Below are 67,206 nucleotides of genomic sequence, written 5' to 3'. Positions count from 1 at the left end.
AAAGAGGTAAGCATGTTGGACCTCAAGATCACCTACTTTGCACTGATGGAAGGAAAGGTGTTATGACATTATAGAATCCAGAGTACCTTATCACATCCCATTTGCTTCTGGGATCCCAGGCACCAGTGGGTGACTAAGATCCACCCCAGATTCTCCCCCTGCTGACCTGCAGGATTTCTTGAGCCATATCTTGCAAGTACCCCAAAGTCAGATGTCCAATGGGAACTTCTTTGCAGCACCCTGCCTGGCCCTGGGGCTACTGAAGCCTCTGAGCCTAACAGCACAGTACCCAAGGGGAAAGCCAAACCCTTAAGCAGCGGAAAAAAGTGAGGAAGCCCTTTCAACATTGACAACCTTCTCTTCTTCCCTCAAATCAATGTCAGGGAGTCAAAAGGGCTGTGTACAGCACAGGATGGAGTTTGATTTGTTTATTTTCAAGTATTTTATTTTCATTTTTTATTTATTTTTTTTGTAGAGACAAGAGTCTCACTTTATCGCCCTCGGTAGAGTGCTGTGGTGTCACACAGCTCACAGCAGCTTTCAAATCCTGGGCTTAAGCAATTCTCTTGCCTCAGCCTCCGAAGTAGCTGGGACTACAGACGCCCACCACAACGGCCAGCTATTTTTTTGTTGCAGTTTGGCCGGGGCCGGGTTTGAACCTGCCACCCTCAGTATATGGGGCCAGTGCCCTACCCACTGAGCCACAGGCGCTGCCCATTTAAAGTATTTTAAAAAGTGACAATTTTAAGTTTAAATCTTTACTCAACTCTGTACTTGTAGGAAACACCTGAGCCACTGTCCTCTCTCCCCTCTCCCTCAATACCCAGTAACTGAATCTTGCCTTCTAACAATACCAAAGAAATAGGAAGTGGCTAGAGGAGAACCTGGGACCTGTGCAACATACCCCTTTGAGGTGTGGGAACTGGGTATTTCCCAGGGTCTGTATACCTTTGTCTCGTTGGTTGCTTTAGAACAGATGACACTTCTCCATTTTTAAACTATGACTCTTTTATTTCTTGACTCATTTCAAGAGGGAGCCCCCTCTTCTACCCTCGTATGTTAAAAGACACAACAAAAAAAGGATGTAGATCTAATTATAGGAGATACATAGTGTTCAGATAGTGGAAACTGAATTTTTCCTCTGACTTTCACCATGTGGTAAATCACTCAATTTCAGGCTTATTGCTGCAAAGATAGCCAAAATTAATTTTTTTTTTTTTTGAGACAGTCTCATTATGTCGCCCTTAGTGGAGTCCCGTGGCATCATAGCTCACAGCAACCTCAAAATCTTGGGCTTAAGCAATTCTCTTGCCTCCCAAGTAGCTGGAACTACAGGTACAGGCCATAATACCCAGCTATTTTTTTGTTGTAGCTGTTGTTGTTTGGCAGGCCTGGGACGGGTTCAAACCAGCCAGCCACAGTGTATGTGGCCAGCGCCCTAGCCGCTGAACTACAGGCGCCCAGTCCAAAATTAGTATTTTTTGAAAAGGAGACTCATGCTTGCTCCCCTTGGGTGAGGTAGGATAAGGGAATTTCTAAACCCCTTTATGATTCAAGTGTTTGTATTTTTTTTTTTTTGTAGAGACAGAGTCTCACTGTACCGCCCTCGGGTAGAGTGCCATGGCGTCACACGGCTCACAGCAACCTCTTAACTCTTGGGCTTACGCGATTCTCTTGCCTCAGCCTCCCGAGCAGCTGGGACTACAGGCGCCCGCCACAACAAGTGTTTGTATTTTTTAAGTTTATTCTTTTTTTTCTTTTTTGTGAGACAGTCTCACTCTGTCACCCTGGGTAGAGTGCCATAACATCACAACTCATAGCAACCTCAAACTCCTGGGCTGAAACCTCCTCCTGCCTCAGCCTCCCAAGCAGCTGGGACTATAGGAGCCCACCACAATGTCCAGCTACTATTATTTTTTTTTTTAGAGACCAGGTCTTCCTCTTGTGCAGTCTGGTCTTGAACCCATGAGAGCTCAGGAGCTCGAGACCAGCCTGAACAAGAACAAGACCCCCATTTCTAAAAACAGCCAGGCATTGTGGACTAATTAGGAGGCTGAGACCATAGAATCACTTGAGCCCAGGAGTTTGAGGTTGCTGTGAGCTATGATGCCATAGCACTCTACCCAGGGTGACCAACAGACTGTTTCAAAAATAAATAAATAATTAAAAATCTTCTGAAGACTACGTGCCAGGCCCTGTGTTAAAGCTCTGGAAATATATTAAGAGGTGAATATGAACCAAGTAAAATCTCTGCTCTCAAGCAGCTTTCAATCTAAGGGATAACAAAGTGATAAGGACAGTTTAAAATCAACCTAAGTACAGATTCTGATATGTGACAATAAGATAATAAAACAGGCTATGTCATTAAGGAAGGGCTATTTTAAATAGGGTGGTGTGGGAAGACTTCTTTCACAGGGACATTAGAGCTGAGTGATACAATGAGACAAACTTATAGTTACCTGGGGGTAGCACATTCCAGGCAGAGGGAACAGTAAGTCCAAAGCCCTATTGCAGGAATAAGCTTGGCATGTTGCAAGACAGGGAAATAAAAGCCAGCAGGGCCTGAGAGTGGTTACAAGAGGGAGATGAGGCCTGAGAGGTCACTGTACAAGTCCTCCTAAGCCATAGTAAAGATCTTAGGTTTCGTTCTAAGTAGGATAAGACTTTGAAAGTGGGTGGTGCCTGTGGCTCAGTGAGTAGGGCGCTGGCCCATATACCGAGGGTGGTGGGTTCAAACCCAGCCCCGGCTGAACTGCAACCAAAAAATAGCCGAGCGTTGTGGCGGGCGCTTGTAGTCACAGCTGCTCGGGAGGCTGAGGCAGGAGAATCACAGAAGCCCAAGAGCTAGAGGTTGCTGTGAGTCCTGTGACATCATGGCACTCTACCGAAGGTGGTAAAGTGAGACTCTGTCTCTACGAAAAAAAAAAAAAACTTTGAAAGTTTTTTTTTTTTTTAGAGACAGAGTCTCACTTTTTCACCCTCGGTAGAGTGCCGTGGCATCACAGCTCACAGCAACCTCCAGCTCTTGGGCTTAGGCAATTCTCTTGCCTGAGCCTCCCAAGTAGCTGGGACTACAGGCGCCCGCCCCCCAATGCCCGGCTATTTTTTTGTTGCAGTTTGGCTAGGTCTGGGTTTGAATCCACCACCCTCGGTATATGGGGCTGGTGCCCCACTCACTGAGCCACAGGCACTGCCCGACTTGGAAAGTTTTAAGCATGATCGGGTTTACAAGTGAAGATCATCCAGCCAGCTATATGAAGAATGCACTATAGGCAAGGCCACTTTCTTCATTAGCACCATAAAAATAATGCTTGTGGGTGATGAGATTTTCAGGGGCTGTGCAAAGTTTGAGGCCAGAAATAAAGGGAAAAAAAAAAGTTCCACAGTGCAAAAGGAACATTACAAAGGTGGAAGGAATAAATATTTAATTAAATATTTAAAAAATAACCTCATGGCAACTACACTCATTGTTAAATTCAGTATTCATAAACAATTACACCTGGAAATTTTGAAAATTAGGTTTTCTCCTCAAATCACAAAAACTCCCAAGTATGCCAATGACTGCCAAGAAACCAAGCCAATCATAAATGGGAATTTCCTTAAAGCCAAATAATTTCTAAAGGAAAAAAATTCAATTTTTCAATAGCCCCAAACTTAAAAAAAAAATAATAATGTGAAATATAGATACAAACAAATGCCTAACACTATGAGTGAACCCTTAAAACCCTAGGGAGGTCACAGAGATGGCCAGATAAGAGATGCTCATGGCTTAGAGCAGGGGTCCTCAAACTGCGGCCCGCGGGCCACATGAGGCAGTGTGATTGTATTTGTTCCCATTTTGTTTTTTTACTTCAAAATAAGACATGTGCAGTGTGCATAGGAATTTGTTCATAGTTGTTTTTTTTTTTAACTAAAGTCCGGCTCTCCAACTGTCTGAGGGACAATGAATTGGCCCCCTGTTTAAAAAGTTTGAGGATGCCTGGCTTAGAGTGCTATGGTTCAGGCTTACAGACTATATGCATGAACGCTGTCCAGGAGACCCTTGGAAAGGTTTCTCTGAAGAGGACATTTGAACAGAAGAGACATAAGTGACAAGAAGGCACCAGCCATTCCAAGATCTGGGAAAACATGGCACTGAGCACAGCTTATCAGATTTTTAACAAAAAGAGGGTTATTTTGGCTAAAGTTGGACTGGATAGTTAAGACGAAACAAAACATATAAAGTCTCAAAGACAATTTTCCCACCCTGATCAAATTTGTTTCAGACTTTTGCTATCCAGTAATATAGTAACCACTTGCTATAGGGCTCAGAGCACTGCACTGTGACTATCTAGACCAGGTGTCCTCAAACTGCGGCCTGCAGGCCACATGAGGCGGTGTGATTGTATTTGTTCCCGTTTTGTTTTTTTACTTCAAAGTAAGATACGTGCAGTGTGCATAGGAATTTGTTCATAGTTTTTTTTTTAAACTATAGTCCGGCTCTCTAACGGTCTGAGGGACAGTGAACCAGCCCCCTGTTTAATTAAATTTTAAAAACTGATACGAAAATTGAACTCATGCAAGACTCTGAAGTATGTTAGGAACAGCAGGTACTGAATCTGCCTCAGCCTCCCAAGTGGCTTAGACTATAGGTAGCCACCACAATGCCCTGCTATTTTTGTTGTTGTTGTTGTTGTTGTTGTTGTGGTCATTGTTATTCGGCAGGCCTGGGCTGGGTTTGAACCTGCCAGCTCCAGGTATGTGGCAGGCGCCCTAATCACTGAACTACAGGCACCAAGCCTGAATCCACACTACATTATAAATCTAAAAAGCCAATTGACTATTTCTAAGGCACATATAGATTAACATGCTCAATTAAAGATGTGTTGTAAGTATACAAGAGATACTACAAGGTTGGGCGTGGTGACTCATGCCTGTAATGATCGGGAGTCCGAGGCAGATGGATCGCCTAAGCTCAGGAGTTCAAGACCAGCCTGAGCAACAGTGAGACCCTATCTCTACTACAAATAGAAAAGCTAGCCAGGTGTTTAGGTGCAGACCTATAGTCCCAGCTACTTGGGAGACTGAAGTAAGATGATCTCCTGATCCCAAGAGTTTGAGGTTGCTGTAAGCTATGAGGCACACTCTACTGAGGGCAACAAAGTGAAACCTGTCTCCAGAAAAAAAAAAAAATATATATATATATAGAGAGAGAGAGAGAGAAAGAGAAAGAAAACAAAAGTTTTGAGATACACAAAAATTAAGAAACATAAAATCGTTCTGATTACTGTATTTTCTTAAAACAATCACCAGGTAACAGTCCTCTGTTCTACCAGAGGAACAGTTGCAACCTGTTCCTTTACTTTTGGAGGTGAAAGCTGCCACCATTTTCTTCATAACACTTCAGGGCTGCTTCACTTTTGTTGGTGGATTTTCACCAGGAAAAAAATCCATACTGTCCACTGACACTCTGTGGATCAAATTGGTAAATCAGGTTTCATCACCAGTAACAATGTCAGAAACTGGTCTAGACTTGCTTTCACTGAATCTAACCAGCATTTCTTCACACCATTCAAAATGGATGTGCTTTTGTTCATCTGCCAGTGTCAGACCTCCATTAGGATGAAACTTTCCTGACTTGTAAAGACCATAAAGACTTATAAAGACTGGGCTCACGCCTATAATCCCAGCACTTGGGAGGTTGAGGTGGGTGGATTGCCCGAGTTCATGAGTTCGAGACCAGCCTGAGACAGAGTGAGACCCAGTCTCTAAAAAATAGGCAGGTGTGGCGGATGTCTGTAGTCCCAGCTACTTAGGAGGCTGAGGCAAGACAATCACTTAAGCCCAGGAGTTTGAGATTGCTGTGAGCTGTGACGCCATGATACCCTACCAAGGCCAACAAAGTAAGACTCTGTTTCAAGAAAAAAAAGGAAAAGAAAAAGAAACTTTCCTGACTTGAAGATAACTGTGCAGGATTTTGGATGCTGCTGGCAATCCAATCTGTAGTGCTGCTTTAACATCCTCAAATGTCACTCAAGTGTTTCAGTGAACATTTTTTTCCCCTCAGTCACAGTGGTCACCAGAGGCCGACTCCTCTTGTCTTTCAGTGAAGTTCAGCCTCTTCTAAATTCTTGAAACCACAGTAAAATTGTCACGTGGGAAGTAGTAACATCCCCCCAAAACTTGTTGCAGATGCTCAAGGCCTTGAGACTCACTTCTCCACTTTTAGAATCATAGAAAATCATCTCACAAAAGGTTCTCTTCCCAGCTCCATAGCTGACAAAAACTGAATGCTACGAGGACAGAAACAAATGAAGCCTTCCCAGCAACACCAATAAGCCAAGTGAGTTGAAACTTGCACAGATGAATCAGAAAGGATTTGGACTACATTTCTGGGAAGAGAAATATGGACCATAACACAGTCTGCTCAGTACTTTCAGAGGGACCGTCGTAAAACAAACGCAAGATCTGGAAGCCTTCCTCCTAAGTAAAAGAATGCAAGATACCACATTTAGTATCATTTAGTATTTTTATATACTGATCACATGTTGAAGTAATATTTTGGTTATAGTAGATTAAATGTAACACTTTTTTTTTCCAGTGACAGGGTCTCATTCTATCCCCAGTCTGGACTGCAGTGGCACAGATAATAGCTCACTGCAACCTCAAATTCCTGGGCTCAAGTAATCCTCCTGCTAAGGACTCAAGAGTAGCTGAAACTGCAGATACTTGTGTCACCATGCTTGGCTAATTTTTCATTCTTTTTGTTGTTGCTGTTTGTTTTTGAGATGGAGTCTCAAGCTGTCACCCTGGGTAGAATGCCATGGCGTCACAGCTCACGGCGAACTCAAACTCTTGGGCTTAAACAATTCTCTTGCCTCAGCCTCCCAAGTGGCTGGGACTACAGGTGCCTGCCATAATGCCCAGCTATTTTTTTGTTGTAGTCGTCATTGTTGTTTTTGGCAGGCCCAGGCTGGATTCGAACATACTAGCTCCAGTGTATGTGGCTGGTGCCCTAGCTGCTGAGCTATGAGCTACAGACGCCAAGCCTAGTATTATTATTTTTTTGAGACAAATTCTCACTCTGCCGCCCTTAGTAGAGTGCTGTAGCATCAGAGCTCACAGCAAACTCAAACTCTTGGGCTCAAGCAATTCTCTTGCCTCTGCTGCCCAAATAGCTGGGACTACAGGCCATCCACCGCAATATCTGGCGATTTTTACAGACAGGGTCTGGCTCTAGTTCAGGCTGGTCTCGAACCTGTGAGCTCAGACATTCCACCTACCTCAGACTCCCCGAGTGCTAGGATTACAGGTGTGAGCCAGTGAGCCACAGGGCTGGGCCTTTTTTTTTTTTAAGATAGGGTCTTGGTGCCCATAGCTCAGTGGGTAGGGCACTGGCCACACATACCAAGGCTGGTGGGTTCAAACCCAGCCTGGGCCAGCTAAAACAACAATGACAACTACAAAACAAAAATAGTCGGGTATTGTGGCGGATGCCACAGCACTCTACCCAGGACAATAGCTTGAGGCTGTCTCAAAAAAAAAAAGGGCTCGGAGCCTGTGGCTCAAGCAGCTAAGGCACCAGCCACACATAAACCTGAGCTGGTAGGTTTGAATCCAGCCCGGGCCTGCCAAACAACAGTGACAGCTGCAACCAAAAAATAGCCCGGCTTTGTGGCAGGCACCAATAGTCCCAGCTACTTGGGAGGCAGAGGCAGGAGACTTGCTTGAACCCAGGAGTTGGAGGTTGCTGCTGTGTGATGCCACAGCACTCTATTCAGGGTGACAGCTTGAGGCTCTGTCTCAAAAAAAAGAAACGAAAGAGAGAGAGAGATAGGGTCTCACTATGGTACTCAGGCTGGTCTAGAATTCCTGACCTCAAATGATCCTCCCACTTAGGCCTCCCAAAATGCTGGGAGGATTACAGGTGTGAGCCACTCTACTCGGCTCAACATTGTATTAAAATTAATTTCACCTTCTTTTATAACGTTACTAAAAAAATATAAAATTAGGTATGCTGTGGGGGCACTGGTAGCTCAGTAGTTAGGGTGCCAACCAATGCTCCAGGGCTGGTGGGTTCGAACCTGACCCAGACCTGCTAAATTAAAAAAATAGCCAGCTGTTGTGGCTGGCGCCTGTAGTCCCAGCTACTAGGGAGGCTGAGGCAAGAGAATCACTTGAGCCCAAGAGTTTGAGGTTGCTGTGAGCTGTGACACAACCGCACTCTACAGAGGGCAACAAAGTGAGACTCTTGTCTCAATAAAATAAATAAATAAAAATAAAATTAGGTGGGCGGCGCCTGTGGCTCAGTGAGCAGGGCGCCGGCCCATATACCGAGAGTGGCAAGTTCAAACCCGGCCCCGGCCAAGCTGCAACAAAAAAATAGCGGGGCGTTGTGGCAGGCGCCTGTAGTCCCAGCTACTCGGGAGGCTGAGGCAGGAGAATCGCCTAAGCCCAGGAGTTGGAAGTTGCTGTGAGCTGTGTGACGCCACGGCACTCTACTGAAGGGCGATAAAGACTGTCTCTACAAAAAATAAATAAATAAATAAAAATAAAATTAGGTAATCAGTGCGCATTTTTTTCTACGGTATAGCGCTGGTCGCCCCTGGAAGCCTGTGTCTTCCAGGCAGGGGGCCACGGTGATCAGGATGACCAGGCATGGGGGTGGACGGAAGATTCTGGATGTATTATGCAGTCATGAGCCATGCCAGTGAATCTGCACAGCACCCGTTGAATGGACGGGAAAATATTGCCCCAGGAGCTGAATAGCATCGCAGCGCCCGTACTCGAACCTTACCTTGGTCGGTCCACGAACTCGAACTCCCATTTTCAGTGTCGTCCATACTTGAAACTTCCCAGTGGCCCTCGAGTGGACATGAGCAGAATTCGAACCAGGCCCGACTCCTGAGGTTCCGGCCCAAGCGCGCTGCTTTACTGCCGTTCTGCCTCCCCTCAAGAACGAGTCAAACCGTTCGCAACGTTCACAACGGACTTCCAGGCCGCTGAGCCTCAAGAGACAGGAAACCGATTTTCCCGACCCACAACGAGGCCGCAAACCCCTCGGCTTTTCTCCACACACTTGACTCACCCTTGCTTCCTGACTCCCTCTTGTCTCGCGCGAATCCCCAGCCCCGCCTTCCTCTGCTCCCGCCCCCTGCTGCCAATTTAGCCAATCAACTCTCAGACAATTATTTTTAGCCCTGCCCCACTCCCACCTGCCAATCACTACTGGAGCAAGCACCGCCCTTCCCGCCCTCTTCAGCGAGCACCGCGCGCCACCGCTCGGCGGTTGGCGGCTCTGCCTTCTGTGGGATGCGTCACCCGGAAGGGCGGGGCGAGAGGCGAGCCTTATCAGGGCAAGAACCCTCAGGATTGGCCAAAAGGAGTCCCGCGCTCTGGCCCCACCCACTACCCCGCCTTTGACAACCGAGTCCGAGACGCTGAGGATTGGTTCCCCGTGGACACATTAGGAAGCCTGGAGATGGTCCCGCCTCCCTCACACTCCGCAGAGAGGGAGCTCCGCGAATTGGTCCCGGGAGTCTGGGCGCGCACCGGTCGGCGCTCCAGGATTGGCTGAGGTGTGCTTGCGCCGACGGAGAGAGCGTTGTGTGATTGGGAAGAGGGTGGGCGCTATTTGAAGGCGGCGCGCCGACGAGATGCGCACTTCAGTCCGCGGAGACAGGAGGTTGGAGCGGTCCGGGCTAACGCTGGCCTGCTGACTACCCCATCCCACCGCCCTCATCCCCTTTTCTTCACTCCCGGACCCAGACACGGACGTGGACGTGGGCTCTGCCACGCCAGAGCTGCGCCCGGCGAAGCAATGGCCAAGGTGTCGGTGCTGAACGTTGCGGTACTGGAGAACCCGAGCCCGTTCCATAGCCCCTTCCGGTTCGAGATCAGCTTCGAGTGCAATGAAGCCCTGGCGGACGGTGAGGCTGGGCCTGTGTGGAGATCCCCACCCCCAGACCGACCTTGGCCTCCCCCTGGAGAACTGTTCTCACGGCCAATTTGATCTCCTCATAAGACCCCCTCATCCTCACCCCTCTGCCCACCCTGATCTCCCCGTGAACCGCCCCCCAACCCCGCCAGCTCAAACCTCCTCGTGACCTCCTCCACTGTGCGCCGGTTGTAGACTTCCCCAAGCGCGGTAACTCCCCTTTCCCCCATGGAGAGTTCATCCTCTGTTTTTTTTCCTATGGAGCTCCTCCTAGGCACCCGTTTTCTATGGAGGGACCTTCTCAGCCGCCTTTCGTTAACCTGCGGAGGCACCCAGCCACCTTGTCTTACTTGTGGCTAGACCCCTAATTTCAGCCACTCTCCCAGTTTTCCCCTTTGAGACTGCCCCCATCCTCCCTTGTAGTGAGACACTCCTACTTCCCTTTTTCCTATAGACCCCAGTTTCTTCTTTCCCCCGATGGAAACTCCAGCCCTTCTCCATTTTCCCTGTGGAGACCTCTTTCCCCAAGTTCCATCCCTTTTTCCCCTATAAAGACCTCTCTTCTGTAGCTAGACCGCTGTCAACTCCCATCTTCCTATTTGTCTCCAACAATCCCTTCCCCAACCTAATATTTAAACAGCCCCACCTCCATCGATTGCTGCTTGTTTTCTACCCCAATGCACACACCCTAGAACCTGACTTCTCCCCTTACTTTTCCTCCAATCCATCTTATGCTTGCACTTTCCCTGGGAAATCATGGCCTGGTTTCTAGCTCTAGTCTTCGAGAGTAACTTGGTCTTCTCAGCTCCTGATCCTTCCCTCCTCCCTGTAGGCTTGGATGAACACACTCAGATCTGAGAGGTGGCATAGCCAGGCAGGCATTAACCAGTTTCCAGCTGACTTACTGCAGCAGTTCTTCCTTCGCTTTTGATGGTCCAACCTAGTGTGGACAGGGCTGAGCTGTAACAAGATCCAGCTTTGAACAATCAGCTAGGAGGTCACAACCTTTTGTACGTTTTTTCTAAGGTGCTTCTACAGATGTATTTATTCATCTGTGTGATTTAAAAGTGAACATGGCTCTTATCTCACAGATGAGAAGATGGGAGCCACAAAGTGCAAAAGACCTTTCAAGCAAAGGTCTGTGCAAACCTAAAATCTGAGGGTGCCCAGGGAGTCTTGGCACCACTAAAAGGCAAGCTCTGCTTTCAGGAGGAAGTACTCCATTAGACCATTTTTCTACTGGGTGGTTAAACAAGAAGAGGTAGCAGCTAAGGAGGTGGAGATCCGGGAGCCTGTGAGGCAGGGGTGTGCTAGCTAGTGCTGGTCAGTGGCAGGTGGGTGATTTGCCTGCAAAACTGGCCACTTGGATTAACAAGGGGCCGATACAGTGAGATGTGTATGGGTTTCTGGTGGGCCAATGGATCATTGTCTCCCTGGTTTCTTTCACTCTTCCTCAAATTAAGGAGTCTACTTGTGGCTAACTATAGGATACACAGAGCTAAATCCTTTCTGGAATTAGGCAGGGTATAAATAAAGTGCAGAATGACACTGTGGAATAAGAGTTAATTTAAAAGCCAAGAGGAGATGTAAGGAGCTAATAAATTGAGGGATTCACAGTTCCCAGATGGCAGAGGATTAGGTTTCAGTCTGTTTTTGCTCCTTGCATTTAAAAATGGTTGCAGGGTCATTATGTAGTGCTTTTATTCTTAGTAAGCCTGTGCCCTGTGTCTTTACTAACTTATTTATAGAAGTAGAGCAGAAAAGACTAAGCTCAACCTACTGATCATTTTCTTTTTTAAAGACAGGATTTCATGCCTGGCACGGTGGCTCACACCCATAATCCTCACACTCTGGGAGGCCAAAGTGAGTGGATTGCCTGAGCTCACAGCTTTGAGACCAGCCTGAGCCAGAGCGAGACCTTGTCTACAAAAATAGCTGGGCAGGGTGGCCCCCATATACCGAGGGTGGCAGGTTTGAACCCAGCACCAGCCAAACTGCAACAAAAAATAACCAGGCGTTGTGGCAGACCCCTGTAGTCCCAGCTACTTGGGAGGTTGGGGCAAGAGAATAGCCTAAGCCCAAGAGCTGGAGGTTGCTGTGAGCTGTGACGCCACAGCACTCTACCAAGGGCAACAAAATGAGATGAGACTCTGTCTCTTTTTTTTTTGTAGAAACAGAGTCTCACTTTATGGCCCTCGGTAGAGTGCCATGGCTTCACACAGCTCACAGCAACCCCCAACTCCTGGGCTTAAGCGATTCTGTTGCCTCAGCCTCCCGAGTAGCTGGGACTACAGGCGCCCGCCACAACGCCTGGCTATTTTTTGGTTGCAGTTTGGCCGGGGCCAGGTTTGAACCCGCCACCCTCAGTATATGGGGCCGGCGCCCTACCGACTGAGCCACAGGCGCTGCCGAGACTCTGTCTCTTAAAAAAAAAAAAAAATAGCTGGGCATTGTGGTGGGTGCCTGTAATCCCACCTACTTGGGAGGCTGAGACAGAGAATCACTTAAGCCCAAGAGTTTGAGGTTGCTGTGAACTGTGATGTTACGGCACTCTACTGAAGGAGACTCTGTTAAAAAAAAAAAGACAGGATCTCTCTCTGTTGCTCAGGCTAATGTACAGTGGCCCAATCAGAGCTCACAGCAGCCTCAAACTCCTTGGTTCAAGCAGTCCTTTCACAAGAGCTTCCCAAAAAGCTGGGACTACAAGCACACACCACCATGCCAGGCTAATTATTTTTTGTAGACACAAGGTTTCACTATGTTGCCCATGATTGCCTGGAACTCTTGGTCTCAAGTGATCTTCTTGTGTCATCTCCCAAAGTAGGATTACAGGCATGAGCCACTGCACCCAGCCTGCTCATTATTTTTTGATAGAAATGGAGTAACAGCCACCTTGTAGAAGTAAGCGTTGACCCTAGAGTTCTGAGTCCAGGTTCTTTATCCCAGCTCCAATCCTTGGAAAGAAAATATTCCCTATTTTAGACAAAGTGTGTAAATAGGAATGACAGTAGAATTTGTTCCAAAATGAGGATACTCAAAACACAGCAAAAGGGCCGGGCTCAGTGCCTGTAATCCTAGCACTCTGGGAGGCTGAGGCGAGTGGATCACTTGAGCTTAGGAATTCCAGACCGGCCTGAGCAAGAATGAAGCCTCCATCTCTACTAAAAATAAAAAATTGCTGGGCGTCATTTCTGGCACCTGTAGTCTTAGCTACTAGGAAGGCTGAGGCAAGAGAATCGCTTGAGCCCAGGAGTTTGAGGTTGCTGTGAGCTATGACATCATAGCACTCTACCTCAGAGCAATGGAGTGAGACTCTCTCAAAAAACAAAATATCCCCAACAATAAAAAAAAAAAAAGGCAAAAATACAGTGAAGGAGTGTGCTATTATTAATTAAGCCTGGACAATAAAGCTCGTCCTCTGAGAAACTCAAGTGGAAAATCCAGGCTTTTTAGCTCTCCTTTTGGGGCTCTCTGTGACTCCGACTGGCCCACTTACTTTCTGCCTTTTTCTGGCATTCTTCTATGAAGTAGAGAGAATCTGTGTCCTGCCTCCCTCTCAGCCCTGTCATCTGAAAATCTGACAGCACTCCTAATGCCCCATGAGGACCTATTTCCTTTCTTTCTTTCTCTTTTTTTTTTCTTGCAGTTTTTGGCCAGGGCTGGTTTGAACCCACCACCTCCAGTATATGGGGCTGGTGCCGCCCGGGCCCTATTTTCTTTTTTTTTTTTTTGAGACAGAGCCTCAAGCTGTCATCCTGGGTAGAGTGCTGTGGCATCACAGCTCACAGCAACCTCCAACTCCTGGGCTCAAGCAATTCTGTCTCCACCTCCCCAGTAGCTGGGACTATAGGCGCCCACCGCAATGCCCAGCTATTTTTTGGTTGCAGCCGTCATTATTGTTTGGCGGGCTGGGGCTGGATTCAAACCCACCAGCTCAGGTGTATGTGGCTGGCGCCTTAGCCGCTTGAGCCCCAGGCGCCAAGCCCCAGGCCCTATTTTCTAAGGGCTTCAAGCTCCTTTTGCTCTTTTCTCCTCAACATCTGGACATAGACGCTTCTAAGGGATAGATCCACATTTAATACATTAGGTATGTTCCCAAACACACACTTAATTGAAATATTCAACCTACACTGCTTGAATGAGTCATGTTCTAAACCAGAGCTAACATACAGTGGTTATGACAATAGGATCTTCTGTGTGATTATGAACAAAAGCAAAATGATAAACAGAGAAAGATCTACTAGATAAGTTAAAGGGCAGGAAACAGACTTTCCAGTTAATTCAATTACAAGTAACTTTTACATGTCATTAATAATTGGTTTTGGATCTTCTTTTCATATATAGGGGACGTGTGTTTTGTTTTGCTTTTCGAAGCAGGATCTCACTCTGTTGTCTAGATTAGAGGGCAGTGGTGTCATCACAGCTCACTGCATCCTCAAACTTCTGGGCTCAAGGGATCCTCCTGCCTCAGCCTCCTGAGTAGCTGGGACCATAGGGGTGAACCATCACACCAGGCTAATTTTTCTACTTTTTTGTTTTTTGAGACAGTCTCACTTTGTTGCCATTAGTACAATGCTGTGATGTCATAGCTCACAGCAACCTCAAACTCTTGGGCTCAAATGATCCTCTTGCCTCAGCCTCCCAAGTAGCTGGGACTATAGGTGTCTACCACAATGCCCAGCTATTTTTAGAGATGGGGTCTTGCTTTTGGTCAGACTGGTCTCAAACCTATGAGCTCAGGGCAGTCTACTTACCTTGGCCTCCCAGAGTACTAGGATTACAGGCATGAGCCATTGTGCCCAGCCTTAATTTTTCTATTTTTTATAGAGAATCTTGATATTGCCCAGGCTGGTCTTGAACTCCTGGCCTCAAACAGTCCTCCCACCTTGGCCTTCCAAAGTGCTGGAATTACAGGCATGAGCTACTGCACCTAGCTGGTATGTATACAAGAGTTAGCTTGTGAAGTTAGGTCATAAAGACAAACATATGCCTCAGAGTTGAGATATCCTTGACATTGCTCTGAAGGTCAGGTGTATGTGTGTACAATTGTGTTCTGAATTTGGTAGTATGAGTTTGTGCAATATTGATGATTGATAATCCCATATCTAATTCTAAAGAAAGATAATATTCATAAATGAACTCATCTCTGCTTAAAAATCACTTCAGCACGGGTGGCGCCTGTGGCTCAAAGGAGTAGGGCGCCAGCCCCATATGCCGGAGGTGGTGGGTTCAAACCCAGCCCAGGCAAAAAAAAAAAAAAAAAAAATCACTTCAGCAAATTGTAAGACAATTCTAATTTGTGAGCATCTTCTAACTTCCATAGATGGTTTTATCAGCTCTTCTAACTAGATTAGAGGGCAGTGGTATCACCACAGATGGTTTTATCAGCTCTTCTAACTCTTGAGTCAGTATCACTCTATGGCCTTTATTTAATCAATCTAGTTCTTTCTGGTCGTTGCAGCCAGCCCATTTGCCTGGCAGCCCACACTACATGTTTTCTCTTTCCGTCAGGACATTGTTTAGGTTTTGCCAACAAGGATTAACCTCAGCTGGACAATATCAAGAAACTGTAGGTATACTGAGGCCTGGTCTATTTCAATCTCCTTTTTGTCTACCCTTCCCCCCAGCATATTAATGAAATGTACCCATATGCAACTTCATTTGTTATAGGGGAAAATTATAGAGCTACCTTGTAAAAAAGAGCAGGGCAAGCTTGTTTTTCTGTTCTTCAAAAAAATTAAATTCTAGTTGGGTCACTACTTGTAATAAAAGTAAATCAATACACTTAACTTCCTCCCTGCAAATAATGAGAGGCTAGAGTTTGACTGGACTCCAATGAGTCAAATGATCACCCATGTCCACAGACCTGCTAGGGTTCCTAGGTGAAACCACAAAGAGACAGGAAATAAGTATATTGAGGAAGGGTTCAGCTCAGGTGGCAAGCCTCTGTGGTCCCATGTCGTTGTGCTTCCAAAGTTGGATGCTCTTGTTAGACACTGGACCAAGGAACAGGGCAGCTCGGAGAGAAGTTGCTTCCTCTGAAAATCATACCTTGAGACACTTCCCCCAGTTGTTAGAGCTAAAAGATTGTGTAATTTCTAAAGATCCTAAAATAAGTAGCAGGTCTCTTGCCAAGCCTCCCTGTACTGGCATGACCTTGCCTCTGATACACTTGGATCTCCTGCAAGAGGCTTTGATCACTGGGAATTTCCTGTGGCTGATTGGCAGGGTCTCCCTGAGCACTTTTCCTTTAACCTCTCCAGAGCATACCTAGTGGTCGGGGGCTCCCCCTACTGGATGGGATGCAAGAGAGTTAGGGCTTGGAAGATCACCCTCTAATGCCACGTTTGTTGACTGAGTCTCTGTCACCCGAATGTCCATAAGTAGGTATGGCTTGTGCTGGATCTGGAAGACCAGGAAACTGCTGGCTCCCCCACCAGCCTTGCCTTCCTCCTCCTTCTGGCTGAGTCACCTGCCAGACTGGAATCTGCTGCCCTGTCCCAGTTGTCGAGGGATCTGCTCCATTCAGTGGCACTAGTCCCTGCGTATGAAAGAGGATGCTGCTTCCCATCTCAGCACCCAGTGGGCAGAGCCGTGAAATGGCCCAACTCCCTGTCATTCCCTCCCCAGCACGCCTGTGTCACGTGGCTCTTAATTCAGCCTCTGCCATACGTTCACTTTCAGGCTCCAAGAGGCCCAAGTTTCCCCAGAGGTAGAAAGTCAAGGTCAGCTGTCTAGCTGGGCCTACAGGAAAATTTCCCCAATGCAAGTAGGATTTCATGCCCACCTCAGCATTCAGCACTTAGTGCCCCATGGATATTAGGCATTCTCAGGAATGTGGACTTTTTGATATATTAAGGATCTATCCAAAATTAATGTGACCCTTTCCCTGCATTTTTTTTGGGGGGGGAGGAACAGAATTTCATTTTGTCATCATATCAATGTACACAGCTATGATTTAATAAAAAAAAAAAAAAAAACATTTAATTTTGTCCTGGGCTAGAGTGCCATGTAGTCAGCCCAGCTCACAGTAACCTCAAATTTCTGGGTTCAAGCAATCCTTCCTCAGCCTCCAGAGTAGCTGGGACTAAAGGTGCCTACCACAACACCTGGATAATTTTTTTTTTCTTTTTCTTTTTTTGAGACAAGAGTTTCACTTTGTCACCTTTGGCAGAGTGCCATGGCATCAGAGCTCACAGCAACCTCAAAGTCTTGGGCTTAAGTGATTCTCTTGCCTCAGCCTCCCAAGTAACTGTGACTACCAGGCGCCCACTACAATGCCTACCTATTTTTAGAGACGAAGTCTCACTCTGGCTCACACTAGTCTCAAACCTGTGAGCTCAGGCAGTTCACCCACCTCAGCATCCCAGAGTGCTGAACTTACAGGCATGAGCCACCATGCCTGACCTTGGCTAATTTTTCTATTTTTAGTAGAAACAAATTCTTGCTCAGATTGGTTTGGAACTCCTAAGCTCAAGGGAGAGTATCTTCCCACCTCGACCTCCCAGAGTTTTAGGATTACAGACACGAGCCTCCATGTGCCTGGCCGTCTTTCCCTGCTTTTTTGCTATCAAGCTATTTCAATTCCTTAACTATCCCCCACATGTCCTTGCAGACCTGGAGTGGAAGATCATTTATGTTGGCTCAGCTGAGAGTGAAGAGTTTGATCAGATCCTAGATTCCGTGCTGGTCGGCCCTGTCCCAGCAGGGAGACACATGTTTGTCTTTCAGGTAAGAAAGATGAGGCCTTATGCCTTAGTCCTTGATTTCTAAGTATATTCTTTTCTGCCCAAAAGCACACTATGATTCAGGAGTCAAAAATTCAGGTTCAAATTCCAGTTCTGCTCTCAGGAGCTGTCTCACCTCTCAGAATCCCTCCAGACACCTCCCTCCTCTGCCACCTCTGTGTCAGAGTAGTTCCCATGAGCCACTGATTTATAATCAGTTCTTCTTATTCATAGGAGTTAAGGCCTATGAAGCTGCCGTGAACACCAAATTAGTGTATACTGAATCATTTGTCCCTAGAGGAGATACAGGGTTAGGTTCTTGGAAGTCACAATTGTTTTTTTGTTTTTGTTTTTGAGACAGAGCCTTACTTTGTCACCCTTGGTAGAGTACTGTGGTGTCATAGCTTACAGCAACCTCAGACTCCTGGGTTTAAGCTATTCTCTTGCCTCACCTGCCCAAGTATCTGGGACTACAGGTGCCCACCATAACACCTGGCTATTTTTAGATATGGGGTCTCCCTCTGGCTCAGGCTGGTCTCAAACTCATGACTCAGGCAATCACCCCCACCTCAGCCTCCCAAGTGCTTGGATTACAGGTGTGAGCCCCCTCACCAGCCCAATAAAGTTATGATGTTTTCATCAACAGTTCATACATAAACTTGTTTATTGTGTGTTTCTGTTTAAAGATACTTTTTGTGGGGGTTGGTTGGGAGAGAGAATCTCACTCTGTGTCCTGAGTAGACTGCTATGGCATCCCAGATGACAGCAACTTCCAACTCTTAATCCCCTTGCCTTAGCCTCCCGAGTAGCTGGGACTGCAGACACCCACCACAACACCCAGCTAGGAAGACACCTTATTTATTTATTTATTTATTTATTTATTTTCTTTTGGGGGGGGACAGAGTCTCACTTTGTTGCTGTTGGTAGAGTGCAGTGGTGTCCTAGCTTACAGCAACCTCAAACTCTTGGGCTCAAGCAATCCTCTTGCCTCAGTTTTTTTCATTTTTAGTAGAGACAGGGTCTAACTCTTGCTCAGGTACTCTTGGTAGAGTACAGTGGAGTCCTAGCTCACAGCAACCTCAAACTCTTGGGCGCAAGCAATCCTCTTTTCTCAGTTTTTTCATTTTTAGTAGAGACAGGGTCTCACTCTTGCTCAGGCTGGTCTTAAACTCCTGAGCTTAAGCAATCTACCTGCCTCAGCCTACCAGAGTACTAGGAGGATGATTCACCTTGCCTAGTCCTAGGCACCTTATTTAATACATACTGTAGATTCATTCACATTAAACTGACAGCCAACAACACTGTAATTCATACTTAAACAGAGCTTCTCCAACTTGAATTTTCTCCACAGGGCTTCTTGCACTAAACAGCACTTAAGCACTATTCTTGGGGGGCTATTGTAGACAGCAAACTTGCCAAAAAACATGGCACTAAGTAGACCACAAAAAGGACACTTATTCACAGGATGAGAGGTGAAACAAGACAAAGCATTTCCTTGTTTGATCTCAGGTAGGAACAAGTGCATTGAGTCACTCCAGTTTTTCCCTGCTCTGTGCATGTCTGCAAATGACCATGAAAGTGCCACAAGTAGTAGATTTGTGGTTACAAATAAATTAAGTGGCTGGGTCCAGTGACTCACACCTATAATCTCAGCACTTTGAGAGGCCAAGGCAAGAGGATCATTTTGAGGTCGAGAGTTCAAGACCAGCTTGGGCAACATAATGAGACCACATCTCTTAAAAAAAGAAAAAGAAAAATTAGCCAGACATGGTGTCACACGCCAATAGTTCCAGCTATTCAGGAGGCTGCGGCAGGAAGATCACTGAGCTCAGGAGTTTGAGGCTACAGTGAGCTCTTATTAGGCCAGTGCACTCCAGCCTGGGTGATAGAGTGAGGCCTCCTCTCAAAAAAACTAAAAATAGGTGGTGCCATTGGCCCCATATACCAAGGGTGGCAGATTTGAACCTGGCCCCAGCCAAACTGCAACAAAAAAATAGCCAGGCATTGTGTCAGGCATTGTGTCAGGCACCTGTAGTCCCAGCAATTTGGGGGGGCTGAAGCAAGAGAATCACCTCAGCCCAAGGAGTTGGAGGTTACTGTGAGCTGTGACACCAAAGTACTCTACAGAGGGCATAAAGTGAGACTCTGTCCCTTAAAAAAAAATTGGGCACAGTGGCTTATGCTTGTAATCCTAACACTCTAGGAGGACAAGGCAGAGGATCACTTGACCTCAGGAGTTAGAGACCAGCCTGAGCAAGAACAAGACCCGTCTCTACTAAAAATTGAAAAAATTAGCTGGGTGTTGTGGCAGGCACCTGTTGTCCCAGCTACTCGGTGGCTGAGGCAAGAGTTTGAAGGTTACTGTGAGCTAGGATACCAGGGAACTGAAGTCTGGGCAACAGAATGAGTTTCTGTCATAAATGAATGAATGAGAGTGGGCAGGTTCACAAGCATGGAACTGTAAATAATGAGGATGGACTGTAAATACTAAATGGCTCTCTAATCTAGCATCACCTGGGTTGTCAGAAATGTAGATTCTGAGCTCTTTAGATGATTCTTTTTTTTTTTTGAGACAGTCTCACTTTGTTGCCCTTGGTAGAGTGCCGTGGCATCATAGCTCACAACAACCTCAAACTCTTGGGCTCAAGCAATCCTCTTGCCTCAGTTTCCCAGGTACCTGGTACTACAGACACCCACCACAATGGCCAGCTATTTTTAGAGATAGGGCCTCACTCTGGCTGAGGCTGGTCTCAAGCTCCTGAGCTCAAGCAATCCACCCACCTTGGCCTCCCAGAGTGCTAGGATGATTACACACGTGAGCCACCGCGCTCAGCTTTTTAGATGATTCTTATGCATGCTAAATTTTGAAAGCCTCTGCTCAAATCCACTCACTTAGCTTCATCTCAGCTGTTACTACCCTAGTCTAAGCTACTACATCCCATCTAACCTCATTCACTACTATTAAATCTATGAGCAAGCCCCATGTACTCAGTAGTCAGGGGCAGTTTCCTGGGTGTGCAATCTGGACAGTGGCATAGGACTCCATGCTTGCTTCGATACTCTGCTGTCACCAGCATTTAATGGCTTTTGAATGGAGAGACCTGCGTTTTCATTTTGTACCTCCTGATGTAGCCGGTCCTATCCACAGCAGAACACCCTGAACCCAGTCTGTCTCTGCTGCATAGTCAAGGCCAAAGCCACTGCCTCTCTCCAGGATGACAGCCATAGGCTCCTGCTTCCACCACAGCCTTCTCTTGTCACAGCTTCTCACGCTGCTAGAGACTTGTTTTCAGACCAGAGGAATGATGTGGCACTACCTGCTACTAACATTCTTGCCCTTTCTCGAGCCCTTACCCATGCCACGGTGCCTACCTACCCACCTAGTCAGCCTCTTATGCCACTTTACCTTTGCTCACCACACTCTTGAGCTTGGTATACCTCTTCCTGCCACATTCAACATGGTATCATCACTTGTGGGATTGATTCTGTCTTCATTCATTCAAAAACTCCTGTGGTCAAACAGTATACTTTTTTTTTTTTTCTTTTTTCGAGACAGAGCCTCAAGCTGTCACCCTGGGTAGAGTGCCGTGGCATCATAGCTCACAGCAACCTCAAACTCCTGGGCTCAAGCAAATCTCCTGCCTCCGCCTCCCAAGTAGCTGGGACTACAGGCAACCGCCACAACGCCCAGCTGTTTTTTGGTTGCAGCTGTCATTGTTTGGCGGGCCTGGGCTGGATTCGAACCCACCAGCTCAGGTGTATGTGGCTGGCGTCTTAGCCGCTTGAGCCACAGGCGCCGAGCCAGAGAGTGTACTTTTTGCTCGGTAAAAACACATTGCTTTGGAGTCTTTATACTAATGATATGGAGGCATGACTATAGCTGTGCTAGGTCCAGGATGTGTCTCCTCCAGGCTGATGCCCCCAACCCATCCCTCATCCCGGAGACTGACGCCATTGGTGTGACTGTGGTCCTCATCACCTGCACCTACCATGGACAGGAGTTCATCCGTGTGGGCTACTACGTCAACAACGAGTACCCCAACCCTGAGCTGCGGGAGAACCCACCCATGAAGCCAGACTTCTCTCAGGTAGGACCTATTTGTGCACTTCCTGCTTCAGGCAGGCCAGTTCTTTGCACTTGGGGGAGTTGAGCCATTTAAAATTGGTAGCCAAGGTCACTTCTTAAGGTTTCCAAGTAGTGCTCAGTTCTTGCAGTGCGAAACCAGAACAGGAGAGATAAAGGTCTTTGTTCCCCAGAGGCATGCCTTGCAGAATTAAGATTAGATAGGGGCTGGGCATAGTGGCATATGTCTGTAATCCCAGAACTTTGGGAGGTCATGGTGGGAGGATTGCTTAAAGCCAGGAGTTTGAGACCAACCTGAGCAAGAACGTGACCCCTGTCTACAAAACAAAAAAAAGTAGAAAAATTAGCCAGGGTAGTGGTGTGCATCTGTTATCCCAGCTACTTGGGAGGTGGAGGCAGAGGGATCATTAGAGCCCAGGAGTTTGAGGTTTCAGTGAGCTATAATGACACCACGCTACTCTAGCTGTGATGACAGAGTTAGAGACCCTGTCTCAAAACAAAAAAAGAAAAAAATAGGGCCCCTAAATCACACTACACAGAGTTCCACACAAGTTGGTGATAGAATAAGTGAGATCTGCTCTTTCTGGGCTTGAGGTGGGAGTTTGGGGGAGTCCTTGTTCTGTGGGAGCAATAAGGGCATGCTAACAAGGATTGTTATTTCTCCTCCTTCTCTAGCTCCAGCGGAATATCTTGGCCTCAAACCCCCGAGTAACCCGCTTCCACATTAACTGGGACAACAACATGGACAGGCTGGAGGCTGTAGAGAGCCAGGACCCTGCCCTGGGCTGCAGCCTCCCCCTCAGCTGCACTCCTATCAAGGGCCTGGGCCTCCCTGGCTATATCCCAGGCCTGATCCCTGAGAACTCCATGGACTGCATTTAACTGCAGGCATCCAGAGTCTCCCTGCACATCTCGAGGGGGCAGCCAGGCCCCCCAGAGAGTCATATGGGGCCATCTAGAGGACTTTTGGGTCATCAACTGTATTCAGGCTTGTCAAACTTGGACCCGGGGAAAGAACAGGCCTCAGGTCTTTCCCAGGCCCAGCCAAGAAGACTCATCTCACTTGTTCTACACAGGCATATAAGCAGCAGGTACTTCAGTTTTTAATTCTTTCTGACTTGTGTCCTTTTTCTCTTCCACACACACTATAAATTCCATTTGCAGGCCACTGTTCTACTGTACTCCTATGAGAACTATTTACCCAAAATTCTTCCCACAGGCCTCCTTGGCCTGCCTGGAGGCTTTTTTGGTCATTGCCTGTAATAGATATAGCCCTATTGGGCAAAGGCTATGTCATTCCTCTCTCTTTCCAAACATCTAAACAGATCTACCCCAGCTTTCTGGTGTCACAGGCAAGGAATCCTAGTTAGTAGAACTTTGATACATTTTGGTCCTCCCAGGAGAATTTTTAGGTCTTTCAATCCAGTAGCACCTAGAAAACTCTACTCCCAAAGGTGCAATCAGCTTGATGTTAAGGAACCATGGGTGCCCCTCCTCAATCACAGCCACCTTCCTTACTATTACACCTAAGTCTAGCTTTCCCCAGGAGCTGTCATTGTGGGGAGGTGATGTGACATAGGGGCCTGCCATACTCGGTCTGTGTTAGTGTCGGCATCAGAGCTCCTGAGCCTCTTGACTGCCTGGATGTGTCCTCTGCTAAGACCATGTGGCCTCAAGGGCCACAGTATCATTTCTGGCAAGGGAAGCAATCGGTACCCTGAAAACCTTCCCTTCCTAGTATCCTCCAAGCTTTGTGCCCCGGTCACCTGGCTGCTACGTGGATGCTGTTGTAATTAGGGGTTTTCATATTAAATATGTTTGGTTGGTCTAAAAATAAAAGCACTTCATCTATACTGGCTGTCTCTGCTTTTTCTCAGATGGCTGAGACAGCTTTGTGTTTCTCTCCTTGTGACATGGGGATGGCCTCTTGCCCCATCCAGTGGGTTAGTTTTTGTCCCCTTGTGCAGCTTATTCCAGTCTTAATTAGTTATACATTGTATTCCAGACTGAGGTTTGGGAAGGAGTTTTCCTTTGTCAAAATTTAAGAAAACCAGCTGTTAGCCTAGGCACAGTGGCTTACACCTGTAATCCTCTGGGAGGCCAAGGTGGGAGGATCACTTGAGCTTAGGAGTTTGAGACCAGCCTGAGCAAGAGTGAGACCCTGGCTCTACTAAAAAAAATAAAAAGGTTCGGCACCAATAGCTCAGTGAGTAGGCGGGTTCTAGCCAGTGAGGCTGGCGGGTTCTAGCCCAGCCCAGGCCTGCTAAACAATAATGACAACTACAACCAAAAAATAGCCGGGTGTAGTGGCAGGAGTCTGTAGTCCCAGCTACTTGGGAGGCTGAGGCAAAAGAATCATTTAAACCCAAGAGTTTGCGATTGCCATGAGCTGTGACTTCACAGCACTCTACGGAGGGTGACAAAGTGAGGTTCTGTCTCAATAAAAAATAAATAAGTTAGCCAGGTGTTGTGGTGCCTACAGTACCAGCTGCTCGGGAGGCTGCTTCAAGAGGATCTTGGAGCATAGGAGTTTGAGGTTGCTGTGAGCTATGACTCTAGCCTGGGCAACAGAATGAGACTGTCTTAAAAAAAAAAGGAGCTGGGTGTTGTGGCGGGCACCTGTAGTCCCAGCTGCTTGGGAGGCTGAGGCAAGAGAATCGCATAAGCCCAAGAGTTAGAGGTTGCTGTGAGCCATGTGACCTCATGGCACTTTACCCGAGGGCGGTACAGTGAGACTCTGTCTCTATAAAAAAAAAAAAAAGGAAGAGCAAACCAGCTGTTCTGTAGATCATAACCAGTTATTTTTTAGTCTTTGACCTTCACCGATAGGAAGAAATTAACATGATCCAAGTACACACACAACACTCATTAAATTTTACTTTACTGTTAATACATGGGCACTACAAAAGTTTTGAGACAGACTGTGGAGGTTTTTTGTTTGTTTGTTTTTGAGACCAAGTCTTACTTTGTCAACCTTGGTAGGATGCCGTGGCATCCTAACTCACAGCAACCTCAAACTCTTGGGCTCAAGCAATCCTCTTGCCTCAGCCCCAAGAGTATCTAGGACTATAGGCCCCACCCACAACACTGGCTATTTTTAGAGAAGGGGGTCTTGCTCTTGGCTAAGCTGGTCTCAAACTTCTGAGCTGGAGCAATCCACCTGCCTTGGCTTCCCAGTGTTAAGATTACATGTGTGAGCCACCACACCCAGCCAGACAGACTGTGTTACAGTTCATTATTTCACTTCCAAAAACCACAGTGGACAGCATCCTGATTCACCTGTGCAAGTTTCAACTTGCTTGGCTTATGGTGTTTCTTGAGGGCTTCATTTGTTTCCATCTGCATGGATTTTACATTTCTTGATTTTGTGTATCTCAAAACTTTAGTAATGAGCCACATTTTATATATAACCCCATAGCCTGAAGGGAAATGGTTTGGTTAGTCAGACATTTCCCCATAATTCACAGAAGGGCCCCAACTCTCCTTCCCTGGGACTTTGGTTGACCTGGAAAATGGGGGCAGACAGCTGCTAGGTGGGGTGCAGGTTGTGCCAGTCTTGAGTAGAGCAATGAATTGGCTTGTAATTCTGAGCCTAGCTAACTAGCCCTCCAGAAACAGAGCTGGCTCCTCTGGTCCTCTAGCTCTCTTGGCACCTTCTATTTGAGCCTTCTTCTGCTCCAGTGGCACTCAACCATGGACAAGTTTGCTTCCCGGGGTACATTTAACAGTATCTGGAAGTGGGTTTTGGAAGCCACAGATAGCAAAAAGAGAGGTGTTACTGGCATCCAGTTGGTGGATGCTGGAGTGCTACTGAATACCCTAGGTTACACAAAACAGCTCCCCCAGCAAAGAATGATCCAGCAGTGTGGCAGTTGGGAAACTTTGGCTGTCCCAAGGCTATGTATGTATTGCAATCCCTGGGTGTATTCGCACCCTGAAGGAAGAGGCATCTTGCCCCTGTTCTGCTCCTAGAGGGCAGGTTTCCTTCCATTGTCCAGATAGGGAATACAGATGGAGATTAATACTGGAGCTGGCAGCCTAGGAATTCCTACCCCAGATTCCTCATCTGTAGAATGGGTGTGATGGCGATAGTACATACGTGATGGAAGTGTGCAAAATAACGTTAAATGAGTGTGAGCTCTTACAACTGGCAGACGCCTGGGTCGAGGCCCAGCAAAGGGGTAGACACTGAACACCCCCTCCCTCCACCCCTTGCTTCCAGGACTCAGCATCCTGAAGCTCTGTGACCAGGGGACCCTGGAGGGCCCCCAGCCTGGATCCAAGCAGGCCTGGCCACTTAGTCTTGGCTCTACTGCCCAGCGCCAGGTCTTCTGAATGACGACGGCCGGCGGCCTGGCGACCTCTGACCCGCTGCGCTGGCCGCGCCCCTCCCCCGCTGGCAGGTGGACAGAAGCTGCGCCGGAAGGGCCGCGATGCCAACCTCAGCTGGCCAACAGCCGCTGCCGCACTGGGCGGGGGCGGGGGACTGCGGCGCGCGTGGGACCGGCCGACCGTGCGCCGGTGCAGCCTCCTGGGCCTCTGAGAGCCCGCGGCCGCCCGCCAGCCTCCGCTGCTCCGCCCCGCCCCGCCAGCCTGAGCCCGCAGACTGCGCCTCTGCCCCGCCCTCTCATCCCCAGATTGACACTGAACGTTCGGCTGGGGGCTTGCCGGACACCATGCCTCCACCAATTGCCGACTTCATTGGGCGGACTCTGGGGCCCGTCGGGCCCCTCGACCAATCTGACGAATCTGCCCGCCCAACTGAGGCCTCGCGGGTGCGTGAGTGGCCGGGCATCCGCGGCACGCGTCATGGGACCGGGAACCTATGGTAAAGCGGGAAGGTCACGAAGAGCCAATGGACGGTGGCACAGAACTGTCAGTCATGGAGGCCTGGGCCAATGAGCGAGGGCCTGCGGGGGCGTCACGGACAGCAGCAGCGGACTTGGGTTGAGGTTCCCGGGCGGGCGCGGAGAGACGCGGGAAGCAGGGGCTGGGCGGGGGTCGCGGCGCCGCAGCTAGCGCAGCCAGCCCGAGGGCCCGCCGCCGCTGCCGCCCAGCGCGCTCCGGGGCCGCCGGCCGTCGCCAGCACCCGCCGCCCCGCAGCTCCGGGACCGGCCCCGGCCGCCGCCGCCGCGATGGGTAACGCCGCTGCCGCCAAGAAGGGCAGCGAGCAGGAGAGCGGTGAGTGCCCGGGCCGTGAACCCGATCCCCGCCCCTCGCTGCCAGCCCACGCTGTGTCCATCATCTTCTGGCCCCTCCCCCCAAAAGGCCTCCCCCCCTCCCGTTTCTCTCTGCTTACCTCCTAGCTCCCCGTCCCCTGCCTGTACAGGGCTGAGACCCGAGGGCCCGCAAAGGATACCCTATAGGGACCCCCTTGCCTACGGCCGCTCTCCATTGCAACGACTGTGCCCCCCGAGCTGTCACTACCAACCATGGCACGTATGACCGCTGGGGCCCCATGTCATCACCCCACTCCCTCTTTTCCTGGCCCCTCTCCCCACATACTAATCCCCCCACTTCCCTAATCGCCTCTGCCACATATAAGACCCACTGCCTGACCCCGACCCAGGCTTCTGCCACTTTGGGAGTGCAGTGGGGTCTGCCTCTTGGCCACTTGGTGACCACACCCCTCCCCCCTTCAGCCCCCGCCATCTTTCTCCTGCCCTTACCCCTCTTTACCTTATCATGGCACCCCCTTTCAAACCTACCCTCCCCCTCAGCCACCTCCAGCATTGTTTTTCCCTTTTGTGTCACTTGGCACGGGGGACAGGATCTTTCTGGGTCTTTCTGCCCCTCTCTCATCCTGTCACTCTGTCACCCTGCTTCTTTGCTATGCTCACTCCTCTAATTAAGCGTCTGTCCCTGGCTGGGGTAGCAGACTGTTTGTGAAGCTAGAGAACTGCTTCAGTGCTTCCAAAGCCAAGTTTGAGGTAGTCTTGCTGTTGGGTGGGAGGGGCAGTGTTGGTGGCAGAGCCCCGTCCTATCTTCTGCTATGCAGTGAGGCTCTAGGCTCCTTGGGGGTTCCTCAACAAATGGTTGTTTCACAACAGAAGCTTCTTCACCCAATTCCCAGGGATTTTTCATCCACTGCTTGCTCAGGATGAAAAGTGTCTGAGTTTAGTAAGGCTCATGCAGCTTGAACTGGGATGGTCAGACTTGGAAGAGGGGATAGTTGAGATGCATGGGTAACATCTAGTGATTTGCTTTGCCAAGGGACAAATGGATTCTGATCATTCAGAGTAGTCTTAACCCCCTTCCCCAGTTCTTCCAGATGTTAAATTGTCATCACTCCAAGACTAAGGCTGGACCTCAGATGGAATCACCTTCCTGTTACCAAGAAATAGTCAAAATTGAGAAGGAAGGCCATGTTCTTGGTCTCAAACCCTAGTGTCTATGTCCTTTGAGTACCTCTATCCAGAAAGACATGGAAAAAGCATGAAAGCCAGGGAACTTTATTACAACACATATTCAAATAGCAGAACTCAGAGTTGCAGAGCAGTTATGAAGAGGCCTGACATGTCATCAATGGGTGGAGGACAGGAAGACAAGTGTGTGTAGTTGAGTGCTTGATGACAGAGGAGCAGGTGGGTAGTATCCAAAAAAGGTCTGGGCAAGAGCTTGGAGGGGACTAGGCAGAGGAGAGGGGGTCAGGCTCTCAGCAGGTGAGGCGATCTGAGAGGTGGAAGGTGAAGGCAGGCAGCTATATATTTCAGTGGCTCAGTTGAAAGTTGGGGAGATGACATATTCCTGGAAATCCTTCAAGACATACCAAACACATGTGGTGGTGGTGGAGGGGGGGAACTACGCAGGGAAAAAGATCCCAAGAAAAGGATCAGAGGCTCTGGAAAGAACCACTAATTCTCTCAGAGCACAACCCCAGGAATGAATGATCTCAATAAAATTGAGCTACTATTTACTGGGCATCTAAGATGTGTCAGGCTAAATGGTCAGGCAAATTGGTACATCTGCTCTGGTGATTTTAACAATCTATTCAAATTTTCCAAACAAGTTCTCTGATTTAGACATAGATGATATCACAGAGGCAGGAGTCACATCCATATCTACTAGCAAACTTCCTGGACCCCAGAATTTCTCAATGCAGACATTCTTTTTGTTTGTTTGTTTGTTTAGCAGGCTCCAGCTGGAAATTCAGACATTCTTAAGGCATCCCCCAGAATTTTTACTCCATTCATTTTTTTCTTATAATTTAAAATAATAAGAATTTTATGGTAACTTCTGTTCAGATGTAAACTTTGAGCCCATTCCGTAATAATATAAATGAAGTCATGCGATTGCTATGCCAGTTATATTCTCTCTGATATGCATTAAAATACAATGTAACTAAATAAAGGAAACATCCCCCAAATGATTTCTTGTTCTGCCAGTGGGACCATGTCACACTTTGGGAAATGCCCGAAGCTGTACTTCCTCACAGAGGCTCCTAGAGAAGGAAATAGGGTGAGGAAGGAAGTGCCTCTTTGCTTCGAAGCTCTCTGATTCTGGGAAGATGGAGTTAGACAAAATCATGCCCTCTTGTAACCAGGGTGGGGCAAAGGGTGGGGGCAATAGCCAGGCCAGCCTGCAGGGGGCACCTGAATTTCATCTGCTAGAGGCTAGCAGGGTCAGAAAAACGTCCAAGCCTTAGTAGGCACCAGTTAAGCATCTTGCAGCCCCTTATGTTGCCATCTCTGTGCCAGGGCAGGACAGATTTGCCTTTTTCCAAGAGGACATGGATCTACAATGGGCTCCAATGTGGAGTGGGGTGAATCTGTTGAGAGAGCAGAGAAAAAAGGCCAAGGCTCTGGCTAGGCTGGACGATTTGAGAGAGGGCAGCGTCCTGAGGAGGCCCCCAAGTCAGATAGCCAAGAAGGACTAAGGTGTTGGCTGACAGTACTCAAGGAGCTGGCCCATAGGGGAAGAGGCAGAGACGGTAAGAAGGAGCCCCTCAGAAGCCCCCTGAAGTCCAGAGATAAGCAGATCCCAGCAGTGAAAGCTAAGTGCCCCCCAAGAGGTCCATAAAGTGGGAAGAAACTGTTGCCCTCTAACATCCCTGAGAGAACCAAATGCCTTCTGTGCTTTGGCAGTTGTATGGGTACCCAAAAGGGTCTTGTGGTCTTGGCATGGCAGCTTCTCTTCCTTATCCCAAGCAGGTCAACGGAAACTTGAAGCATTCAACGTGCCCCTCCCCTGCAACCCCTGGCCTCTAGGTTGGGTTTCTCTTCCTGCCCCGGCCCCACAGCTCCCTGGCTCCCCCTACAGGCAGGGCTCTGGGAATGGGCAGGCAGGCTGGTACAGCTGGTCTCATGAGCCTTCCCAGCCACCGTAGTTCGGGTGCCCTGCAAGGACTGAGTGATGGCTTCCAGCTCCAACGATGGTGAGGCTGAGCCCTGTTGCTATAGCAACTTCCCAGGCACACTCTACCCCCCAAGTCAGGGAGCGGCTGCAGTAGGGTTTAGGGAACAGGTGAAGAGAAGGAGTTTGTGCCCCCTTGGCTGACCCTGGAAACCCTTCTCTTAACACCCCTAGGCTGGGGGAGGGGGGCAAGGAATGGGGAAACGACCCAGTTCAGACAAGGGGAGATGGTCCACCTAGAGTAGGGGTCCAGCTCATACAAGGGCAGTGGGTGATCCAGCCTAATGTTGGAGCCCAAATCAGACCAGAGGACCATCCAGTCCAGAATGAGGGTCCAGCTCAAAATGAGGGTCTAGTTCAAGACTGGAGAATAATGCAGGGGATCCAAGCTAAACTGGAAGATTCAGCCAGCCCAGTGTAGGGGTCCCAGCCCAGGTTGGGCATTCCTGCCTCTGAATTCCCAGGACAGCCAGGTTTTAGAGGGCAGAGAACCTAAGATAGTTGTCTAAGGGAGTTCCTGAGGTTGGGCTCCTTCTGAGAGAGCCCCTAACCCCTTGCCCAAATCAATATTCTGCTGTTGAAATCCCCCATTCCCAGGGTGAATTTCTGGGTTTCTGCCTTCTTGTTGTAGCCCTGGCTTTTCAAGGATTGTCTGGGGTTTTCTCTGTAAAACCAAATGGAATCCAGACCAGAGTGGAGGGTAGCACCCACAGTGTGGGAGATGTGGGCAGGATGGCAGGCTCCACAGGCCAGCAGCTGGCTGGGTTGCCCTCTTCTGCCACTTCCTGTTGCCAGCAGAGACCATGGGTGCTGGGCACTCTCAGAGAGGTTGCCACTGGCTCTCCACTTCTTTTGGAATCTGGAAAGAAGAAGAAAGATAGCCAAGGCTGCCTCTCCCTCCCCCATCCCTGCATTTAGCCGCTGGTTTCCGGTTTGGACTTTCATGGCTGAGAGCAGAGCCAAACAGAGGGCAAGGTTTGACAGAGGCCAAGGACGTTGCAGGATGCCATTCCCCTCTCTGCCCCCACATAGGAACATGACAGACAGCCAGATGTACCCATTTGTCACTCAGAATAGCAGGATTTGGGGGCTCCATGTTGAAAGTGACTTCTGGGGAGGAGATAGGATAGCTCCTCTCAACCCCACCCCACCCCACTCCCAGCCTTACTCTCCAGCTGTTCTTTCAGCTCGTTAAGGGAGCTCCAGGGCCTGTTTAGTCCCCAGGGAGTCTCTAGCTATTGCCTGAGTCTAGGCCTTAACTCCTTCCCTTCTGCCCAGTGGGCACTGCCCTGGGCACATTTGGTGCCATCCTCGGGACAGTTCAGCACCCACCAACGCAGGCAGGGCCTGGCATCCTGAGATGAGTGAAGTCCCTAGAAAGGAAAGTTAGCTTCAGGGCCCCGCCTCAGGACACATGAGACAGGCAGAGGGCACTCTTGGGAGAATCTTCCCACCACCTCCTGCCAAGGAGGGCCTTTGCAGACCTTGGCCAGCAGGGAGCAGGTACCTTTAAATGCTTCTGTGGCAACCAGCTCCTCCTCCCTGGTCCCCTGAGGCCTTTCCAAGGAAGCTGGCTTAGAGGCTCTGCGTTTTCCTGGTTCCCCAGCAAAGAGAAGATTCCAGGGAGAGTCCGAGGCAGCCTGGGATGGATCTGGGGTCAGGCAGCCTCCAGGGTGGGCACTCAGAGATCACCTTCCAGCTGTGGCTACAGTTGTTCCTCTGGGTCCACCTGGCCATTCGTTTCCTGGGCTACCTGCGCCAAACCTTCTGGGGGCCTAAGCTTCAAGCAGCACCCTGAACCAAGGGCAGAAGGGCCCCAAATCATGCCCATCCCACCCACTCCTTATTCCACCCCCTGCTGGAAGAGGCAGGGAGCAGAGGTGAGTGTGGGGGCTCCTGGCTGAGATTCCCCACCCATCCCCCCACCATCCCTCTTTATCTGCCTGCTCCTTGGCTCTGCAGCCCTATCCCCAAATCTGATGGGCCAGCAGGGCCATAGTGGCAGTACAGGGGACGCAACCTGGGCCTTCCTTTGCTTTAAGAAGCCAGAAAAGTGCTGTGCTGGAGCAAGGCATCCTGTGAATCCACTCTGTGGGGGCACCAACAGACAGCCAGAGGCTCAGAGCCCACTGGGTTAGGGACATTCAGGATTCAGCACTTCTTCTCAGAGGTGGCTAAGAGCAAGGGGGGAACAGGACCAAGCCTTATCTTGGATGCCTCCCAAGCCTGGGTCTTCTCTCCCTTCTTGGGTGGGTAAAGGCAGAGTCCCAAGAGGGTACTCTTCACTCTTCCCACCTAATCCAGAGTTCAGTGTGGATCCTTTGATCCTTTGGAGGTTCCCAAGGAAGGTGTTGTATGTCAAAAAGATTCTGCTAGTGAAAGCATTTGATCTGGTGTGGCCACTGGCTCACAGAGGTCTTCAGGCCAGTTGATGGCCCAGCTAGGCAGTAGATCAGGACTCTGGCAATTCATTGCCTGTTCCCTCTTGGCCTGTCAGTTTTTGTGGGACTTTTTTTTTTTTTGGCCGGGGCTGGTTTTGAACCCACCACCTCCGGCATATGGGACCGGCGCCCTACCCCTTGAGCCACAGGCGCCGCCCATTTTGTGGGACTTTTATAGCTACCATCTCTCCCCATTTCCCACCCTTCTAGCCCTTAGGAGGGTCGTTGTCTCTGAACACTGAGGGAGAGCCTTTGGGACAGTGTGGGAGAAGGGCCACTTACCTACAAGGCTGTGTGGGATTCTTGGCAGGCAGATGACAGGCAACTCCAAAGCATGTGTCTGCAGGGTCCATCAGGGGGTTGAGGACAGCAGGACAGCTCTGTAGACCACCCTGGTGCACTGGAACCAGTGCTGAAACCAACAGCTGATCTGACAGTGAAGCAGTTAATCCCATGGGCAGTGGACTCAGGCAGATAACCTGAGTCCTGATCAGTCTTCCCATCTGTACTACAAGAATGATAGCTTCTCCAGCCTAGAGGGTCAGAATGAAGCATAAAAAATACTCAGTGTGGGCTTGGCACCTATAGCTCAGCGGCTAGGGTGCCAGCCACATACACCAGAGCTGGCGGGTTCAAAAACAGCCCATGCCTGCCAAACAACAATGACAACTACAACCAAAAAATAGCCAAGAGTTGTGGTGGGCGCCTGTAGTCCCAGCTACTTGGGAAGCTAAGGCAAGAGAATTGCTTAAGCCCAAGAATTTGAGGTTGCTGTGAGCTATGACACCATGCCACAGCACTCTACCCAGGGTGACAGCTTGAGACTCTGTCTCAAAAAAAAAAGAAGAAAGAAAGAAAATACTCAGTGTGGGCTGACACCTGTGACCCTAGGCGGTGGTTAATATGACAACTCCATAATGTAAGAATTCACCAAACAACACATTTAAGATTTGAGCTCTGGCAGGTCTGTGGCTCATACCTGTAATCGTAGCACTTTGGGAGGCCAAGGTGGGAGGATTGCTTAAGGCCAGTTTAAGACTGGCCTGAGCAAAAGTAAGATTCCATCTGTACAAAAAAATAGAAAAGTTAGCTGGACATGGGAGTATACAGGGAGACTAAGGCAGGAGGAGCTATAATGACACCACTGCACTCTAGCCCAGCAACAGAGCAGGACTGTCTGGAAAAAAAGAAATTTATTTTTTGGGTTTTTTTGAGCACTCAACACACTTCAGCATAATTCACGGCAGCCTCAGACTCCTGAGCTGAAGTGATCCTCCTGCCTCAGTCTCCCAAATAGCTGGGACTACAGGCACACGCCACCACACCTGGCTGCCCCTCAATTTCAAAAATTACTTAAAAGTAAAACAGGGCTTTGTATGGTACTAATCTCATGCCAGCCACTGTCCAACCCCCTTTCCCAAGATGAAGTCAATTCTCAAAACCACCCTCAAGGTCATTGCTCTTATTATCCGAATGAGGAAAACTAAGACCCCGAGAGGGAAGGTCACTTGTCTAAAGTCACACAGTTTGTCCGAGATCAGGTTGGGATCTGAACTTGATATTGTCCCAGATTCCTGACCCTTAGCTGCTTTGCTAGGCCTCCTCTCAGGGTAAGCGAGAATGACCATTTTCAAACCTCATTTTCCTGGGTTGTTAAATGAGGAAAATGGATGAGATAGTGCAGAAGAAACAGTGGGCCCAAAGTCCACCAGGGAAGTCTTCAATGTTACCAGATGGCGATGTTTGCCTAGGAGTGCTGGTGAGGTGAGAGGGCTTCTGGCAAGGCTCCTTTGAATCAGCCCTGAAATGAAGGCTCTGCAGTTGGCAAAGAGAGGAACAGAGCCAGCTGGGGGCCAAGGCAACAGCTGAGCCCCCCAAGGGCGCCTGCTATCCAAGCCCCAGAGGCCTCCAACCTGGGCCCAGCCTCCCTAGAGAAGGGGCCAGAGGAGCCGCCAAATCCTGAGGCTATAAATACCTTCATTGGCGTCGTCCCTGGCCATGGAATGTCGGTCAGAACTGGGGCAAGTGGGGTTGGGCTGGCCTGGGCGCCTCTCTCTGTCCCCATGGGAGTGGCCCAAGTCTCCCTGCACCCCATTTTAGATGGGGTAGAGGCTGGACCCCCACCTCTCTGTAGTCAGGGGGGCCCAGACCCTGGCCCACTTCAGAGCCCCTCAAGGTGCTCTGGGGTCAGGCTTTGCCAGGATACCCAGAGACATTGGGAAAAGTTTGGGTTTTGGGTTGAGGCAGCCATACCCCACTTTCCACCAATGGACATCTCCCAAGAAATGACCTGAGCCCACCCTGGCAAGAATTGGGTTTCCGTCTAACTCTCCCCTTTCTTCCTTTCAGTGAAAGAATTCTTAGCCAAAGCCAAAGAAGATTTTCTTAAAAAATGGGAAAATCCCGCTCAGGTAAGCCCACCAAGCACAGAGCCCTGAGAGGGGTAAGCTGACGGCTCCCAGTCCCCTGACTGCATCCCTGCAACTCAGCTAGAATTTTAGGGCTCTGCAGGCTCCAGACTTGCCCCCAGTCACTCCCTAGATACCCATGGGGGCTCCTGGGCAGAGGTACCCGATTACCCTGTGCCAATCTTCCCAACCCCATGACCCCTTCCAACTGGCTGCCCCTGCCCCCTGCACAGCTGCCAGCAGCTCCTGGGCCCCAGGCCAGGGCTGGATCTAGCCCCTGCCACCGCCTTGAGGAATGCACCCTCTGCCATCTTGTCCTCAGCCTGCTCACCCCACGTGCTCCCTGGGGCCCCCTCTGCCAGTGGCAGAGGGGATATCCAGACCTGGGCCCAGCAGACTGCAGGGAAGGGCATTCCTGACTCTGTGAACCCCTCCACCCACAGAATACAGCCCATTTGGATCACTTTGAACGAATCAAGACCCTCGGCACGGGCTCCTTTGGCCGGGTGATGCTGGTGAGACACAAGGAGACGGGGAACCACTATGCCATGAAGATCCTTGACAAACAGAAGGTAAGCCTGAACTTGACACATGGCTCCTGTCCTGTCTACCAGGCCCATGCCCAGACTGTGCCCACCACCCGGAGTGTTGTTCCTGCCCATTCACTTGCCCCCTTGATAACTATCCTTGATTCCACCCCAGTGTGCCAGACCCAGGGACGAGAAGGCCTCTGTGCTGCCTTCTCAAGGCACTCCTTTCTGGCACCAGTGCAAAGCCAAGCACTAAGACACCAGCCCATATGGAGAAGGCCAGAAGTCCTTCTGAGGGAATCAGTGTTTTTGTGGACATTCTTTTCATAAATATTTTTAAGAGACCCTACTTGATATAAGGCACTGCTGCAGAGCAGCACTATCCAACAAAAATGTAAGCCAAGCCACAGAAATGATTTTAAGGCTCGGCACCTGTGGCTCAAGCGGCTAAGGCACCAGCCATATACACCTGAGCTGGCAGGTTTGAATCCAGCCCGGGCCCACCAAACAACAATGACAGCTGCAACCAAAAAAATAGCTGGGTGTTGTGGCAGGCACCTGTAATCCCAGCTACTTGGGAGGCAGAGGCAAGAGAATCGCTTGAGCCCAGGAATTGGAGGTTGCTGTGAGCTGTGATGCCATGGCACTCTACCCAGGGTGACAGCTTGAGACTCTGTCTCAAAAAAAAAAAAAAAAAAAGAAAGAAATGATTTTAAATGTTCTGGTTGCTTCATCAAAAAGGGAAAAAGAGGTCTGGCATGGTGATGTGCAGTCTCAGCTACTCAGAAGGCTGAGGCCAGGAGGACTGCTTGAGCCCAGGAGTTCAAGATTACAGTGAGCTGTGTTTGCACCAGTGCACTCCAGCTGAGGCAACAGAATGAAACTCTGTCTCTCAAAAAAAAAAAAAGTAAAATGAGGCCTGACACAGTGGCACACACCTGTGGGCCCATCTACTTGGGAGGCTGAGATGAGAGGATTGCTTGAGCCCACGAGTTTTAATCCAGCCTGGACAACATAGCGAGATCCCATCTCTAAAAAAAATCTCACTCTGTTGCCCTAGGTGGAGTGTCATGCGTTGTCATAGCTCATAGTAACCTCAGTCTCTTGGGCTTAAGAGATCCTCTTTCCTCAGCCTCCTGAGTAGTTGGGACTATAGACACCTGCCACAATACCTGGTTAGTTTTTTTCCTATTTTTATCTTTATTTATTTGAGACAGAGTCTTACTCTGTCGCCCTTAGTAGAGTACTGTGGCATTGTAGCTTACAGCAACCTCAAACTACTGGGCTTGAGCAGTCCTCTTGCCTTAGCCTTCAGTAGCTGGGACTGTAGACATGCACCATCACACCTGCTAGTTTTTTCTGTTTTTAGTAGAGATGGGGTCTTGCTCTTGCTCAGGCTGGTCTTGAACTCCTGAGCTCAAGCAATCCATCTACCTTGGCCTCCCAGATTACTAGGATTACAGGTGTGAGCCACCATGCCCAGTCTAACAAACTTTTTTTTTTTTTTTTTTTATTGGGGATTCATTGAGGGTACAATAAGCCAGGTTACACTGATTGCAATTGTTAGGTAAAGTCCCTCTTGCAATCATGTCTTGCCCCCATAAAGTGTGACACACACCAAGGCCCCACCCCCAACAAACTTTTTTTTAATTAAAAAAAGTAAATAGATAGGCTGGGTGTAGTGCCTTGCACCTGGAATGCTAGCACTTCAGGAGGCCAAGACTGCAGGATTGTTTGAGGCCAAGAGTTGGGAGACCAGCATAGGCAACATAGCAAGAGCTCACCTCTACAAAAAATTAAAAAAAAAAAAGAAATTGGGCGACCAGGCACAGTGGCTCACACCTGTAATCCTAGCACTCTGGGAGGCTGAGGTAGGTGGATTGCCTGAGCTCACAAGTTTGAGACCAGCCTGAACCAGAGCAAGACTTTGTCTCTAAAAACTCACACCTGTAATCCTAGCACTCTGGGAGGCTGAGGTAGGTGAATTGCCTGAGCTCACAAGTTTGAGACCAGCCTGAACCAGAGCAAGACCTTGTCTCTAAAAAAATAGCCAGGCATTGTGGTGGGTGCCTGTAGTCCCAGCTACTTGGGAGGCTGAGGCAAGAGGATCGCTTAAGCCCAAGAGTTTGAGGTTGCTGTGAGCTGTGATGCCAAGGCACCATACCAAAGGAAGACAAAGTGAGACTCTGTGTCCAAAAAAAAGTTTTTTTTAAGTAAAAATAAACAGGTGAAATTCATTTTAACAATGTGTTTTAATTAAGCCAATATGTCTACAGTATTACCATTTCCGCATTTCAATGTAAAAATATCATTAGGGAAACATTTTCCTAATGTTCCTTTTTTTCCTGTATTAAAAGATCTTTGAGGCTCGGCCCCTGTGGCTCAAGCGGCTAAGGCACCAGCCACATACACTTGAGCTGGCGGGTTCGAATCCAGCCCTGCCCGCCAAACAACAATGATGGCTGCCAAAAAATAGCCAGGTGTTGTGGTGGGCGCCTGTAGTCCCAGCTACTTGGGAGGTGGAGACAGGAGACTCGCTTGAGCCCAGGAGTTTGAGGTTGCTGTAAGCTATGATGCCATGGCACTCTAACCAGGGCTACAGCTTGAGGCTCCGTCTCAAAAAAAGAAGATCTTTGAAATTCAGTGTCTATTCTTTAGTACTTACAACAGATACTCATTCAGATAGGAAATTTTCTCTAGAAAGATAAAAAAAAGTAAAAAAGATGAAAAAGGGCAGTGCCTGTGGCTCAAAGGGGTAGGGCGCTGGTCCCATATGCCGGAGGTGGCGGGTTCAAACCCAGCCCCGGCCAAAAAAAAAAAAAAAAAAAAAACCACAAAAAAAAAAAAAAAAAAAAAAAAAAGATGAAAAAGCAAACTTGCATGCTGGAGTTGTTCCAACCATGCTTGAAAGTACCCAGGACCTATATCAAGTATCAGTTTCTAAATTTTCACTTTAGATACCGAAACTTTTTTAAGAGATAGGGTCTTGCTTTGTGGGCCAGGATGGAATGCAGTGGTACAATCAAAACTTTAAATTCAGTTCCCCAGCTACCTGGCCACATTTCAAGGGTTTAGCAACCACCTGTGGCTAGTGGACAGTGCAGGTGTCCTGAGATCAGAGCTGTATAAGTAAAGTAGTTCACAGCCATCCAAGGAGCCATGCTGACTGTGCGTGACAAGCAGACCTGACAGGCTTGGGCCAGTTACTTCACCTCTCTGTGGCTGGGCTTCCAAACTAACGTGCTCCCAGTGTGTCCCTCTCAGGGCTCTGTCACCATTCAGTGGGAGACCACGTGCAGGGTGCCTGCTCATGTGGGACATCTGATAGCTGAGGAGAAATTATTAGCCTGAGGTTTGGGTTTGTGTGTGGAGTGTTCTAGACAAGAGGAAGGGAGTTTCTAGACCCCCACCCTTTCAGCTACTCATGCCTATCTTTTCAGTCTCAGCCCAGCTGCCCCTTGCTCTGGGAAGCCTTCTCTGATTCCTCTTTTCTCCAGACTGTATGAGGTGCCTTATCTGAGCATCTGTAAGCCTAAACTTCTCCCCAGCATGGCTCCAGCCCCTTCGGGCTGCAAGGCCCATTAACTCATGTACTCTTTGCCCTGGACTTGGTGCCATGCAAGGACAAGTTGCCTCTTGCCTCCTCATTGTGGCCTGAGCACCCAATCGAGGGCCCAACAGGCCACAGGCACATAACTGATTCTAGCTAAAGGGACCTCCCCATCCTGGCACCACCAGTTCCAGGGGGCCCCTCTAACCTTGCTCTCCTCTCTGCCTTTTCCTCCCGCCCCCATAGGTGGTAAAGCTGAAACAGATCGAGCATACCTTGAATGAAAAACGCATCCTGCAAGCAGTCAACTTTCCATTCCTCGTGAGACTCGAGTTCTCCTTCAAGGTGGGGTCCCAGTGGCCAGGGCTCGGGATGACTACACTGGGTCCCAACCATCAGGTGCAACCTTTTGGTTCCCAGGGCTGGGGTTGGGAGCAAAGACAACCAGTGGCTGTCAACTTCTGGGGAAGAAAGATTTCTGCAGGGGCACAGGAGTCAGGCAGGGGCTCAGGTAGACCCAAGCTCAGCTCCTGGACCTACCAATTTCTAGCTTGATAACTTTGGGTGAGTCTCCCACCCTCAATAACGCCCCTCAAAATCACCACACCATTTACAGCAAGACTCTGACCTATAGCCAAGAACCTGTGTTCAGTTCCCAGGTCTGTACTTCCTAGATGTGGGACCCTGGGGAAGGGACTTTATCTCCTGAGCCTTGGTTTTCTCATCTGTTAAGTGGGAATCATAACAACTCCTGGTGCAGTTATCATGATAGCTCTGAGCACATTGTAAGCACTTTTTGAGAGCTGTTCTGGGTGCCATCCAAAGCTATGGTTGTGAGAGCCAACAGTGGCCACTCATGGCCAGCTTCCCAGGTGTTTAGCCAGGCAGGCACATAACCTGTGCACAGAGGGACTCCACACCTGATTTAATGCTGCTGTCTTAAAATCCATAGTAATTTTTTAACAAAGAGCTATACTTTTTTTTTTTTTAATATCTGCATTCAGGAGCTACACATTTTTATTTGGGGCCCCACCAAGTTCTGTAGCCCATCCTAGTCCCATTTTAAAGGTGACAAAACTATGGCCCCAAAAGCCTTATTCAGGGTCCCAGACACAAGCTGCTAGAGTCCTCTCTCTCTGTCTCCAGCCAGGACACACTAGCCAGGTCCCTACAGACCTCTGTGCTGGCCCTCACTTTCATCCCTTGTAACACGGCAGGGTCAGGGCTGCCCCTTCTTCCTCATGTGTAGAATGAGATGTAAAGTGTGGTTCAGTCAGCATGGTACCTGGCCCTTGGAATGTGCTTTGGATGGAGAGCCAGTATTATTGTTGTCATTTAATGTCTGAACACGTGTCAGGTGAGGCTACCTCAGCCCTCAGATGGGGTCCAGGGCACAGAGAGTGGGGCCCTGACCAGCTGCTGGTTCCCACAGGACAATTCAAACTTATACATGGTCATGGAATATGTTCCCGGTGGGGAGATGTTCTCACACCTACGGCGGATTGGAAGGTTCAGGTAAGTGGGCCACCCCCAGTGACACCAGGTTCTTGGGGGTGGGAGGGTATCCATCTACAGGCAGTATCCCACAACCACATCATCTGGGGACATAGAGGATGTACAGCATGTTTGAACATTCAAGTGATCTCTCCAGGTCCCTGTGGGGTTTTGTTTCTCTTGTGCTGAGGAATATGTAATGTTTCAGCTGCCACAAAACGAAACAGACCAAACATGGTGATTTAGGTGACAGTATTTAAGTTGGCAAATTTATGATTTTTTTTTTTTTTTTTTTTTTGAGCTAGGCTCAGTGGTGCAAGCTTATAGTCCCAGCTCCTCAGAAGGCTGAGGTGGTTCTCACAGTCCTGGAGGCCAGGGATGGAAAAAGGGAGAGAAAGTGGCAGCTAAGGCAGGAGGATCACTTGAGGCCAGAAGTTCAAGACCAGCCTGGGCCACATAGCAAGACCCATTTCTTAAACTAATCAATTAATTTTACACTATTACTTTATTTTATATACATAGTTTTATTTTATATGTAAAATAACACTATATGTAAACTTACATAGAGAGTTTTATTTTAGATAGATATACACTTTAAATACAGATATTTAATATTCCACTCTATGAGTTTTAACAATTGTGGGCGGCGCCTGTGGCTCAGTCAGTAGGGTGCTGGCCCCATATACCGAGGGTGGTGGGTTCAAACCCCGCCCCGGCCAAACTGCAACCAAAAAATAGCCGGGCGTTGTGGCGGGCGCCTGTAGTCCCAGCTGCTCGGGAGGCTGAGGCAGGAGAATCGCTTAAGCCCAGAAGTTGGAGGTTGCTGTGAGCTGTGTGAGGCCACGGCACTCTACCGAGGGCCATAAAATGAGACTCTGTCTCTACAAAAAAAAAAAAAAAAAAACAATTGTACATCCCTAGACCCCACCCACAACACCATGTAGAATATTTCCATCACCCCAGAAAATTCTCTCAAATCTCTTTCTTGATAAATCATCTCCCCAAAAAAGGCAGTTGTCCTTTCTGCCTTTAAACACCATGAATTTATTTTGTCTAGGTTTGGACTTGACATAAACAGAATCATACAGTTGATATTCTTTTGTGTCTTTCTTCTTTTGCTTGACATATCAGTTAGAAATTCAGCCATGTTGAGAAGATTTATAGCTTGTCCTGGTGGTGAATGATGTTTCATTGTTTGAACATATCACAGTCTATGATTCCATTCTCCTGGTGATGAACATTTAGGCCTTTGCCAGTGTTGGACTATATGAACATCTCTGCTTATACATTTCTTTCTTCGTTCCTTTCTCTCTTCTCTTTTTTTCCTTTCATTTTCTTTTTTTTTTTTCTTTTCTTTTCTTTTTTTTTTTTTTTTTTGCGGTTTTTGGCCAGGGCTGGGTTTGAACCCACCACCTCCGGCATATGGGGCCAGCACCCTACTCCATTGAGCCACAGGCACCGCCCATTCTTTTTCTTTTCTTTCAAGACAGAGTCTCACTCTGTCACCCTGGGTAGAGTCCTGTGGTGTCCCAGCTCAACACGATGTCAAACTACTATGCTTAAGGGATCCTCTTGCCTCAGCCACTCAAGTAGCGAGACTGTATGTATGTGACCATGCCCAGCTGTTTGTTCTATTTTTAGTAGAGATGGGGTCTTCCTCTGGCTTAGGCTGGTCTGGAACTCCTAAGCTCAAGCAGTCTACCTGCATCAGCCTCCCAAGAGTACAAGGATTATGGTCATGAACCACCACACCAGGCCTCTTCCTCCCTCCCTCCCTTTCTTCCTTCCTTCTCTCTTTCACTCTTTCTCTCTTTCTTTCTTGAGGTAAGAGATGAGGTCTCACTCTGTCACCTAGGCTGCAGTGCAATGACACCATCATAGCTCACTGCAGCCTCAAACTTCTGGACTCAAGCCATCCTCCCACCTCAGCCTCCTGAGTAGGTGGGATGACAGGTGTGTGTCACCACACTAGGCTGATTTTTCCATTTTTTGTAGATAACGTCTCACTATGTTCTCTAGACTGGTCTCAAACTCCAGGCTTCAAATCATCCTTCTGCCTCAGCCTCCCAAGTAGCTAGGACTGCTGGCACATGCCAACACACTAGCTAATTTTTTTATTTTTTGTAGACACAAAGTCTTGCTATGTTGCCCAGGCTGGTCTCAAACTGCTGGCCTCAAGCGATAACTCCTGCCTCAGCCTCCCAAGTAGCTGGGATTACGGCGTGAGCCCCCGCGCCCGGTTGCTTCTGCATTTCTGATAGCTGGACTGGGGGTATCTTCCTCTGGGAATGGCTCTGCAGGCCCACCTGCTGGACCATTTGGGGGTGTGGCCACCGGCACTCACCTCCCCGCTTGTCCCCGCCAGCGAGCCTCATGCCCGTTTCTACGCGGCCCAGATTGTCCTGACCTTCGAATACCTACACTCGCTCGATCTCATCTACCGGGACCTGAAGCCAGAGAACCTCCTCATCGACCAGCAGGGCTATATTCAGGTGCCCACCGGGCTGGGCGAGGGACAGCCCCAGGTGGCCACAGCCTGCACCCTCCCTCCTAGCCAACTGCCCGTTCTTGTGCCTGCAGGTGACAGACTTCGGTTTCGCCAAGCGCGTGAAGGGCCGCACCTGGACCTTGTGCGGGACCCCTGAGTACCTGGCCCCTGAGATTATCCTGAGCAAAGTAGGCCTTTACCCAGCCCACTCCCTCGCCTGAGGCAGGCTCTGCCCTTGGCCCCTCCTCACCCCATGTCCCCTCAACCCCATCTCACTCTAGGGCTACAACAAGGCTGTGGATTGGTGGGCCCTGGGGGTTCTCATCTATGAGATGGCTGCTGGCTACCCGCCCTTCTTCGCTGACCAACCCATCCAGATCTATGAGAAGATCGTCTCTGGGAAGGTGAGGCCCAGATGCGGGTGAGGCCTACAGCTCTGGGACAAGTAGACCTTTCCCCAGTGGCCCATCCCACTCTCTGTGGATCCTTGCTTGTTGGAATAATCTAGAAGTTCAAGTTGGTCCAGACAGTGAAGCTAGACCCACTGGCCACACTGAGGCCAACACCGTGAGCCACCTCAATGTCTGGCTCCTAACCCACAGTGCCAGGATCCGAAGGGCATCTAAAACCCCAAGCCTCATCAGAACTCCTTGGCTATAGAACTTGCTGCCTTGATACAAGGCCCTTCTCACCTTTCTTTGTCCCACTGGGAATATGTTTTTGCAAGTTTCAAATCAGAAAAGTGTATGTTGTTCCCAGGTGCTATCCCCCTCCAGGAGTCTCTTCACTTAGAGTATACAGCTCACACCTCCTCTGCCTAATACAGACTTTGCTAACTCTGAGGGTCTAGGTAAGCAGTCGCAGAATTGTCTGAGTTTGCATCTACAAAGTATATCAAGTGATCCCCATCTGCCAGGACCTGGGTTCAACATCTCAGTCATACCCCAATAGAGTGGCACTGCTATGGCAGAGGGGAGGAAACGGAGGCTCAGAAAAGGGATGTATCTGGTCCAGCACCACACCTTGGCAAGTAAGTGGAGGTGTCATTGTAGGTACTGACGTCTGGAGAGGTGTATGTGACCCCAGCTCTGCCCTCAGCTCAGCCACCTGCCTCCACCTAACCCAACATCCTGTCCTACAGGATGTTGTCCTGTAGTTGTATGCGGGAGCTGCTGGTTGGCTCAGAGTTACCAGAACAGTCTTAAAGCTTAGCCTTATAGGCTCGGCACCCATAGCACAGTGGTTATGGCACCAGCCACAAACACCAAGGCTGGCAGGTTCAAACCCGGCCTGGGCCAGCTAAACAATGACAACTGCAATATAAAAATAGTTGGGGGGGGCGGCGCCTGTAGCTCAGAGGAGTAAGGCGCTGGTCCCATATGCCAGAGGTGGTGGGTTCAAGCCCAGCCCTGGCCAAAAACTGCAAAAAAAAAAAAAATAGTTGGGTGTTGTGGTGGGTGCCTGTTGTCCCAGCAACTTGGGAGGCTGAAGCAAAAGAATTGTTTAAGCCCAAGAGTTTGAGGTTGCTGTGAGCTGTGACACCATGGCACTCTACTAAGGGTGACATAGTGAGACTCTCTCTCAAAAAAAAAAAAAGCTCAGCCTTATTAGCCTGGTTCTCAGGCCCAGGTCTGCCACCTAATGGCAGTGAAACTTGCAGCAAGTAGCTTCATTCCTCTGAGCCCTCTCTTACCCATCTGGGAACTGGGGAACTAACCATGTGCTTCTCAGGGAGGTTAGAAGTTACCAACTGCTAAGTGGGGGTGCTCTGGCTAGACACATAGTCAGCATCTCCACAAGAGAAAGATGAGGCATCTGCCACTAGGCAAATCAGAAATTCCCAAGAAACGGCCGGGGGGGGGGGGGGGGAAGCCATAGAAGTTTCTGTGGGGGAAGAGAGAAAAAGTGTAACTCCCTTCTTTGTAGCATTTTCCAGTTCCCACACACCCTCAGCAGTATTATCTCCCTCAAGCAACTCTGGGATATCTGCCCCATGATAGAGACATGCACAGACCCAGAGAGGTTAAGGGCCGTGGCCAAGGTCACACAGCTTGTAAGAGGCAGAGCAGGAACTAGAAGTCATTTCTTGCATACAAGGCCATGGATTTAGAGCTTGCATACAAGGCCATGGGCTCAGAGCTTTGAGGGAAACTTTCCAGAAGAGTTGAGCTGGGCCCTAAAGAATGGAAGAGCCTTAGCTATGTAGAGAGGGGAGAAAAAGTTTCTCTCACAGGCATGAAGATTTCAGGAGTCTCAAGACCCTAGCAGAGCTACCTTAAGTAGCAGCAGCTAAAGATGCAACTTACAGAGTCCAATGGACCTGAGATGGAATTGCCTCTCCACTCCTTTGTGTAACCTTGGGGGAGCTGTTTAACCCTTCTGAGCTTCAGTTTCCTCTTCTCTGAAATGGGAACCATAGCACTTCCTTTATAGCAATGGTTCTCAAAGTGGTTCCCTCTCCAGCAGCAGCATTGCCAGGGCATGTATTAGAAATGCATATTTCCAGGCCCCACTAGTCTTTGTAAATCAGAAACTCTAGACCCAACAACTGTTTGTACAGGATTTCAGCAGACTTAAGTTTGGGGCCTTCTACCTGATAGAACTATTGGATTGGAGCAGTGTTCTGGGATCCCCAAGCTATGGACCAGCTCCCCACCCTGTCTGTGTACCCCCTCCTCCAGGTGCGGTTCCCTTCCCACTTCAGTTCTGACTTGAAGGACCTGCTGCGGAACCTCCTGCAGGTGGATCTCACCAAGCGCTTTGGGAACCTCAAGAATGGGGTCAATGATATCAAGAACCACAAGTGGTTTGCCACGACTGACTGGATTGCCATCTACCAGAGGAAGGTGGGCCTCCCTTCCTCAAGTATGCTGAGGGTTTGTGGGGAGGCCAAGAATCAGAGAGGGATTCCAGTAAAGAGATGGAAAGGGAAGAGGCCATAGGTTCAAGTTCAACATAGAATGGGCTATTTGAGCCAGTGGATTCTAGAAATAGGATTCTGGCATTGTTGGTCACTCCGTGACCTTGGGCAAGAGATACCTCTCTCTGGGAAGTAATTTCTCTTTTGGTGAGGTGGCTGTGATAAAAGTCTTGGGTTGTTAGGGCTAGGCACAGTGGCTCACACCTATAATCCTAGCACTCTGGGAGGCTGAGGCAGGTGGATAGCCTTAGGAGTTTGAGACCAGCCTAAGCAAGAGTGAGATCCTGTCTCTTAAAATAGCCAGGTGTTCTGGCAGACACTTGTATTCCCAGCTACTCAGGAGGCTGAGACCAAAGGATCACTTGAGTCCAACAGTTTGAGGTTGCTGTGAGCTATGATGCCCTAGCACTCAACCCCAGGGTGACTGAGACTCTGTCTCCAAAAAAAAAGAAAAAAGCCTTTGGGGGCAGTATCTGTGGCTCAAAGGAGTAGGGTGCTGGCCCCATATACCGGAGGTGGCAGGTTCAAACCCAGCCCCTGCCAAAAACTGCAAAAAAAAAGAAAAAAGTCTTTGGTTAAGAGTCATGCCCTAATACTAAACACAGATCTGGGTCAGAGTAAATACCTCTTCAATGTTAGGCCATTTGTGTTTATTGTTGCAATAATGATTATACTGAGTGCTGAGGTCTGGGTGATTCTTGATCCCTCTCCAGGTGGAAGCTCCCTTCATACCAAAGTTTAAAGGCCCTGGTGATACGAGTAACTTTGATGACTATGAGGAGGAAGAGATCCGGGTCTCCATCAATGAGAAGTGTGGCAAGGAGTTTTCTGAGTTTTAGGGGTGTGCCTGTGCCCCCATGGGTTTTCTTTTCTTTTTTTTTTTTTCTTTTTTTTTTGGGGGGGGGCGTTGGATTGAACAGCCAGAGGGCCCCAGAGTTCCTTGCATCTTATTTCACCCTCACTCCACCCTCCAGGGTAAGGGGAGCAGAAAGCCCAGATATTTGGAGGGACAGAAAACACCAGCTGCTCTCCCTCTCTCCTTCACCCTCCTGCACCTTCTACCACTTTTCCCTTCCTCCTCCCCTGACATTACCCACATCCCACCCCTAGTTCACTTCTGCCTGTTTTAATGAGTTTCTCAGCTCTAGTCAGACCAGGTTTTGCTGGTGTATCCAGGGACAGGCTGTGGAAAGAGGGGCCCAGACTTAACCTACAGCCCCCCACCACCCCACCTCACCACAGGCACCACTCTCTAAGGGCAAATGAAGGAAAAGCCAACCTTCCCTTCAGAGCCATCCTGCCTGGGAAGGAGAGATTTTAGTGACATGTTCAGTGAGCTGCTTGCTAGAATTTTTAAAAAACAAACAACAGTTTAAAATCTTATTTAAGTTCCACCAGTGCCTCCCTCCCTTTTTCCTCTACCTTCGTCCCTCCCACCCACCCACCCCCAATCCACAAGTCCATTTTAACAAGGCTGAGAAGCAGATTGACTTTGTCAAGGGAGGTGCTGGGAGTTCAACCTCTGCCCTGAGCTGCTAATCTCCCCTGCCTCCTTTCGGGGTTGGGGGAGGGCCTCTGCCAATCCTGCAAGGATTTCAGCCCCTTTAGGAACCCTACTCTCTTTCACAACAGACCTTTCTTCACTCTTGGGTTTGGGAGCCAGACAGACAAAGCACCTGCCCCTCTCCCTGCCAAAGAGGAGCCACCACCCCCTCCACAGAAAAAGAGGGGGAGCCCCAAACCCAGAGTCTTTCCTCCCAGCAGCACTTCCCCCAAACCCTTTAATAAATTTTCTCAGTTAGATCTTAATGCCCAGCCTCCTCTCAAGTTGGGAGGGCACCCCTGCAAAAGGACATGGAAGATGCAAAGTCTCCCTCCCCCAAGCCCCTGCCTATGGCCCAGGGTTCAAGGCCAGGGTTGTTGGGGACGGGCTGCCTGTTTTCACCCAGCAGATTCCGTCCCCCATCATGGGCCCCCCAATCCTGGGTGCCCTTCCTCTAGCTTAACTGTCAGCTGTCCGTCACCTCTTTTTCCATCCGTCTTTGATTTGTGCTTTTTTCTCTTAATGGAAAAGTGGGGAGCCACCCCATTCATGCTCCTATTTGTCCCTCTCATAACTTTTCCCCATCCCAGGAGGAGCTCTCAGGCCTGGGGTGGGGCCCCGGGTGGGCGTGGGGGTGATTCAACCTGTGTGCTGCGAAGGACGAGACTTCCTCTTGAACAGTGTGCTGTTGTAAACATATTTGAAACCTATTACCAATAAAGTTTTGTTTAAAAAAAAGTGTTGCTGGTGTTTTCGACTTCGGTCACCCACCCACACACCCCCAGAGGGTTGGAAAGGGAATTTTGGACCACAGCGTCCAGGCTGATCAGGCCCTGGCCTGGGTGATTCTTGATCCCTTGATTTACTACCCAGTGTAGTAAAACCGGGTTTAGCCGGAATTCCGCCACTCTTCCCGCCCCACAGGAGAAGGGGGCGCCAAAATGCCCTATGACCCCCCCGGCTTCGGGTCCCCAAATCTGCAGCGCGACCTCTGCATCCAGCCCAAAGCCGAGAGGGCGCTCTAGGGAGGCGGTGAGGTCGCCGCGCCCGAAGGCCGAATGGCGGCGGGGGCGGCCAGGCAAGGGGAGTAAAGGGGAAAGACTGTGCGCGACCCCCTCCCTGCATCCAAAGCGCGGGGCCAGACGCGCCAAAGGAGTGGAAGGACGACCGCAGCCCGAAGGTCCCCGCAGCGCTCTGCGAGCGCGCCAGCCCCGGCCCGCAGGCGGCGAGTTCCCGGTAAGTGCGGTCCCGAGAGCGCAGCGCGCCGGGGAGGCGTGGAGAGGGGGGGCTGGGCGCTGGGGACGTCTGGGTCCCGCGCCCAATGGCTGGAGGGCGGCCGAGCACCGCCCGTCCGCCCTGCCCGCCCCCTCTCCCCTCCCCCCGGCACTCCCCTCCCCCTCCTCCGCCCGTCGCTTTCCCCCGCCCCCGCCCCGGCGCCAACTCCGCGGCGCCTCCTTAAAAAGCGCGCGGGAGTTGTAAAGGGGGGGGCCGGAGTGAGCCGGAGTGAGCTAGAGCGCAGGGTAAGAGGGGCGGGCTGGGGGCCCGGGCTCCACCTTAAAAGCGGGCGCGTGGGGGTGGGAGGGAGGAAGGCGGGCGGCAGGGAGGAGGGAGGGAAGGAAGGGGGGCTGGAGTGTCCCGGGCGCAGGGCGCGCGTGCGGCGGCGGCGGCGGTAGCGGCGGCGGGGAGGGGCCGGCCGCGCCGCGCTCCCCTCCTCCCTCCTCGCATCCCCGGCCCCGCGCGCGCCCAGCAGAAGCGGGTCTGTGTGTGCGTGCGTGTGAGTGAGTGAGTGTGTGCATATTTTTTTCTCTCTTTTCTTTCTCTCTCACTGTTTTCTCTCGTTCCCTCTCTCTCTCTCTCTCTTTTTTTTTTTTTTTTTTTTGCAAAGAAACAGCAGCGCCGCCGCCGCCGCTCCGCCGAGGCGCTGCGCCCCCCGGGGGGGGAGGCGGAGGAGGCGGGCAGCGGCGGAGGGAGGGGAGCCGGGAAGGGGGGCGCCGCGCTGGGAGGGAGGCAGCGCGCACGGTGCAGCCGGGCCGGGCGGGAGGCATGGCGGGGCCCCCGGCCCTACCCCCGCCGGAGACGGCGGCGGCCGCCACCACGGCGGCCACTGCCTCGTCGTCCGCCGCTTCTCCGCACTACCAAGAGTGGATCCTGGACACGATCGACTCGCTGCGCTCGCGCAAGGCGCGGCCGGACCTGGAGCGCATCTGCCGGATGGTGCGGCGGCGGCACGGCCCGGAGCCGGAGCGCACGCGCGCCGAGCTCGAGAAACTGATCCAGCAGCGCGCCGTGCTCCGGGTCAGCTACAAGGGGAGCATCTCATACCGCAACGCGGCGCGCGTCCAGCCTCCCCGGCGCGGAGCCACCCCGCCGGCCCCGCCGCGCGCCCCCCGCGGGGGCCCCGCTGCCACCGCCGCGCCGCCGCCCACGCCCGCCCCGCCGCCGCCGCCTGCGCCCGTCGCCGCCGCCGCCCCGGCCCGGGCGCCCCGCGCGGCCGCCGCCGCCACAGCGCCCCCATCGCCCGGCCCCGCGCAGCCGGGCCCCCGCGCGCAGCGGGCCGCGCCCCTGGCCACGCCACCGCCCGCGCCAGCTGCTCCACCGGCGGTGGCGCCCCCGGCCGGCCCGCGCCGCGCCCCCCCGCCTGCCGTCGCCGCCCGGGAGCCGCCGCTGCCGCCGCCGCCACAGCCGCCGGCGCCGCCACAGCAGCAGCAGCAGCAGCCGCCGCCGCAGCCACAGCCGCCGCCGGAGGGGGGCGCGGCGCGGGCCGGTGGCCCGGCGCGGCCCGGGAGCGTGCGTGAAGTCGTGCGCTACCTCGGGGGCAGCAGCGGCGCCGTCGGCCGCCTGACCCGCGGCCGCGTACAGGGGCTGCTGGAGGAGGAGGCAGCGGCGCGGGGCCGCCTGGAGCGCACCCGCCTCGGAGCGCTTACACTGCCCCGCGGGGACAGGCCCGGACGGGCACCGCCGACCGCCAGTGCCCGCCCGTCGCGGAACAAGGTGAGCGCGCTGGGGCGCCGCGCGGTGGGCAGGTGCGGGCGAAGTTGGTGGCTGGGGCGCGAGTCTCAGAGGAACTGGGCGGCGGGTGACTGAGGCTTTTCGCGGGTTCCGCGCGAGCTTGGTGTTCGATGACCTTGGCAAGTGACTTAATCTCCCTGAGCCTCAGTTTCCTTTACCATAAATGCGGTTTAATGACAGTAGCGACCCCTTCGGGTTGTTGAGGTAGTTAAGTGAGATTTGGTTGTTCGAGGGCTTTATTAACACACAACCTGACATGGAATGATGCCTGAAAGTTAGTCCGTATTGTTGTTACTAAAGGTCGTGTTGGGTGCACGACTCAGCCCAGGATCCTAGCGTCTGGGGCCAGGATCAGACCAGCTACTAATCTTACTTCCTCACTCCCCGTCCCCAGAGAGGTGGAGAAGAGCGAGTGCTTGAAAAAGAAGAGGAAGAAGAAGATGATGATGATGAAGATGATGATGATGATGTGTCGGAGAGCTCAGAAGTGCCGGATAGTGACCGTCCTGCAGGTGCTCAGCACCATCAACTTAATGGTGAGCGGGGCCCTCAGAGTGCCAAGGAGAGAGTCAAGGAGTGGTCACCCTGTGGACCCCACCAGGGCCAGGATGAAGGTCGGGGACCAGCACCAGGCAGTGGCACCCGCCAGGTGTTCTCCATGGCAGCCATGAATAAGGAAGGGGGATCAGGTAAGGATCTCTCTGGGTGGGGGGTGGGGGGGCAGTGCCTGGTTGGGGGGAACCCAACCCTAAGACAAAACCACAGGCAGCTGCTTTTTCTTTCCCAGCCTCTGTTGCCACTGGGCCAGACTCCCCATCCCCTGTGCCTTTACCCCCAGGAAAACCAGCTCTCCCTGGGGCCGACAGGACCCCTTTTGGCTGTCCGTAAGTTGGGGTGTTTAAGACATGGGGGCGCTGCCCAAGTGTGTGTAACACCTCGAGGGGTGTCACTATTCACTGGTGCCTTGTTTTGCGGTAGTCCTGGGCGCAAAGAGAAACCAGCTGACCCCGTGGAGTGGACAGTGATGGATGTAGTGGAATATTTCACTGAGGCAGGCTTCCCGGAGCAGGCAACAGCTTTCCAAGAGCAGGTGAGTTTCTAGCCAGGACTATACACCATAGCATACATACACTCTACAGCCTCAGCGGGCATGTGTTCTTACCCTGCTTTTTCTCTATGTTCTCCTGTCCTGCCCAGGAAATTGACGGCAAGTCTCTGCTGCTAATGCAGCGTACAGATGTGCTCACCGGCCTGTCCATCCGCTTGGGCCCAGCCTTGAAAATCTACGAGCACCACATCAAGGTGCTTCAGCAAGGCCACTTTGAAGATGATGACCCCGATGGCTTTCTAGGCTGAACACCCAGCCTCACCCCTACCCCAACCCATTCTAGCTACCTTCTCACCCAAGAACCCAAGAGTCCAGGAGCTGGATGAGGGACACCCTCAGCCCTCATAACAGATTCCAAGGAGGAGACACTCTTTACTCATCTCTCCATTTCATGTCTCTCTTACACACATCAACCCCCAGCTCATCAGTATGGTGGAGGGACAGTGGCCTGTTCATTTCACCCCTAGAAGGCCAATACTTCCAGCCCAGGACATTTTTGGAAAAAGAGAAAAAAGGAATAGAGGGGCTTCTCATTTCCCCAAGATCCTCTTCAGTTCAGCCATTTGTTTCCTGTATAAATGGTTTTTTTTTTTGCCTGTTTATTTTGGCGGGTGGCCTTTTCTCCCCCCACACCCATGCCCTTTTTCCAGGCTACCCTGGATCCCTAGAGAGTGGCTGGGGTGGGTTACCTGGGCCTTCTCTTCCCTCTTTCTTTCTGTTGGTTGTTGCTCCAGCTGACTATATTGCTTTTTAATATTGCACCGAAGGTTTTTTAAATAAAATTTTAAAAAAAGGAAAAGGAAAAAAGAATGCCACAGAGTCCATTTTATGAATGGGTTGGGGAAGGACAGTGAGGAGCCTCCTAGGAGACCCTAAGGTTAGAACAAAATTGTTAGGGCAGAGAGAAAGCCACATTCATGGTGCTGCCTCAAAGCCTGCAGTAATAATAACCACTCCAGGAGGGTGAGGATAAAACACCCAGGTATACACAATAGGTGCTTAAATGTTAATGTGTTGAGTAACTAGCAGTTCACTCCATGCTTTTTTTTTCTTGAGACAAGAATCTCACTCTATTGCCTAGAGTGCCATGGCATCAGCCTACCTCACATCAACTTCAAACTCCTAGGTTCAAGCAGTCCTGCCTCAGCCTCCTGAATAGTAGCTGGAACTACAGGCACCTGCCACAACACCTGACTAATTTTTTAATTTTTAGTAGAGATGGAACCTCCCTCTTGCTCAGGCTGGTCTCAAACTCCTGGGCTCAAAGGGATCCTCTCACCTTGGCCTCCTCGAGTGCTAAGATTACAGACATGAGCCACTGTTGCTGGCTCTGTCACATAGGCTAGATTGAAGTGGCATGATCTAAGTTCACTGTAGCTTCAAACTTCTGGGCTCAAGCAATACTCTAGCCTCTCAAGTAGCTAGTGCTATGGTCCAGTGCCAGGCTGTTGTGGGTTTTTTTGTTTGTTTTGTTTTCTTTTTTAGAGACAAGGTCTTGCTATGTTGCCTAGACTAGTCTCAAACTACTGGCCTCAAGCGATCCTCCTCAGCCAGCCTCTTGAGTAAATTAAGAGCTTCATTTTTCCTCAGTTCTACTGCAGCCCTATGAGGCAAAGAACTCATAAAACCCCACTTCAGAGATGAGGTAACTGACCCAGTACAGCAAAGATGCTTGCTCAGGGTCAGGACACAGGGCTGTGTCTGACACTGTCTGGAGTTCTTTACTCAGTTTTTAAATATAATGAATGTGTTTTGGCTTCGTAGCTATGTAACTTAGCCTGTACATGCTACAAAGAATCTAATCTACAAATGTGGGCAGGTAGGGTCTTCAGCCTTCATGCTTCTCTCCATAAAAACAGCCAAAGGGACTGGGCCATCAAATGAAATCAAGGGATAGGAAAAATTTTACAAGTAGTACTACTTTGTAAATAGCTACTACATCACAAAGCCCTACTAAGTTCTTGCCTAGTTTCTCAACTCCATTACAGTTAAAAACATAACAATAGGTTCTTGAGGGTGGGACCTAGGCATCCTCCCTTTGTCTACCTGCGCCTAGAAGTTTTGGACGCACATTAGATACTCCTCTAGGAAATCACCTTGGTTTGATAAAGGTGCCACCCCGCCCTGAGATGTAACCCCTCCAGCGCCAGCCTGGGTCTCTTTCACTCAGCTCATCCCTCCTTCCCATCGCCAGGTTCCCTTAACGCGCGTGTGCGCGGGGCACGAGGGTGCGCAGCCAGTGAGTGCGCAGGACCAGAGCAGCGCGCCCCTCCCGCTTGTTGATATTCAAAAGAGGCGAACTCACCCAGCGCCAGGGCGCTGGTGGAGAGGTCGAGGCCCCGGAGAGTTGGAGTGGGGCGCTCCCAGCCCAGCCAAATCCTAGGATCCTGGGGCAGGGTGAAACCCGTGGCTGAGTACCAGAAGCTTAAAAGAGGCTGAGGTCCCGCTCCTGGCCCAAGGATGGCTACAGAGCAGTGGTTTGTGGGGCCTCTTCCTCTGGGCCCTGGAGAAACGCCGCCCAGGGAGGACTTGGAACGCAGAGAGCAGCCTTGTGGAAACTCCTCGTGGTCGACGCCCCCTGTTATTAACGGAGACCCACCGGAACCAGAGCCCAGGGACGTCCAGGGCCAGCTGCCAGAGGACTTAGCGACCTCTACACCTTCCCCTGAGCCTCTTGTCCCCCCTGGGCCAACCGCTCCCCGCCTACCCCTAGACACTATGTTCAGCCCCATCACCCAACAGCTCTGCTACCTGCTCAAGAAGGCAGATGATTTCCAAAGCTACTTGCTCTACAGGTGAGGGTGTATGTGGTCTTAAGTTCCTGTGGGTAAGGAAACTTGAAGGTGACAGGATAGGTGACACACACCATGGTGGCAAAATTAAATGCATTAGGAGCCAGAGGGAGATAGTAAATGAAGCTAGCTGATTAGGAATCCACTTTCAGAGAATGCTCAGAACTGTGCAGAATTGGGGGTAGGAGGTGACTGTACTGTCCTGAGACCCAGTGTGTCTGGGGGTTGCCAAATCTCTAGGACTTTTTCTCCCAGTTTTTAAATGTTGGCTTAAATTTTGAACCCTGTGCTGAGCTAAACAAAACTCACCTGAGCCAAACTTGGCCCACAGTCTGCCAGTTTGAGACCCCAAAGGATAATGTGATTCCCAGACAGGAGAAAAAGATTGCAATGTTCACATTTTAATGTCTATTGGAATCCCCTGAGAGGCTTTTAAACCCTAGCGTTTTGGGCTTCACTCTGCCTAGAGTTTTGGGGGGTTTTTTTCCTGCACTTTTTGGCCAGGGCTGGGTTATGAACCCACCTCCGGTATATGGGGTCAGCGCCCTACTCCTTTGAGACACAGGCACCACCCCTGCCTGGAGTTTTGAGTCCAAACTGAGTTGTAGGCCTCAGGTGTCAGCCTTTTAACAAGTGTTCCAAAAGGTTTTGATGTAGATACTCAGAGAAAAGTCTAGGACTAGAAGATTTTGCACCAGGAATCTAGGCCAGGGTTAGTAGAATGTGAAGGGTTAGTAGAATGGGGGAAACTGAGGAGGGAGACAGATCCCAGGCAAATGCCCCCTTCTTCCTTCAGCAGGGACCGAGTACAGAAGGAACAGCTGGCAAAGGCCATGCCAACCTTCCTACAGATGTGTGAGCCCTACTTCCTATACTTGGAAGCAGCTGCAAGGAGCATTCCCCCTATCTATGGAGCCCTGCAGGAGTTGGTCCGAAAGGGGGTGCGTGTGGATCAGGTTTTCTGGACCCCATGCCTCTTCTCAAAGCTCTAGGACTGGGGGGTGGGAGGAAGGGGCCTGTTCCCAGCTTGTCTAGCTGATCTCATTAAACCTCCACTTCTGTGCAGCTGTTAGAGATCTCCCAACAGCTGACCCTACGCCTGGAACAACTGGTGCTCATGTATGCCTCCTTTGGGTTTGTGAACTTGGAGGAAACTGACCCTCTAAGGTAAAAGGCAAAAAACTGGGATTGAGGGTTTGTGGCATAGCCAGGGTACAGCCTCATCCCCTCACTCTCCCATTTCCTGCCAGCATCTCCTGTTTCTTCTGTGGAAGATTCTCCATCAGCCCTTCCCATGAGGTGTCTATCTTCAGATACTGTGCCCCAGCTGCCTACACTGCCAGCCGTTTCCCCAGATACCTCTATAAGAAGATGCGCTGGAACCTTGAAACTATCCCAGAGCCCAGTGGCAGGGGACAAGATTCCCATGTGGAATAGTAAGTCCCCTTGCCAAAATCAAAGTACTGCCCTCTATGATGAATACTAATATGGGCCTCTGAACCACCACTACTACTAAAGGATGAAAAGTAAACCAGGAAACCAAAGACCTTTGAAAGGCCACCCTGACCTTTTTTTAAAATTCTCTCTCCCATTGGCAGGAAGGAGAAAAGGACTTGGTTGTTTATTTATTTATTGAGACAGTCTTAACTTTGTCGCCCTAGGTAGAGTGCCGTGGCATCAAGTTCACAGCAACCTCAAACTCTTGGACTTAAGTGATTCTCTTGCCTCAGCCTCCCAAGTAGCTGGGACTACAGGTGCCCGTCATAACACCTGGCTAGACTATTTTTGTTGTTGTTGTTGTAGTTGTCATTGTTTAGCAGGCCTAGGGTAGGTTCGAACCTGCCAACCCCAGTGTATGTGGCCAGTGCCATAATCACTGAGCCACAGGCGCTGGGCACCCAGCTAGGGCCTTAGTTAAGTCAGATTCCTACCTGAGAATTTAAAGGTTACTTTTGACGAGTTTCTGCCTCTTCAAAATTAAAGCCCTCAACAGAAGCAGCTAGGGAACTGATTACTTTTAATTGTTGCTCCCTCCCCTCCCAGCTACTTCCTGTGCTATCGGGATACATGGGAAGATACAGGCAAGAGTCCAGCCAATTCGTGCCCCCAGATCCAGAAGCTGTGGTCCATTGGTCGATGGCTGCCCCTAGGGCCAGCTGAGGATGACCTTTATTCATGGTAGGAGCTAGAGCAATGGCAAAGTGGGCTTGGGCTTGGGAGGGAGGGGCAGTATCCCACCAAAGACCATCTTTCTTCCCCAACAGTTTGCTTCTTTTGGTAATAACATTTTATTGTGTCCTAAAAAGCACTTTAAAGATTCCAACAACCCATTGAGATCTATACAATTGGCCCCATTTTACAAAGAACAAATGCTCAGAGAGGTTAGGTTACTTGCCCGAAGACACACAGCTAGCAGTGTGATTGGACAGGTCAGATTCAGCCTCAAGGAGCTCCTTACTCCCTAAGTTTCTCATCAACAAGGAAACAACTTCACTCCAGCGTTTTTTCCCACCCCACCCCCCAGCAGAAACAAAGCCTCTTTCAGCCTTGGCCTCTCACTCAAGGGGCGGAACTCCGGAGGGCAGGGGTTACTAAAGTCCAGGCTTGTCTGTCCCCGGCCCCTCAGGATTTTGTGCCCACAGCCACCTGGAGACTACCAACAACTGCTGACCATCGGCTTCGAGGAACCATCGCACATACTGGCCACCGACCTGCTGGTGCAGATCCTCACAGGCCAGGCAGGCCCGGCCCGGCCACCGAGCACAGCCGGGCCCGCAGCGTGGGCAGCGCAGGGGTCTTGAACCTGGGGAACCGGGTAGAAGCTGGACCGTTCCAAATTCCAGGAAAAAGGCTCGCTCGTTTCTCCAAGTGTACCCTGGCCTCGCCTTCCAAAGAGCCAGGCTCAGTTAATCTGTTCGCACTGAATCCAGCTCGGCCGTGGGACCCTGAGTGGGAACACATTTGTTTTGTGTTAAATAAAAGAAAGAGGTCATACATAGGCTTAGCGTCCGCAGACAGCGCCGCGCCCCTCCCCTTGGGGCGGGAAGTCGCCGCCCACTCGCGCAGCCTTCTGGGAGGTGTAGTTTCTGGAAACATTCATAGTCCACTCCTACGTGGGCGAGAGCGTAGCGCTTGCACCGATGCGCACTTGAAGCAAAAAGGGAAGTAGCGGATCCTGTCAACAACTCAGAAAACCGCAGTTTTCAGGTAGCAGGGAAATTCGACGCCTACTGGAGGAAAGAATTTAGAACCATACCCACTCTTTTTTTGACCCGGAAGTTATGGTTTTCTAACGTAAAAAAAAAAACTACACTACCCGACATGCCCCAGGAAAATGTTCGCGATCAGATTCTGAAAGATTTCCTCTTCCAGCTTTTGAGACTTTGGATCCGGCCAGGTAGCTATCCTTCTTGGGGTATCTGGGGCATGAGCCGGGTGGGAGAGTCGTAAGGAACTCGAGCTTGGGGTTGATCTCTCCTCTCCCCAACGTTGGGCTGGAGACGAGACCCAAGATAACACAGGTGAAATCACCTGTTCAAAGCTCCCGCGGGCAAGTGGCGGAGGTTGGCCCCGAAGCAGGTCCGTCTGATCTCAGGTGGCTCCTTGCAAGGGAAAGGATGCCCTTCCTTACCTGGGAGTCAATCATCAGGAACCAAGGGACACCTTTTGGTTCTCCTCCCCCACCATTTTCATAGTCAGAGGAGAAAACCGAGAATCCTGCCCTTACGCTTTTGAGCAGCGCGGTCACCTCATAGTCCCTGGTGCAAAGTATTATCACAGCCTCAGTTTACAAATAACAAGGAGGGACCTAAGAGGCAAAGTGCATCAAGAATGGACGCCAAAACTCTAGCTCTTCATGGGGGTTTCTGAGGACAATTTCTGACTGCAAAGATGTTTTTAGTTCACGACCCTGGTCCGAATGAGTGAAGTCAAGGAAATTGTGAAGCTCCCTGATACTGAATTGAGGTCGCCCCTGTGAGTCTTCCCATGGTTTTAAGAATCTTTAGCTCAATCCAAAAGAAATCTAAAGCAAACCACAAATGCAAGTCACATGTGTAATTTCAAACTTTCTGGTAACCACATACAAAATAGAAGAGGTAAGATTCATTTTAGTGGTGTTTTTTATTTAACCAGTATACACAAAATATTATTTCAACATATAATCCATGCAAAAATTAGTAGTGAATATTTTCTTTTTTGGTACCATGTCTTGGCAATCTGATGTTTAACACTTACAGTGCAGCTCAGTTGAGACTAGCCACAAGTGGCTTTAGGCTGTCTTCCTTTAAGTGAAATTCACAGTCTGCATAAGACTAAAGGTTTCCTGTGGGTAGTGGCAGTGCAATACTGGGAGAGGAAGGAAACCAGCTTGATTTCCTGGGTCCTGTTGCTGTCTACACTTATGATTCTCACACTTTAGCATGCATCAGAATCACATGGATAATTTGATCATTAGGGCTATGCTGAGACTCAAGAATGTTTTTTTTTTTCTTTTTGAGACAGAGACTCACTTTGCCACCCTTTGTAGAGTGCCATGGCGTCACAGCTCATAGCAACTTCAAACTCTTGGTCTTAAGCCATTCTCTTGCTTCAGCCTCCTAAGTAGATGGGACTACAGGTGCCTGCCACAACGCCCAGCTATTTTTTTCTTTTTTTTAGAGACAGGGTTTTGCTCTTGCTCAGGCTAGTCTCCAACTCCTGAGCTCAAGCAATCCACCCACCTTGGCCTCCCAAGTGCTGGGATTACAGGTGTGAACCACCTCGCCCAGCCTTTTTTTCTTTCTTAACTTTTTTTTTTTTTTTTTTTTTGAGACACAGTATCCGATCTGTGGCCTGGAGCTAAAGTGCCTTAGTGCCTCAGTCTAGCTCACAGCAACTTCCTGCCTCAGTGATCCTCTTGACTCAGCCTCCCTGGTCATCACCGGCCACCACACTCGACTAATTTTTCTATCTTTAATAGAGACAGGATCTCACTTCAAGTCTCCAAGTGCTCCTCCTTTCTGCCTCCTTGGCTCCCCAGAGTGCTAGGATTATAGGCATGAGCCACCCTAACCCCTGGCGAAGAACTGCATTTCTAACAAGTCCCCAAGTATGGCTGATAATTGTTGGCCCAGGCACTACACTTTTTTGAGAACTGGTGTTCTACATCTACATCATGGTTCTCAAACTTGGCTGCATGTTGAAATAATCTGGGGAGCTTTAAATAAAAACACTGACAAAGCACCCCTCCATTCTGATCTGCTTGGAAGGGACCTCATAAGTTTAATATGCTGGAAAGTTAGAATACCCCTGGTTTAAGCACTCCTGTCCACTCTTGATGTTTAGTTCTTAGCTCCCCTCCTGGGAATTAAGAATTGGCTGTGAATGTTTCCATTTCCCTCCTTAGCAGTCCTGGATCTCTCCTGTCTTTCCCTCTAGACCACCCAGAGTTAAGGTCAAGCACATGGTCAGTGTACTGATGATGGAACCAGGAATTGGGCCTTTCTTGGGCTAAGCTACACTTGGCTGTTTGAGCCTTTTTTCTCATTTTATATTTCACTAGACATTTGCTGTCCCTATGCAGGAGGCAGAATCGGTCAGATTCCAGGAGTTTTTTTTTTTTTTGTAGAGACAGAGTCTCACTTTTATCGCCCTGGGTAGAGTGCCGTGGTGTCACACAGCTCACAGCAACCTCCAACTCCTGGGCTTAGGCGATTCTCTTGCCTCAGCCTCCCAAGTAGCTGGGACCACAGGTGCCCGCCACAACGCCAAGCTATTTTTTGTTGCAGTTTGTCCGCTGCGAGTTTGAATCCGCCACCTCGGTATATGGGGTCGTCGCCCTACCCACTGAGCCACAGGCGCCACCCAGATTCCAGGAGTTCACGCAGCAATTCTAACTGTTCTGGGTCTCACATTTTCTGGTCTTAGTGTACTTCTAAAAAGCTGTGAACCTATAGCCCCAGAATGTTAACGGTACAGATACAGTTTTAGAGACAACTTAGGGTGTTCACTTCCCCTCTTGAACTCCCATCTAGGGAAAAGGAATTAACCAGGACTTTCGAAAAGTTTCTTTCTAAAGAGTCACAATTGTGAAAAGTTCAGTACATTTTTATTTTGTGGATGTTATATTTAATAGTTTAAGAAGCATGATTTCTCTTTTAAAGCCTGTGTTTCTAGTTGCTTTTGGAAACCAGAAACTCCTGACACTCACCTCTCACATATACATTCATTCCTTGTGAGAAACAATGTCAAGAACAGTGATCATCAGAAACTGGTGGTGTTGAGAAGTAGCTTGTACCCTCACTACCTACCACCACCCCCTTTTTTATAAGCTTTCTATATCTCCCCAGGATAGGAACAGCCTCTTATCACTGTTAAGAGGCCCACTTGGCACTAATAGCCAACGCCCAGAGGGCGCGGGGTAAGCCGCTGGCACTAATAAATGTTGAGAAGGCAGGTTGGAAAGGGAGGACGCGAGCTCTGAGCGCCACATTTTGCGCCCACGCCGCCAGGGGGCAGTCGGACTCGGGCCAGGCCGGGTCTGGCACCGCGAGGCGGGCAGCCTGGGAATAGGGTGCTATGGGCACATTCCCGCATTCCGGCCGGCGCCTCTTGTGGGTTTTCTCAGGCCCCACCGCAGAAGAGAAGGACCCAGAAGAAAACAGCGTCCACTGCCCTGATAGAAAGGTTTTATTGGGGGAGGGGGCAGCTGAGGCGGTGACCCCAGCCCTCTGACAGCCAAGGGAGAGGATAGTTCAGTTAGCAATTAGAAGTGCTGGACAGTTTCACTGACACAGCTGTGGATGGTGGTCACTTTCCCAGTGCAGACTTAAATGTTAATTAAAAGGTTAATTCCTTTAAAGAGAGTACTGGTCAATTTCATAAAGTCAAGATCAAGGATGGACCGGTCAATTTCATCTTCCCCAGCACAGAGGGCCTTCTGCCTAACCGGAGGACACTGCTGGACGCCCCCCCCCCCCACGACCTGGTCCTCCGACGGATGTGTTGCTTCCGGCCACGGTTCCCAGTCTACTCAAACCTCAAGGTTTGCGCTCTTCCTAGTCAAAGAGAGGGCCAGAAGTTAGGCCGGCCTCAGTGACCCGCGCACCGCACCCAGGTGCAGGGTGGGGTGGTTTGGGACGCTGGACGACCGCATCCTCCTCACCCTCGGGCTGCGCCCCACAAAGTTCTGGCCAGAGTGGCTCTCCAAGGGGTGGGGGCGGGGATACATCTTTCCACACACAATGTGCTGACACTGCAATGGCGGGGACACTGTGTGTGAAAGCGACAAGTGCTTTAGGCACAGGTGAAGGGGACTCCCACCTGCTCCAGACCGTTCTCCGAAGCCTTTCTGCGGGGGGGCCAGATCACCGTCAACTTTCCATCACCCCTGCTCGCTGCGGGGGAAGGGGTGCTCAGTCGGGGTTGCCCCTCCTTTCATCAGATGGAGGCAGCCAGGATGAAAGAGGCCGGCCGCACCCCTTAAACACACACAGGCGTTCACCCTTCTTTTTCCCACGGAGGCCTTCATCCAGCTCCGGGGAACCCAGGAACCCGAAGGAGGAAGGAAGAGGGAGAGCCAGGAACCCGAGAATTTAGAGGGAAGAACCCAATGAGGGTTCCTTGGAACTCGACAAACAGGAAGACATCTGGAATCCTCCCCCACCCAGCCTCCTCAACTTAGAGGGTGTGGGTCTGGTAGTCCATCCATCACTCGAGTGGGAAGTAGAGCGCAGGGAGTAGGCAGCCCAAAGTAGTAGGGCAAAGGACAGAAAATTGAGAAGGAGGTCCTGGGAGTCTGGGAGCCTCAAGAGAGAGACCGCGAGAATCCAAGAACCAGAAAAGAGGCCACTGGACTTGGGCTATCAGCGGGGACGGCTGAAAGCCTGGGGGTCTCCGGCGTCGCGGCGCCGGCGGCTTACCAGTGAGGCTCGGCGCCGGCTCCTTGAAGTCTACGGTACCGTAGACGCTGCGCCGCTGGCGCTGCAGCTCCCGCTCGCGCTCGCGCACCTCGCGCACCTCCTGCTCCAGCAGCGACGGAGCTATAGGGGCCGTGGCGCAAGCCAGCTCTGCCGAGCGCGGGCGGCCTCCGGGTTCTGGCCGCCACTGCGGGCTCGCGCCGCCTTCCGCCGCCACCGCGGAGGAACCGCTCTCCGCCGCGGCCTCGAAGAAACGCTTGAGTTCCCCCAGCGGCTGCGGCGGGGACCCGAGACGCGGGACTGGGACCGCGGGGCGCGTCAGCGCCGCCTGCCGGTGGGCCTCCCGCTGGATGTCTCGCTGCATCTGCGCTCCCGCGCGCGCGCGCTCCAAGGCGCGCGTGGACGCGGGGCTAGGGCCGGGCAGACTGAGCATTGGCCGCACGCGCAACTCCACGAGTTCGTGGCACGCGCGGCCCGGGCTCAGGCCCCGGCTCCGCCGCAGGCTTTCTTCACGTTCGCAGCTGCGGCGGATTTCGCGCTCGATGGGCGTCTCCATTGGCAGTTCCTCCGGGTCTGGTTGGGGAGCCTCGGGACACAGAAGAAAACGCAGCTGCAGGGTTTCCTGGCTTGACCCAGAGGAGGAGGTCTTAGGGCCGGGAGTAGGAAACTGCCCCTGTACCTCTGCGCTTCCCGCTTCGGACGGCCCAGGATCGTCACTGCCTGGTTCAGGATGCACAAAGCCCGCAACTGCGGACGGCTGGCCTGATGGCTGGAGGACTTCGCTCCCTTGCTCAGGGGTCTCGACGCCCTGCTCTGTGGAGGGCACGAGGACCTCGCAGCTCGGCCAGGAGACTTCAGTGTCCTCTATGGCAGGCCCAGGGGTTTTGCCGTCTGGCTCAGGGGGCTCTTGGCCCCGCGCTTCAGACGACCCCAGGGTTCCACTCTCTCGCCCGGAGGCCTCGGTGTCCAGGGTTGGAACCAGCTCGGAACCCTTAGTTCCCCTCGCCAGGATTTTGATGCCCAGAGCTAGGACATGGTGCCCTGTGCGGCACCTGTGGCTGTAGTCGCCGCCGGTCGGTTCCAAGGCGTCGCCCGCACTGGCCGCTTCTCTCTGACCCGCCTCTGGCCTCCAAGAACGGCCCCCGGGGGCAGGGCCGGGCACAGCCTCCGGCACCTGCCAGGAGGACTCCGGCCCCGCCCTCCGGACACCCACGCCTCGCTGGAGTAGGGGGTGGGCACAGAATTTCATCTACTGGAGCGCCCAGGTCAGCTCAAGAAGCAGGACTTCTTGCAAGAGAGCTTGCCTAGACCTGACCAACTACCTAGGTGGCACTCTGGGTGCGGTGTTTTACCACTGAGTGCACCCTGGCACCTTTTCGGCTCCATGTCCCTGGCGTTGCGTAGGAAACTTGACCACACTAGTGCACCGGGCTGGGCTTCTGAACCACTGGCCCTCTTGTTGGGGGTATCCTCCGAAACCATCTTTCCAGGACCTGGCCGGGCCAGCCGGCAGCGACGCCCCTGGGCGCTTGGGCCTTCCCTTCGGGTTCCACCCTTGCTGTGCACAGCTCAGGCCCGAGGGGGCGCCAGGAGCCGCCTTACTGCGCTCCAGGCTCTCCCTCCCCCGAGAGGGCTCAGCTGAGTTCCCAGCACTACGCCGCAGCCCCCGTCAAGCAGAGAAGCGGCTTCTCCTCCCCTACAGGCAAAGTCCGCGAGGTGTCCGTGGCCAAGTGCACTCCCTGATTGAGGGAGGAGGGAGAGACAGACACAGAGCGCCTAGGGCGCAGCATAGAGGTTGCGGTTGAAAGGCGGTCACCTTGGGCTCGGGCGGCCATGGAGGCCCAGACTGGGGGCAGGAGGCGTCCTGGCTGGCGGAAGATAGCGGCTTCCTGAGCCTGGGACCAGAACGTGTCGTTCAAGAGCAGGATGGATGTTCATGTCCCCGCGCGGGCCATCCACCCCAGGGACATTTTCCACTCTTCCCCCTGGTGGAAGTAGGCTCTCCCTAGAACCTGCCCCCCGCCCTCACTACTCTGGAATGACCAGGAAGAAAGATATAGTTATCTAGAGAAAGTAGGGGGAGGGCTACATAGCCTCCCAGTAATCCAACTATCTGATCATCCCTTCCCCCAACTCCCTGCCTCCCCCTCTATGATGACTCCTCTCCTCTCTTCCATTCTCTCACTCTACTGCCCCCCCATCCCGACCTCCTCCCTCTAACCCCATTGGTCTAATTGGAATCAGGCCAACCTGAGCTCCATCCCATTTATAACCTGAGCAAGGTGTGAACCTTCTCCAAGGCATAGTTTCCTTGTCTGATTAGCAGTGCCTACTGGTGAAGGCAGTGATGAGGATTTAAAGTTATATACTGGAAAACGTCTCTATAGGTCCTTCTCTCCTCTGTCACTTCTGGTGCTTCCTCTGGCTGTGATAACTGGGCTCTTGGTCCTCATTCCACTGAGCTTTCTCTGTCCGCAGACACCTGCCTTTTTGGCACATCAGTTGCTGTCACCTCCCTCTGTCCTCCTTCCCATTAGCTCCTTGGTCTTTGAGGACACCACCAATCCTGATTTCCTCCTACTTCATAGATACCTCTTCTCATACTTCTGTTTCAACTGCATCAACAGACTTGCAGTGGGGTCAGCAGGTGGGAGAGAGGAGTGTGAGGTCAAGATATTTATTCCATGTCCCCTCACTCCAAGCCCTACATAGCTAGCAGCTCCACACAGTGTTTCCAGGGTTAAGAGGGTGGTAACAACACCCAGAGTGCTGGACTATGCCTTAATGATTTCCCTATACCTTTGTCAGTTACTCTGGGTGTACTACCTTTTCCCATGAGCACTCAGACTGACAATTTCATGCCTTTTTTTTTTTTGAGACAGAGTCTCAAGCTGTCACCCTGGGTAAAGTGCTGTGGCATCACAAATCACAGCAACCTCAAACTCTTGGGTTTAAGTGATTCTCTTGCCTCAGCCTCCCAAGTAGCTGGGACTACGGGTGCCTGCCACAATGCCTGGCTATTTGTTGTTGTTGTTGTTGTTGCCATTGTTGTTTTAGCTGGCCTGGACCGGGTTTGAACCTGCCAGCACCCTACCCACTCTGCATGTGGCCAGCACCCTACCCACTGAGCTACGGGTGCTGCCCTCTTTTTTTTTTTTTTGTAGAGACAGAGTCTCACTGTACCACACTCGGGTAGAGTGCTGTGGCGTCACACGGCTCACAGCAACCTCTAACTCTTGGGCTTATGCGATTCTCTTGCCTCAGCCTCCCGAGTCTTTTTTTTTTTTTTTTTTTTAAGAAAAAGAGACAGGATCCACTCAGGCTGGAGGACAGTGGCCCACCATAGCTCACTATAACCTCAAACTCCAGAGCTCAAGCCATCCTCCCATCTCAGCCTCCTGAGTAGCTGGATTACAAGTGTGCACAAACACACCTGGCTAATTTTTATTTTTGTAGAGATAGGGGTCTCACTATGTTGTCTAGGCTGATCTCAAACTCCTGGCCTCAAGTGATCCTTCTACCTCAATCTCTCAACTCAGCTTCCCAAAGTGCTGGGATTATAGTTGTGTTAATCTCATAGGTGTTGTTTTGTTCTGTTTGGTTTTGTTGATTCAGGTTTTTTCTCTCTTTCTGAGTATAGAGTGCAATGGCAACCTTAAACTCTCAGCCTCAAGAGATTCTCCTTCCCAAAATGCTAGAATTACAGATGTGAGCCACCAAGTCTTGCCAATCTCATACTTTAAACACCCTGACTTCTACTCTGGGCTTTAAACTCACACCCAACAGTCTCCAGTCTAATAGGTATCTCAAACTGAACACTCCAAAAACTGAACTCTTGGTTTCCCCTAAGCTCACTCCTCCCCACTGTGTGTGGCAACTCCACTCATTCCTACCAAAAACCTAGGAGTTGGCTTCAATTTCTCTTTCCTTCTCCTGCCCTCTAATCCATCATCAAACCTGTTAGCTCTACTACTCCAGACTCATTCTGAATTCATCCACTTCTCTCCACACTTGCTCTAGCCACCTCCTCTCTCTCCAAATGCTTCTATCAGATTCAGAATAAAAACCCAAATTCCGACTTGGCTCCTCCACATACACGAGGGCTGGCGGGTTCAAACCTGGCCTGGGGCCTTGCTAAACAACGACAACTACAAGGACAACAACAACAAAAATAGCCGGGCGTTGTGGCGGGCCCCTGTAGTCCCAGCTACTTGGGAGGCTGAGGCAAGAGAATCACTTAAGCCCAAGAGTTTGAGGTTGCTGTGAGCTGTCACGCTACAGAACTCTATTGAGGGCTACAAAGTGAGACTTTGTCTCAAAAAAAAAAAAAAATCCAAATTCCCTACCCTGCCCACTTCTCAGAGCTCATTCTCTGACATTATGCCCTTAGATCACTTCATTCCAGCCTTTCTGCTTCCCTCAAATCCCCAAACTGCATCTGGTTAAAATGTCTATTATATGACTGTTTTTTGCTATTCAGTCTCGGCTCAGATGTCACTTCTTCTGGGAACTGGTCCCTGGTCACCTGACCTACAGCAGTACCCCCTTTTTAACCCTATCCCGGATATTCTCAATAACTCACTCTGTCTACTGCAGTTATCACTGATTACCTTTATTTCTTTACTTATGTGTGTATTATCTCTCTTCTCAGGCCAGAAAGTGAACTGTGTGATAGCATTTTCCGTTTGTCTTATTCACCTGTATATTCATTTCTCCTATGCTTAGAACAGTGCCTGTCACATAGCAGTTGTTTAAGAATTATTATTTAATGATATTTACTAGGTATCTATTGCAATGCTGGGAATAAGGAAATAAATCAGACTTGGAAGTTGCAGTTGAGTTTAAGAAATAGACGCAATTATAACACAGAATAGTACTGCCCTAATATGGTACCTATGACGAGAATACAAATGTAGGACCTAACTATACATCAAAATATTTGTTTA

General features: G+C 50.5%; 6 protein-coding genes across 13 annotated transcripts; 5 read left to right on the top strand and 1 right to left on the bottom strand.

Annotated features, from left to right (window-relative positions):
• Positions 1-9,414: 9,414 nt before the first annotated feature.
• Positions 9,415-23,560, top strand: ASF1B (anti-silencing function 1B histone chaperone). The gene is made up of 5 exons (XM_053586594.1): positions 9,415-9,557; positions 9,748-9,908; positions 17,532-17,647; positions 21,555-21,731; positions 22,403-23,560. Exons 2-5 carry the CDS (start codon positions 9,800-9,802, stop codon positions 22,607-22,609), a joined length of 609 nt encoding a protein of 202 aa, XP_053442569.1. The 5' UTR covers positions 9,415-9,557; positions 9,748-9,799; the 3' UTR covers positions 22,610-23,560.
• Positions 23,561-26,649: 3,089 nt separating this feature from the next.
• PRKACA (protein kinase cAMP-activated catalytic subunit alpha) lies at positions 26,650-46,868 on the top strand. 3 transcript variants are annotated; one of them, XM_053586590.1, is made up of 10 exons: positions 26,650-26,908; positions 34,870-34,931; positions 35,372-35,500; positions 39,255-39,353; positions 40,441-40,523; positions 42,868-42,994; positions 43,083-43,178; positions 43,272-43,394; positions 45,672-45,836; positions 46,624-46,868. In XM_053586590.1, the coding sequence occupies exons 1-10, from the start codon at positions 26,863-26,865 to the stop codon at positions 46,747-46,749; spliced, it is 1,056 nt and encodes a 351-aa protein (XP_053442565.1). In that variant the 5' UTR covers positions 26,650-26,862; the 3' UTR covers positions 46,750-46,868. The 3 variants fall into 3 exon arrangements, with proteins under 3 accessions (XP_053442565.1, XP_053442564.1, XP_053442566.1); XM_053586589.1 differs by having other exon boundaries at positions 39,255-39,407; XM_053586591.1 differs by lacking the exon at positions 26,650-26,908 and adding an exon at positions 30,046-30,101.
• On the top strand, positions 31,380-34,931 carry LOC128582573 (small integral membrane protein 46-like). Its single transcript, XM_053586592.1, has 2 exons — positions 31,380-31,959; positions 34,870-34,931. The coding sequence occupies exon 1, from the start codon at positions 31,725-31,727 to the stop codon at positions 31,875-31,877; it is 153 nt and encodes a 50-aa protein (XP_053442567.1). The 5' UTR covers positions 31,380-31,724; the 3' UTR covers positions 31,878-31,959; positions 34,870-34,931.
• A 1,705-nt stretch (positions 46,869-48,573) lies between the features above and the next one.
• On the top strand, positions 48,574-52,371 carry SAMD1 (sterile alpha motif domain containing 1). Of its 2 annotated transcripts, none has more exons than XM_053586588.1 (6): positions 48,574-48,689; positions 49,339-50,444; positions 50,857-51,151; positions 51,250-51,346; positions 51,441-51,552; positions 51,660-52,371. In XM_053586588.1, the coding sequence occupies exons 2-6, from the start codon at positions 49,497-49,499 to the stop codon at positions 51,816-51,818; spliced, it is 1,611 nt and encodes a 536-aa protein (XP_053442563.1). In that variant the 5' UTR covers positions 48,574-48,689; positions 49,339-49,496; the 3' UTR covers positions 51,819-52,371. The 2 variants fall into 2 exon arrangements, with proteins under 2 accessions (XP_053442563.1, XP_053442562.1); XM_053586587.1 differs by lacking the exon at positions 48,574-48,689 and adding an exon at positions 48,880-48,973.
• A 1,659-nt stretch (positions 52,372-54,030) lies between these two features.
• On the top strand, positions 54,031-57,163 carry C3H19orf67 (chromosome 3 C19orf67 homolog). The gene is made up of 6 exons (XM_053586019.1): positions 54,031-54,365; positions 55,159-55,303; positions 55,429-55,529; positions 55,613-55,798; positions 56,406-56,540; positions 56,989-57,163. The coding sequence occupies exons 1-6, from the start codon at positions 54,031-54,033 to the stop codon at positions 57,161-57,163; spliced, it is 1,077 nt and encodes a 358-aa protein (XP_053441994.1).
• Positions 57,137-64,267, bottom strand: MISP3 (MISP family member 3). 5 transcript variants are annotated; one of them, XM_053586018.1, is made up of 4 exons: positions 62,940-64,266; positions 62,264-62,846; positions 61,665-61,738; positions 57,137-57,307 (listed from the first exon to the last, which is right to left on the bottom strand). In XM_053586018.1, the coding sequence occupies exons 1-4, from the start codon at positions 63,507-63,509 to the stop codon at positions 57,269-57,271; spliced, it is 1,266 nt and encodes a 421-aa protein (XP_053441993.1). In that variant the 5' UTR covers positions 63,510-64,266; the 3' UTR covers positions 57,137-57,268. The 5 variants fall into 5 exon arrangements, 4 of the variants coding, with proteins under 4 accessions (XP_053441993.1, XP_053441990.1, XP_053441991.1 ...); XM_053586015.1 differs by having other exon boundaries at positions 62,264-64,267; XR_008379017.1 differs by lacking the exon at positions 57,137-57,307 and adding an exon at positions 57,939-61,399 and having other exon boundaries at positions 61,507-61,738; positions 62,264-63,940.
• Between the last annotated feature and the right edge of the window lie 2,939 nt (positions 64,268-67,206).

This window comes from Nycticebus coucang, chromosome 3 (assembly GCF_027406575.1).
Source record: "Nycticebus coucang isolate mNycCou1 chromosome 3, mNycCou1.pri, whole genome shotgun sequence".
NCBI classification, from domain to species: domain Eukaryota; kingdom Metazoa; phylum Chordata; class Mammalia; order Primates; family Lorisidae; genus Nycticebus; species Nycticebus coucang.
This window is presented reverse-complemented; position numbering and strand designations above follow the sequence as displayed.

What these genes read in the sequence shown, in the direction of transcription:
- ASF1B (XM_053586594.1), top strand. Translation starts at nt 9,800, where the DNA reads ATGGCCAAGGTGTCGGTGCTGAACGTTGCGGTACTGGAGAACCCGAGC. An exon ending in GACACATGTTTGTCTTTCAG is followed by an intron (nt 17,648 to 21,554) that starts GTAAGAAAGATG and finishes TGTCTCCTCCAG; the next exon opens with GCTGATGCCCCCAACCCATC. An exon ending in TGAAGCCAGACTTCTCTCAG is followed by an intron (nt 21,732 to 22,402) that starts GTAGGACCTATT and finishes CTCCTTCTCTAG; the next exon opens with CTCCAGCGGAATATCTTGGC.
- PRKACA (XM_053586589.1), top strand. Translation starts at nt 26,863, where the DNA reads ATGGGTAACGCCGCTGCCGCCAAGAAGGGCAGCGAGCAGGAGAGCG. An exon ending in CACTGGGTCCCAACCATCAG is followed by an intron (nt 39,408 to 40,440) that starts GTGCAACCTTTT and finishes TGGTTCCCACAG; the next exon opens with GACAATTCAAACTTATACAT. An exon ending in ACCAGCAGGGCTATATTCAG is followed by an intron (nt 42,995 to 43,082) that starts GTGCCCACCGGG and finishes TTGTGCCTGCAG; the next exon opens with GTGACAGACTTCGGTTTCGC.
- LOC128582573 (XM_053586592.1), top strand. Translation starts at nt 31,725, where the DNA reads ATGGATCTGGGGTCAGGCAGCCTCCAGGGTGGGCACTCAGAGATCACC.
- SAMD1 (XM_053586588.1), top strand. Translation starts at nt 49,497, where the DNA reads ATGGCGGGGCCCCCGGCCCTACCCCCGCCGGAGACGGCGGCGGCCGCC. An exon ending in AGGACCCCTTTTGGCTGTCC is followed by an intron (nt 51,347 to 51,440) that starts GTAAGTTGGGGT and finishes GTTTTGCGGTAG; the next exon opens with TCCTGGGCGCAAAGAGAAAC. An exon ending in CAACAGCTTTCCAAGAGCAG is followed by an intron (nt 51,553 to 51,659) that starts GTGAGTTTCTAG and finishes TGTCCTGCCCAG; the next exon opens with GAAATTGACGGCAAGTCTCT.
- C3H19orf67 (XM_053586019.1), top strand. Translation starts at nt 54,031, where the DNA reads ATGGCTACAGAGCAGTGGTTTGTGGGGCCTCTTCCTCTGGGCCCTGGA. An exon ending in AGGAGTTGGTCCGAAAGGGG is followed by an intron (nt 55,304 to 55,428) that starts GTGCGTGTGGAT and finishes ACTTCTGTGCAG; the next exon opens with CTGTTAGAGATCTCCCAACA. An exon ending in CAAGATTCCCATGTGGAATA is followed by an intron (nt 55,799 to 56,405) that starts GTAAGTCCCCTT and finishes CTCCCCTCCCAG; the next exon opens with CTACTTCCTGTGCTATCGGG.
- MISP3 (XM_053586015.1), bottom strand. Translation starts at nt 63,509, where the DNA reads ATGAAATTCTGTGCCCACCCCCTACTCCAGCGAGGCGTGGGTGTCCGG. An exon ending in GCCGGCGCCGAGCCTCACTG is followed by an intron (nt 61,739 to 62,263) that starts GTAAGCCGCCGG and finishes CTTCCCCCGCAG; the next exon opens with CGAGCAGGGGTGATGGAAAG. An exon ending in CGGAGAACGGTCTGGAGCAG is followed by an intron (nt 57,308 to 61,664) that starts GTGGGAGTCCCC and finishes GTTCCCACTCAG; the next exon opens with GGTCCCACGGCCGAGCTGGA.